Source organism: Nannobrachium achirus, assembly GCF_963921795.1.
Source record: "Nannobrachium achirus genome assembly, chromosome: 9".
In the NCBI taxonomy this organism is placed as follows: Eukaryota; Metazoa; Chordata; class Actinopteri; order Myctophiformes; family Myctophidae; genus Nannobrachium; species Nannobrachium achirus.
Window position 1 is genome coordinate 17,299,161 of NC_137818.1, and position 72,089 is coordinate 17,371,249.

The 72,089-nt window shown below is 41.8% G+C and overlaps 2 protein-coding genes across 2 annotated transcripts; one reads left to right on the forward strand and one right to left on the reverse strand.

Moving 5' to 3' along the window:
- Nucleotides 1-29,408: 29,408 nt before the first annotated feature.
- srxn1 (sulfiredoxin 1 homolog) lies at nucleotides 29,409-32,963 on the forward strand. Its single transcript, XM_080733148.1, has 3 exons — nucleotides 29,409-29,499; nucleotides 31,321-31,389; nucleotides 31,954-32,963. The coding sequence occupies exons 1-3, from the start codon at nucleotides 29,428-29,430 to the stop codon at nucleotides 32,161-32,163; spliced, it is 351 nt and encodes a 116-aa protein (XP_080589274.1). The 5' UTR covers nucleotides 29,409-29,427; the 3' UTR covers nucleotides 32,164-32,963.
- An 18,629-nt stretch (nucleotides 32,964-51,592) lies between these two features.
- On the reverse strand, nucleotides 51,593-54,675 carry LOC308291189 (solute carrier family 52, riboflavin transporter, member 3-A-like; the record flags this gene model as incomplete). The annotated part of the gene is made up of 4 exons (XM_080733147.1): nucleotides 51,593-51,802; nucleotides 52,226-52,349; nucleotides 53,391-54,202; nucleotides 54,487-54,675. 4 exons carry the CDS (start codon nucleotides 54,673-54,675, stop codon nucleotides 51,593-51,595), a joined length of 1,335 nt encoding a protein of 444 aa, XP_080589273.1.
- Between the last annotated feature and the right edge of the window lie 17,414 nt (nucleotides 54,676-72,089).

Here is a 72,089-nt window from a genome sequence, read left to right on the forward strand (position 1 = left end):
CATATGTCTCCTCACTAAACTGATTTAGATCTGACTCTCGCGCGCGTTCTCTCTCTCTCTCTCTCTCTCTCTCTCTCTACCCCCTCTCTCAGTCTCTTCCCCTCCCTCTCCCTCTCTCTCCCTCTCTCTCTCAGTTGAAGAATTATAAGAAACTTAAGCCATGATTGCTGAGGGGTGTCTGGTTTGTTCTGCTATACAGTTAACAATGATGATGACAATAAAAAAAATACAATGATAACGTTAATAAAAAACAAATAGCACAAATAATCCACAGGTCCGTTTTGTATTTGATGACATTTAATTCATCCTCTGATTTCATCCCACGGCTGGGAACAGAAGAGCGACAACCAACACCTCAGTCTTACTAAAACAATCACATGCACTATGCATAGCAATGATGCTTCTGACTGATTGAATTGATTGAAGATTGAAGTTTGCATAGGAAAAGGTACACTCACTGAGTTATATGGTGGTCCATGGTCGAATACAAATGTGCTCAGATTGGGGTCCAGGGACCCTTATGGCCCTAGATATATACACACACACGGTATCTTCATCTTTTATATATATATCTTTTCTAAACAACTTGATATGAAAACACCATGAATCTTGAATGGGGGTCCTTGAAAAAGATTGAGAACCAGTTTCCTAAACAATTAGTTTATGTATTACCATTGTAAATCTGCTATGTGTTTTCCTGCTGTCCTTACATACAGTACAACTAGTTGAAGACATTGTAGATTGAGGCTTGTATAGATCCTTACTTTTTTTGTAATTTGAGTCCTGAAGAGTAACAAAATACATGTGAGGTTTCCAACCCACAGAGACAATGTTCTCATTTAGGCCTAATATTTGCTGCTACAATAGCCGGTCTTTATTGGCATAAACAAGAATTTGAAGGGTAAACGTAGGTCTGATAATGATGTACCGACGTGCATGTTCACATTGCGTAATACCTTTTACATGTGTTTTCCTAAACAATTCTTTATTTATTTCAGATTGGAAAATATAACCAGTTCAACAATGACACATTTCAACTTTTAATGTTTTAGTTTATTTATTTTTTCATGATACAGTGTCCCACCAAAGTGTGCCTGGAGGTTTTTATTATTTTATCAATAGTAAACCTATATATTTATTAACAGCTTGTTAAGAGCTTGTGACTAAATAATAACTACATTAATTGCTCCCATTAACACATTTTTATGTTATTTTCTTTTTTCATTTCCTGTGAAGCAACAGTTTTGGACATATGAGGTTTGCCTGTGTTTTGTCCTAAAGACATGACAACAAGTGCACTGTGGCTTCAGCACATTGCGTTGGCGGCGGATCAACGTGCACATGCAGCAACAGCTAGTGCACGTATAGCGCGCAGCCGCGCACACTGCTCAGTGCACGTTTAGCGTGGCAGACGCCTAACCCCTCTTATCACATTTTACGACGACAAATAAATAACTGATTTCATTACCTGGCAATGTACTGTAAAATGGGGACCCGCGGAATCCAATTACATCACCCCCTGAGTGTGTGCTTGTGCTTGTGTGTGTGTGTGTGTGTGTGTGTGTGTGTGTGTGTGTGTGTGTGTGTGTGTGTGTGTGTGTGTGTGTGTGTGTGTGTGTGTGTGACAAGGAGGACCATGAGTGATCACAAAAGAGAGCGTAAAGCCATACTTACATACCGGTAATTACTTATCACTGCTGTCAGCCAGAAACCTTGTATCTTTTTGTAAATTCGTATGCATTTGCAAAAAGTGCTACAATGGCAAAAGTAACAAAAATAACAGATCTGCAAGCTCACAGCGTGTCACATCACAAATGCTAAATCATTTGTCATTTTCCAAACATTTTTGGGATAACAACAAAAACAAAAGGCAGTGACGAGAGTGCCCCCACGTTGAGAACTGATATAAATATTGAGCCAAGGGGGCACGGTGGCGATATCAGTAGTGCTATCGCCTCACAGTTAGAAGGTCCTGAGATCGATTCCTGCCGGGGGACGCTGTTGGCGCAGGGGGCGTGTTCTCTCCTCCACGCCATCAGTGCCCATACCCTTGGTGGGGTTGGCAAAAGGGCCTTTCTGTGTGGAGTTTGCATGTTCTGCCTGTATCTCCTAGGGTAGATACCCTCACAAAAATATGCAGTAATCCTGGTCTCTATACTGCCTCCCCGTGGCCAACCGGAGCGCCTTATGGAGGGGAAAGGAACTGATTGGAATAACGTGTTCCTTCCACGTGCTACGTCCAGCCGGGGAATCTCTCCCCTGTCAGGTGAAAAGAAGCGGCATGAGGGCAGTCCGTTGTCTCCCCAGGTTGGCAGAGGGACCCTTTTTATTCGTCACACAAGACTGTCGCACAAGACTAGTGAAAATAGCCGATCTACAAGCACACAACGCCTTGTGTGCTTGTAGATTGGCTATTTTCACTATTTTAAATCACTTTTAAAATGATAAATACAAAACAAACATTTTTTGGACATACAGGGTTTCCACCCGACAACAACGATATGAACATAGGAGGTTTCCACCCACCGACAGAAACCCTCTGCTGCATTACAAACTGCCATCATCTCCACATCACAGCTATAATTCAGCTGCATAGAAACTGAATTATTGAAAACCAAACCTGCAGAACTGAGCGTGCCCAGCTTGGCTCGCGCTGCCAAACAACTCCTGACCTTACATCACCCTGTATTTCCGAACACGATGCCTGAGGCAGAATTATACATTATAACTATACTGTTATCATAGTTGTTTATATCTAACCTTTATATTTTAACATTACTTTTAAGTCTTATAATACCTTATGACATGACATGATATGTGGTAGCCTGTGGAGGCCAAGATGTCTATGTTAGGCCTAATAGCTATTCTTTTATTACTGTGTGGTTCAGCTTGTCCTTGTATCAGCTACAGTAGAACTATGGTCTGTTTAGGGGCGGCATAGCTGAGTGGTTAGGGAGCCCGCCTGGGGAACCAGAGACCTGGTTGTCCCAGGTTCGATTCCAGACCGTGGTAGCAATGTCGATGTGTGTCCCTGAGCAAGATTCTTGACCCCTAATTGCTCACGCACGCCTTAGGCAGCGAATCAGCTGGGTTGGGCTGAAAATACTGAATTTCCCTCACAGGAGGAAATAGGTATCTACCGTATTGTTTGAACTATGGTCTGTTGTGGTTCAGCTACAGTAGAACTATGGTCTGTTATGGCTGTGTGTGTGTGAGAGAGAGAGTTTGTCTAGCTATACTTATGGGGACCTCTGACAGTGTGGGGACAAAATAGTAGGTCCCCACAACGGTTAGGGTTAGGGTTAAGGTTAGGTTTAGGGATAGAGGTTAGGGTAAGGCCACAGGACTCGCATAAAAATGAATGGAAGTCTATGTAATGTCCCCACAAGTGTGTGTGTGTGTGTGTGTGTGTGTGTGTGTGTGTGTGTGTGTGTGTGTGTGTGTGTGTGTGTGTGTGTTCACAACACATAACTGTTCTCTAGTAGCTGTAGCTCATTTTATATCCAATTAAAGCAACATATAACATTAGTATTGATTAGAAATGGACTATTACTACTGCATCTAATCCACTTTGACACAGTGTGGTTCCTCCTGTAACCTTTACATCTGGCGCCATCTGTTGGCCGATCAACTACTATGACCCCAGATCACATGAGCTGAAATAAATGGCAGCATCAGCTACATTAATACAATGGTTCTCTACCAGTGGTCCAGGTGGTCCCCAGACAAATGGAGAGTTGATAACAAAATGGACCATTAGGCTATATATCTTTAACTCTTGAGAGTAAAATGAACAAACCATGATATGGTAGGTACCATGCTCACTTCACACCGGTGCGATTTGTAATGCATGAGTGATAAACAGGTGCCTAAAAGGAGACAATAATAGAGGGTATGCGCGTGACATCATCATCATACCCGGAAGTTATGCGGGAACGCCTACTGAGTGGCAAAAAACTACTTTCTGGCCTTGACAGCCCATACATCCAAACAGAAAAGTCATATCTGATTGCATTAAAGAACATTAAACAATGTCAAACTCACTTTGCCAATCACTTTGCCATTCACTTTATGAATGTGCATACCCTCTATAACAACAGTTAAAGGTTTATCTTTGCGACTGAAAACTATTTGAATGTAAGTTGTAGGATATAGAGAAGAATTACAGCTTCATCTTGCATAAGGACATAATTATTATCTAGGCTACAATCATGCAGGTTGTGTCCGTGGCATGAGTGCGTGCGTAATGATTTCTCAACAAGCAATAGCTGAAATGGGCAGCTGTTGTCACTGCATCTTCAATGACATGCATGGGCATTGTTCTTGCTTTGTGGTACAAGACAACATTGTGTATTAATTTAATTTCCAGGAAATTCAATGCCACTAGCGATAGCATGCTGGCACAAACCGCTAACCAGCTAATAATTTTTACACTTCTCTTTGCGGTAATAAACTCCATTAAAGCGACCGAGTTGCAGTAATATTTCCGTAATATTTTCATGCCATGTAAATCCCAAAGAAAACTTTATTAGACAATTTTTTTTTAAGCTTGCGTCGGTCGTACAACATTGTAGACGCTACGAGGAAAGGTATAGCTTCTGCCGTAGTAAGAAGGGCTGTGATGGCAAGCAGGTTTATCAATCTAGCACTGATCCATTTCCAGTTGCCGAAGTGGACTGCCGTAGCCATCGTTGCTTGAAGTCCCTAATGTCATTTCACAATGGTTGTGGTCCACCTGGACAAGACTGCATGGGCCTCCTCTCCTCATGTTGTGGATTAGCTATATTTCACTATGTTTTATTTGTAGCCTACTTTATTTTCAACTGTAACAATTACACGCCCCAAATAGGGATAGATTACCAATCAATTATCTTATGAAAGGATAATATTATTTTCAATAATTGATCAAATGGATTAATTTGATGAACTGTCGCACACCAACCAACTGTGTGCGTGCTTACGCGTGCATTTGTGTGTGTGCGTGCGTGTGTGCGCGCATGTGCGTGTGTCATTAGGATGTGTCCTCATTGTGGCTCATTAAAGAGCCTGAGCTCCAATCCTCTCAGTGTTTCAAGGCATGAAGCTGCCAGCCAGGCTCTTTAACTGCAACGTGTCTTGATGTTTGTGTCTGTTTGTGTAAAGAAAAAAAGAAAAAAGAAAAAACCCATCTGTTTTTCCTCCTCCGCGCTGGGCTGGCACACAGGCTTGCAACCTCATCCGTATGCTCATGTCTTTTGAAGTTGTGTCAAAAATCTTTTTTTCTGTGTTTTATCTTTTTTTCCTTCGTTTTTTTTCTTCTTTCTGTTTTGCATCGACAACGTTCAACTTGTCATTAAGCTCTCTGCGTTCAGAGCGAGTCAAGAGGGCCAATTCTATAAATAACTGCTTCTTTTCACTTTGTGTTTAAAAAAAAAGACGACAGACAAGCAAATATCAGATAAAATACTAATGAAATGTTTACAAGCCTGTATTAGACACAGATTTTTCGTGGTTCCGGGACATATGGCCTGTTTGTGCTTGAGAATTTTATTGTAAACTAAGCAGCATTATCATAATCGTCGCTGCCGGGGAGAAACCTTGTATCTTGCGTATTTCTACTTTTTAAAATATATTTGTGTCTTACTCTTACAGCATTTGTTTTGTAGAAGAAAGCAAGTTGAAATAAGTTCAGTTGGTTAAATGTGGTTTTATGAAAATTGAACGCTCAGGTGGAAACCTCATTGTGTTAAAAACTGGGACTTTTCAGGAATTAAAGTCCAAATTATCAGTAAGCTCGAAACACGTCACTTTGCGCCGCGTTTCCTCCACATGCGAGGTTTCCATACCGACAGACAGCGAGGATTATGTCAAACTAAGCAGCAGCGCGATCATATCTTAAATGATGCTGCTGTTTTATGTACTGTAAAATGCAGAAGAAACGTAATGCACCAAACTAAAGCCCCGACGCGCCACTTTGCAGTGTCTGTGCGTGGCTGAGGTTGGCTGAGCAAAGTCATTTCATACCAAAGAATATCATTAAACTGAAAGTGTCCTCCGATGAGAACTATACTGCAAGGAGAGAGAGTGTTGAAAATCATTTCTCAGGTATTAGGCAACAAAAGCCAATGAGCACGGTGGAAAGTTAAGTAGGCCTACATTTCTATGTTGTCGGGCAGAAACCTCTTTTCTCCATATTCGAACTTTTAGAGCTGTATTTTGATCGTATTAACCCATTTTGTGCCCCAGAAATTAACGGATTAAAATGTCCAGAGTGCCTCTCGCTGGCTCCATAAACGGCCAGTCTCTTATTTTGAAGGCCAGAAGTCCATAGCTTAAACACTTCCGGTTTGACGTCATTGTGTCATTCACAGGAAGCGGTCATCGTCCACATGGGTGTTGTGTAATGGCGGAACGGAGCTTTTCAACATGTGTTTTATTAGCGAGCATCTATTGCCATCCTCGCTTTGAAAGTGTTGTTTGGAGATAATGGACATTAAAGATGAGATTCCCCGTCTGCCTCAATGTTATGGGATTACTATTTTGTGCTCGTGGATCCGTGATGATGATAAATCAGCGAGGGAGATCGTCTCGGGACCTTCCGCCCATGTACCCGGTAGGATAACCGCCGTTACAGTAATATATTACATCTCGCGATTGGCACTGCGAACATCAAAGGGAATTTCGCGAGATATCTCGGGAAAGGCTCTAAATGAGTTAAGTACCAGCTCTTATGCCTAAACTTAAAGGCCTGCCCATACTGTCTTCGACCACCAAACCTTTCGTCGGAAAGGTCCGGTTCATCTACAAAATGACGTCACTCGGATCTTCTGAAAAACATTACCCCGAGTTCAGAAAGCTGCACCTCAGACGAAAGGTTCAGTGGCCGGAGACAGTATGGACAGGCCTTTTAAGTTATGGCATAAGAGCTGGTTTGATTGATTGATTGATTGAAGGCTTTATTAGAAGTTTGTATAGGAAAAGGTACAGTTTCATGACGGTACAGTTCACTGGTACAAGGTCTACTAAAAGGAGATCCTGAAAAGACTAAGCTTATTTCAACAGGAAACCATTAAAGTATCTCATTTAACATTGAATGACAGACGAATAGAACACAGTACTATGCAGTAGATATGTAAAGAAAAGAAAATGAGAGAGAAAAAAAAAGAGAAAACAGTAAGTCTAAACAAACAGTAAGTATATACAAAGAAGGGGCAGGGGAAATTAAGTCACCCAGAGGCGGCACATCAGTTAAGTTTACAGGACAGTAAGAAAAAGAAAAAGGACTGTTGTGTACAGCCGAGCGACAAAAACAAACAAGAAAGAAGAAACAACAATACAGGAGAATCAACCATACAGAGCAGTCAAGTTAATATATATATATATATATAGTGTCGAGAACAGTTTGAAAAAGAAAAAAACACAACACAACAAAAGAATAGTAGTGCTTAACGTTTCTATAATGGATTGCAATTTTAAGTGACTTTTCTAAGCATATTGCAAACTCAAAGAACTTACAATGGTCCATTCATCCAAACATTAGGAACTACTTATCAACACAGTGCCAAAAATATATATACACAAATATACAGTAGGTCTATACATAGGCGTCTGCACCAAGACAATAATGATAATGCTTAGCCTAAATAAAAATAAAAGTGCAGAACCAAAAAAAAGTGTCCAAAAGTCTGTGCAAAAAAAAAAGAAGTGACCAGTGTCGAGACTCGAGTCACAACAACAAAGAAAAAGAAAAACGCAGATGGATGCCCCTCTCCGCAATTCCAAGAAGCATGGGGGAAAGTCATTTGGATGGCACGGGATGGAACAATATTTTAATATTGTGCGCGCGTTGCAATCGTCCGTTCCGAGCCTCGGTACAGCGGCTCCTCCGCCGTCTTGGCCCACGTACACCACGGACCACCACAGCGTCAGCGCCCCCGGTCAATGAAACAAGTTTCCACGGCCAGGGCGCCTCCGCCCACGTAACTCCGCCGCCGTTACCCGGACCCAGAGCTCTGCCCGGACCTCGACAGCGACCGCACCTCCGATCCATGTCACGAGCCTCCACGGCGAGGGCTCCTCCGGTCCAAGTTACGGGCTTTCACGGCGACAGTGCGTCTGGGCCTCCTCTCCTGCGTCGAGCTTCGCACGACTCTTGTTTAATAATCTGACGCCATGTTTGCATGCAACCAAACAAGGTCCATGTACACGTCTCCATGGCTACGGCACCAACAGACTAGTCTTCTCCATAAAAAACACCCAGGCAATGAGCCAGTCGCGTTGCCCAGGGCCACACGCTTAAGACAGGCTAGACGGATAAAGGTAGGCCGCTGTTTCGTATGCTTTGTTCCACGCAAGGAACAAAGGCCCTTCCCCCAATTTTCCGCCAGCTGATCAGAAAAAAACACGAAAAAAATACTAAAACTACTATATACACGAATAAAACAAAGTTCCTCAAGACATGCCCAGCTTGGCCAATGTGATGAGTACTTAAGTACTTAAGACAATCAAAGTACTTAAGACAATCAAAATACAGCCATTAGTGTTTTTTGTTTTTTAATTAACACCCTATACTTGATCACAAAATTAGCAGATCTGCTAGCTCGAAACGTGAAGTGAAGCGTTTTGATCTTGTAGATCTGCTACTTTTGATGCTTTTGAATTCGAATCCTGAAAAGTAACAGTTTTGGACTTTTCAAACACTCATAGTGCAGGGTTTCCTGCGGCACTTTATTGGCCAGGGGGCCCCCCTGGCCTAAAATCTGTCCCCCCTGGCCAAGAGACAAGAGTCAACCTCTCCTTTTATGTTGAGGGCAAAAATAAGAATTAGTCTAAAATAAGGGAATTAATTTAGTTGTGTGAGCGCCTTCCTAGGAAGGTCCTCGATGCACGTCCCACTGGGAGGATACCCCGTCTCCAAACTGGCTTGGGAACGCCTCGGTATACTCCCTGAGGGAGTGGAGGAAGTTGCTCGGGATAAGGAAATCTGGAGGTCTCAGTTGGAACTGTTACCCCTGCGACCCGATTCCGGATAAGCGGTTGAAGATGGATGGATGGATGGATGGATGGAATTTAGTTGTGTTTTCCGTCATCATGGGCACATTTATGTGTTTTTTATAGGGCAAAATTAAGAATTAATATTACAAATTAAGTGAATTAATTACTTGAATTAATTATTTAATTATCAAAAAATGTCGGCGCACGTGCTTCGAGAGATCCCCCCTGGTCAAGACTTTTTCCTGCAGGAAACCCTGTAGTGCAGGAGACCTGGGTTCGAATGACGGAGTGGAGTAGTACATTGTGCAGCGTTAATCACTTTAAAGATGGGGTCAAAAAAAGTGTACAGAAAGTGTTAAAATGTTGTTTTTATGTGGCCACACATACCTGTTCATTAAGTATGCCTGGTTGTCAGGTGGGTGGAAGTTGGCCACACCCACAGATGTTGCTGGATTGTGAAAAGGGGAGGGGATGATATTATGATGTCATTATATCAGTGCATTTCAATTTTGAGGCTTTCAGCTTTCAGGAAGTAACCAAAAATACACAGGGAAGACATATTGGCATATTATAACTACACCTGGGGGTATGTTAGAGTAATGTTAACTCCATAGACACATACAAAACAGAAAAAGTACAAAACTATGGCACCACCTCTTTAACCATACAGTATTTTATATTTTGGCCAAAAATAGCAGATCTAAAAGCTCACAGCACGTCACTAAGGGCAGCGCTGTGAGCTTGTAGATCTGCTATTTCTTTTAAATCGAGACAATGTGTGCAAAACTTTGAAAATATGATTTTAAAGTGAACATTTTCAGTTCAAATCTTTGCTTCTGGAGGTCCCTGGGTAACAAAATGTTTTTCAGATGGGGGGTCCGTGGCCAAATACACAATCATTTTGGATGGTCCTCGACAGGAAAAGGTTTTGAGAACCGCTGCTCCAGAAACCACTCTACAAATCAGCGACACACACATTCATGCTTCACGCAGAGCGACATAATCCAGTCTTCACTTTAAAGCCAACATGTCGCCGTGTGAAACGTCTTCATCTGTCAAAACTACTTCAGAGAGAGCGTAAACATCACCACCGGTATCACTCTCACTTGAAAAAGCATGTCAACATGTTGGAAAAACACACATGCACGCACGTTAGGCACACACGCATACACCGTATAAATACATTGTTATGCTGTCGGGCAGAAAAACACATATCTCCATATTTTCATGTTTTAAATTAACGACCTATACACCAGTTTCTCAGAGCGGCAGTCATAACTGCGTTGTCAAGCGGCACCGCTTCGCACAGCGACACCGCAGCTATACACGGCAGCGCTCTGGAAAAAGGTCTATTATTTCAGAACTATTTCAGAATTGCAAATCAGCAAGATAAATATCGAGGGCTTGGATCAAAAAGGGCGTAAGTGACATTCTCAAATATTTTACATGACAGCTTTCCATTGATTGTAATACTTTACGGTAATTAAAATCATTAAAAAAAAGTATTTTAAAATATATTCATTGAAGCGTAATCTGTATTAAAGTATAGATTGCTTAAACATATAGCTTTCAATTAAATAATTACAATCAATGGAAAGCTGTCCTGTAAAATATTTGAGAATGTCACTTATGCCCTTTTTGCTCCAAGCCTCGATATATATATATATATATATATATATATATATATATATATATATATATTTTTTTTTTTTTACATAGTGTATAAGGGGTTCCACCAGTGTATTGGTCAGGTCACGTGTGTAGAAGCCGTTGTCAGTACCATTTTCACTCGGGCTACTTTTTTGTAACTCCTGTAGAGTAGGTGTTAAGCGACGGGCGCCTGAAATCATTAAGAATTGTGTCCCCCCCAAAACATTCTAACACCAATACAACACTGCATGGTTTCCACTCTCACTGCCGGAGGTTTGTTGGCAGCTGGTTTTCTCCACACTGCCTCCGACGTTGAGTTCCCATGGAGGTGGGCTAATATTAACAGCCAATCATTACGTGGGAAACCATTCTAGCGTGACCCTGGCCCGCCGCTGCGTGAATACCTGTGTGCGACTGTGACTCAATCTGAGTCATTGAGATGTCAGAGCCGCCATCCGTCACGAAGAAACCTTGTATCACCCTATTTCTATTTTTGTATTTTTCTTGTAAATGAACCATTCGAAATGAACCAAAGATGTAGGCTACAAGCGCAAGCTTGTAGATCTGCTAATGTTTGAATAGCCAACGGAAAAGATCTAAAACTATTAATGACACAGATGCTGTACCAGTTTTAATGTTTTTTTTTTAAGCAGTATTAATCAAACTATTTCATGTTTCAAGGACCACCCGAAATGATATGGATTTGCACACATTTTCAAATGTTTTCAAAACTAATAGCAGATCTACAATCTCATCGCTATGAGCTTATATATCTGCTACTGTATGAATAGTCAAAGCATAACATATGGTTGCAACTCACCTTGGAACATTTTATTTTTCTAAAAAGTTTGAAATATGGAGATAAGAGTTTTCTGCCCGACAGCAACTATACTCCATCAAAACAATACAAATGATGGACCAGCATGCAAACATATTCAACCACTTCTTTACACCTTTAGTTAAACTTTTAAATCAAGATGACTGAAGCGTCACACAAATGTATTGTGTGTGTGTGTGTGCGTGCGTGCGTGCGTGCATGTTTTAACTATTGAACCCAATGAAAAGAGCTTGCGACGAAATTATGACGACATCGGACCTTTGGAACAGTGGTAGATTTACCCCCCTATTTTTCTTCTTATGTCTGTGCCGGATGGAAACCTTTATGTTCAAAACTGTTACTTTTCCAGAATCAAATTCAGGAATTATTCCCTCCGCGCACGATAAAGATAAAGATATTGTTTTAAAAATCGTTCTCAACTCAAGTGACGGTATAGCGTCCACACCACAGCGATAACGCCGACATAATTAATGTGAACGCTGACATAATTTCTTGTTAACGATATCGTTATAGTTATCTTTATCGTGACCGGTGGGAATGACACTTTACTTTTGTTACTTTTTGGGTGACTCTGTAGGGCAATCAAGTAACCGTTTTGGACATACAAGGTTTTTCCCGCCTGTCGGCGACGACATAATTTCTATCAGCATCTAGCGCGGCGACGGCAGAGGGTCGGTCGCTCGCGGCGGTCGTGGGACTTCAAACGCAGCCTCGGCGGCGGAGTTTAATTTACATCTGTGTGTTGTTGTTTTTTTAAATGACGGGACGTGTTGATTTACATATCTGTACGACGGAATGACAGGACCCGTTCATTTACATATTATCTATAGGGTTTGAGTGACAGGACCTGCTCCATTCATCTGATGTGTGCTTGGGCTGCTATAGCTACTGAAGTAGAGTTGAGTGACAGCTAAAAGACACTGACTGGAGTGTGACGTCATCGCTCAAAGAGGGAAATGCATGTCGTTGCTGTGGGGCAGAAACCTCTCATCACCAGATGATAACTTTTTGTGTGCTTATTTTTACGTAAGTTAACGCCCTACTTGAACGAACTGAATCGTCACACAAAAGCATCAAAAGTAGCGGATCTGCGAGCTCAAAACGTGGAGGAATATTCTTGCATAGATCTGCTACTTTTTCTATTCTCGACTTTGAATCCTGAAAAGTAACAGTTTCGGACATACCGGTATGAGTTTTCCACCCGACAGAGACAATATGAAGGATATGATGCTATACATACAGCATTTACCATAGTGTACAAGTACATCATACATTAAAACAAACTCATGTCAATCTATAGTCTTATAGTTATGATATTGATATGATATACTGTAAGAGATATAGGGGAATAATATTCACTACAATCTGGTTATTGTAAAGTACAACCTTAACATCTTCGAACCTGGCATCCCTAATTTGGTTAGCCTATGTGTGAATATAGGCAGAGGTGTCCTCTTTTTTTTTTTTACCTCCAAAAACGTTTTAAAGACGGACAGACGGACGGATGGATGGACAGACAGACAGACAGACAGACAGACCAAATCTATAAGGCACCTCCACCGAGGGAAGATGAATGTGTTGTTTCCCCTCTTGCCCAGTTATAATAACAATAATATCTCAAATTCATATAGCGCTTTTCTATCCAAAAACGCTTTATACACGAGGGTCATCATAATTATTGTCTCCACCAGCCGAAGGCATGGGGGAGAGTATGTTTTCCCCTTCGTCCGTCCGTGTGTCCGTCCGTGCGTCCGTCCGTGCGTCCTCGCAGTTTGTGTGCACCTAATCTCAGTCGCCGTTGGCCTGGTCGCTGCCAAAGTGAGCACACACATTCCCTGGATGCCAATCTAGAACCTCTGCCCTAAATTTTTCAAATGGGCCTTTTCTAGCGCCACCTAGTGGCCGATGTTCGCAAAACACATTTCTGTGCACTACTCTTACAGATTTTGTCCAAAAATCCTACAAATCGGTAGGCAGTATCTCGACAGTCATGTGATCGACACAGATCTGTCCGATTTTTCATATTCCATCCTGATTGGCTAAGATTGGCTTCCAAAGTTTGTAGGATTGAGCCGTTTTGAACAAAATGCCTCAAATCCCAAACGCAAAGTGCAATTATCATGAAATCGCGCGCACACGTTCCCACTAGGTCGAGGAAGAAATTTTTTGAAATCAGCCTCATGGTGGCGCTATAACAGGCCGATTTGTGGTTTTACCTATAACTCCACCGATTAGATTCAAACTTTGTAAGCGCACTCCCTAGAGGTTAAGGATAAACCTTTGCCCTGCATTTTTCACATCAGCCTTTTATAGCGCCACCTTTGGGCTGACTTATGTAAAACACATTTTTGGATTACTCATTCAGATTTTCTCCAAAAATAACACAAATCATTGTACAGTATCACTATAGTCATGTGATCAAGTCTGATCCATCTGATATTTCATATTCCATCCTGATTGGCTAATATTAGCTTCCAAAGTTTGCAGGATTGCTCAGTTTTTGAACAAAATGCCTCAAATCATCAACGCAGCTTGCAATTACCGTGAAATTTGCCACACATATTCCCACTATGTCAAGGAACAAATGCTACCCTTTTCACATTGGCCTGTTATAGCGCCACCAGCAGGTAGACTTTAGCAAAACACATTTTTGGAACACAATGCTTCAAATCATGCATGCAGCGTCCGATTGCCATGAAAGGTCTAAGGTGAAGAACATATGCCACCCTTTTTACATTGGCCTATTATACAGTAGCACCACCAAGACGCCTGGCCTGGTGGAGACCTGTGCTCGGAAGAGCACTGCTTCTAGTTTGAAAATGTTTCTTTTTTACACAAATCTTTTTTTCTGCCAGAAAACATTTTCAGATGGGGGTTTGTGGCCAAATACATAGGCCTACTTTACAGTATATACAAATATACAAATTTACAATTTGGGAGTCCTTGACACGAACATGACTGATTCAGAAGGCATTTTGTAGAACCGGCCTCACATTTTGATGCGTTAAATGGATAATAAAATAAAGTACATGGACGAAAAAAATATATATCAAACTAAAAGTGTGATTTGAATATTCAACTGTGATCTAAAGGATGAAATATTTATATTGCAGCTGTTGCTGAGTACTACTGTACATTCCATACAAAACGTTATTCATATCACATATTCATATCACATGACGCTTGTGATTGTACTGTGCCACAACAGAACTACAGATTGTTGTGATGAGATCTATGCTGGTTGCTTATGCACTATAAATACAGGCAGCTCTGATCCCCATTGGACCAATTAATCAACGTAAACATCTCTGCTATTGTGTCTCAATAATGATAATTCCATATTGCTTAATGGCCTAATGCCTGCGCTGTCCAAGAAATCATTTTTAATTGTCTCATTAGTGGAATCTGTACATACCATGAATGTGGGCTGAGGGGAGAACAACAGTAAGTCACTGTCAGGTGGAAACCTTGTAAGTCCAAAACGTTTTTGTTTTCAAAAAATGGAAAGGGAAAAAAAAATACTTGTGCTCCAATGGATCCAATGTAGTTATTACCGTATTTAGTCACAGGCTGTTATTTATTATTTTCATTGGTTCAATATACTGTATATAAACACACACGCACACACGCACGCACGCACGCACGTACCACACGCACGGCTATAAGCTCACAATGTGGCGTGATGCCAGCTTATTATATCTACTATTTTAGAACTCAAAGGAGAAAAAAATTAAAAACAGAATATTTCTGAAATCTTTTGACAACAGAAATCTTGCATGGGTGGGGGGGGGGGGGGGGGGTTAGATATTACACATTAATTTGGGTGTCCTTCCGTCCTTCACATGAAAATGTCTGAGAACCACTGGATTTAACCACTTTCACGTACAAAAAAAAAGAGAAAGAAAAATAGCAAAGATAGCAGATCTAAAATCTCACAATGCAATGCGGCATGACACGTTCTGAGCTTGTAGCTCTCCTATATTAGGCAAAGTAGGGCATTCATTGAAAAAGAAAAAAAAAGAAAGTTGAAGCATGGAGATACAAGGTTTCCTTCCTCACGTGGAGATGTTTTGAAGCTTGCTGCACCTCACCTTGTGAAGAAGGAACCGGTCCAGACGTGCCTCTTTGAATCCCCGCTCTGCACAGAAATAGAAACACGAACCAAGAACAGCTCTTTGAAACGAGAGGACGCATATAATCATCATGTTAGCACTCAACAATACAAAATGTTCACCTCATTAAAATGATTGTCTGGCAAAAGGATTCCGAAGGTTTGCAATCGATTCGTTTCAACCGCCTCGACTAATTGCTTAGATGAATTTTAATGAGGCGCACAAGCTTGGCCCGTGATATGAATAGGTTATGTCTACACGGCTCGACTGGGTGTTTGTATTATGGCAACAATAGGCCCATGTTTTAGCCTGCAGTCACTAAAATATGCCACATAATGCTCAATACTGAAAATATTCATTACTTTACTGACTGTGTGTGTGTGTGTGTGTGTGTGTGTGTGTGTGTGTGTGTGTGTGTGTGTGTGTGTGTGTGTGTGTGTGTGTGTGTGTGTGTGTGCGTGTGCGTGCGTTTGTGCATGCGCTTAGACATGGTCTGAACATGTCCATGTCTGTGGTGTGGGCTGTGTGAGGGCTGCCTCAGCAGCCTCACATTGAGACAGCCTACTGTAATGGTGACTTTTCTATTTCTTATTTATTTCAATGATCTAGTCACAATAGTACATTATATATATATATGTCTCCCTGAGAGCCAGTCATTGCAATTTTTTTCATTTTCATGTTTTCATTTCATTTGAAAGCTGGGGATCATAGCTACAAAATGATATATTGGTTGTGGAGATTGACCCAACAGTTTTGAAGATATGGCTTATAGAATGATGCCATGGTGAAATAGTACTTTTGAGATATTCAAGTTTTAAATAAATTTCTAACCTGCAATGACCTGACTCCGCCACATGGGGAGCAATCTTCAATTCAATCTTCAATTCAAAGAAGCTTTATTGGCATGAGAACACAAACGTTTACACAGTGGTGGAAAAAGTACCAACATTTTATAATAAAGTAAAGTATCAATTCTGCAATGTAGAATCACTCCGTTACAAGTAAAAGTCCAGAATAAAAAATGTACTTGAGTAAAAGTACAAAAGTATTGGTATCCAAATGTACTTAAAGTACCAAAAGTAAAAGTACAAAATGTTTGAAAATAGCAGATCTACAAGCTCACAACGCGTCGCACCGCAATGCGTTGTGAGCTTGTAGATCGTCTATTTTCAAATAGCCTTGGTATAACATAGGGCTAAAGTGGTTTATGTATGTTTTAAACTTTAGTTATTGCTCTCTAAAAAGATAATACCACAACAGCATCTCAAGCATTATTGGGCTAAATGTAAAGACGCTACAGTGCGCCAACCGTGAAGCAGTTTAACCAATTTGCTACATACGTCTACACAAACGGTCAGATTACAAAGATAAATTGCTTAGTGAAGGCTCACAGATGTCACCATAGGGTACGCTCCAGCAGAATGTCCCGTAATGATCGTATTATTTAATGAGGAGCATTTTAATCCGATCGGTCGTCGTTTCCTTAAAAAGGTATTAATGTATCTAAGTGCAGTACACCTCGCAACCGATGGGGTCGCATGGCTGAAAAACAACATAAAATGGCATCTGATCGGATTAAAATGCAGTTTATTAAACAATACGAAAGATACGGGTAATTCTGCTTGAGCGTACCATACTGTGACATCTGTGAGACTTCAGTAAGCACGTTATCTTTGAAATATGAAGGTTTTTGTAGACGTACGTAGCAAATAGGATTAACTGCTCAACACGAGGTTGAAGTGAATTCATTACGTGTGCAACAGGGCTAACTGTGCTAAATGTAGCATAATCAGTGTTTGTGTAACTTCAGTCAGAAGGATTATTTGACCTGATAATAAAACACAATCTACAGGCTTAACCGCCTCGCGTTGTGAGCTTGTAGAAGAGAGCAACAATAGAGTTGGGTCACGTTTTATTTGTTTATAGCCTGCAGCTAGCGCTGCAGCTAGCGCTAGCTAGCGCTGCAGCTAGCGCTAGCTAACGCTAGCTAGCGTTAGCCGTTAGCCACTCATAGCCAGTCAACCAGAATAGTCTACTCTAAAGTCAACTTTCCGACGGCGAGTGAACGATTGCATTCCATCCATGTTTTCTTGGCTGTCAATTTATTGTCCAAAAAAACAAACACCCTGAACGTTAGAATTAGATAGTTTAGGACGACACTGATCTATTCAATGCTAAGCTAACTCAGTGACAAAGGAAGCTTCCGACCGCACCGGAGCTTCACAGAAGACAAACGCATACGTCACAGACGCCTCCAGGCAGGAACGGATCATTTCACCAGCGTAGAAGAAGAAACAGCGGAAGAACGGCGGAAGAATAATAAATAATAATACACAAAATCATACATTACGTGGTTAATAATTGTTCATTTGGAACACACGTGGCATTAAATTAATGGGATAAATACTGTGGGTTGCATCTCTAAGTAATGGAGTCCCGATATTACCGCATTTGGCTACAAACGGCTAACAAAGGCTGGCTAGTTAGCATTTTAGCTAATATAAACTGGGAGGACTAACAGAATTATGTACCGATCTCTCACATTAATTAAAAAAAGTCTTATTTACATGCAGAGTTAAGCTCTGGCGTTTAAGTGAAATGTAGCCTAGATATTATGAGATGCTGTTGTGGCATTAAAAAAAAAAGAGCAAAAAAAAAAAAAAATCATTTTGGCTGCAGGGAATAATGACAGTCCCCGAGATGACTGGCTCTCAGGGGTGCTGGGACACATATATATATGCAAAGTGACATAACCACTCACAACTTGAATTAACATATTATTGTTTAGTTGTGGCTTATTTATTTGCATGGGATCTTGACTGAGTTCTCTTTGAGTCACCAGTTCTGGGGGAAGGAGAATGGACATGATTGGCTGGCCAGAGAATTGGACCAGCTGCTCCATATCCGGCAGCAATGATGGGGACAACGGGGCTGCACCACTCTCTCTGCACTGGGGGGGAGACAGGGGTTATTTGTAGTGGTTATTGGCAGCTTTGTCTCTATTCCCCCCCTCTTGTTTATAGGGGTTCGACCCGTCCCTATATATGTTCCCCTTACCCATCATTCTGGTTAGATCAGTTGTATTGTTTAGTTGAGCATTTTGTTTAGTTCTTTTGTTTGATCTCCTTTGTTTTGGGGCCCACCTTTTGTTTGACATTCCTTTTTGTTATACCTTATTTGAAACTAAAAGAAAAAGACAAAAAAAAGAAAAAGAAAGAAAATAAAGACAAAAAAGAACATTATTTTAAACCAACATCAAGAGTTTCCTGTGTCTCTCCTTCCGACCAACTCGGTCCCTAACAGGCTGCCATTTTGTTCTGCTGCCGTTGGTAGTCATGATTGCCAGTTCCCACCTGATGTCATGTCGGAGTTTAGACTTATCCAGACTAGGCCTGTCCTCTAAAAATCGACGCGTCGTTTTAAGCCCCGCGAATCGACGCCAGTTGTTTGAGTCGAAGCGAAAATATATATATTTTTTATATCACCAGTTAGCCTACTGCGGTGCACTGCTGGACTGGTGTCATGTACTTCCAATGAGAAGTAGCAATTGGCGAACAGTTATTTATTGTCTCGCACCAGCGTAGGGGTGAAAGTGAGACAGAACGGCCAGAACGGTTCAGAACCGCCGCTTCGTTAAAACATTCGGATTTCGGAGCCGGGGACGGTGTTCCGTTAAGAGGAGGAGGCACGCTGTCAAAATCCCATATTAAATAACCTCCTGCCACAGCACAAACGCACGTCCACGAAGTAAACAATCTTCTAAAGTCAAATTAACATACACAAGTGTAGGCTACAAGTTACATTTTCTAATTAAAGTGCTTCTGAATTGTTCCAGTGTTGTAATCCATGATGAATGATTGTGTTTCGCTGTGTTTGCGTCCATGACATGTCCACAGTACTGGCTCAAGCGGGAGCTGTGCCTCCACCTTTTTATGATCCGTTTCTGAAATGAATCTGTTCTCGACACTGACTCATTACTCTGTCAGTGCTCTGTGTCCCGCGACTGCGGACTGGATCCCATCGTTCATTTAAAAGAGCCGTTCAAGAGAGCGGAATCGTTCGCGAATGTCTCATCTCTACTGCACGCTGCAGACAGTGCAGAGAGACGGGGCAGAGTTGAAACAGCGGAGATGTTTTATTTGTTTTAACGGTGTGTTATAACTCTATGGTTGTACACTGCTATGCAGATAACATTTGTGCTCGCGCACCGATATCACCGAAAACACAGTGTATTCAATTAATCTCTTAATGTATTATTGTATTATGTTGACGTGGTTTAAAGCAACACTTTTTTTTTTTTTTTTTTTTTTTTATACAAAGTAGACTATAAAACGATTCGTCGACGCGTCGGATTAACCCCCGCGACTCGAATCGACTCCATAAATCCTGAGTCGAGGACAGCCCTAATCCAGACCATAATGAATAACTGATAGCTTGCATAACGTCTTCAGGCTAGGACTTAAATCTAAGATGTACAGGTCATCAGACATTGTATGGTCTGCTATGTATCCTCCATAGATGATGATGCGATCGCCAACCATGAAACAGCACATCCCACAGGGGTCTTTCCCCTCAGGCTCAACCTGCTTCCAGGAAAAAGTCTCTTGACTGAATTTCCACAGATCATTGAAGTACTGTTTTCCGTTCCGGCCACCAAATACGTACAGCTCTCCATTGTAGGCAAAGGCTGAATGACATGAACGTTCTTCTGGGATAAGGTGTGCAGATGCAGAAGGAGTGTTCAACCAGGAGTCGGTCTCTGTGTCTAACACTCTGATGCAGTTGTAGTAGCCGCCTATGACAGCCCCCAAATACAAACATCTTTGTCCCGATGATGGTGGCAGAGTAATATGCTGAAGCAAGAGGTGCAGTGGTGTTAATTAAAGTCCAGACCATTGTGCTTGTGTCTAACTTGTACATGTCATTAGTCCATCCAGTCAGCCGGATGAGTCCTCCATACACATACACCAGTAACACTCCCTAATCGGGAGATAAGCGACCGTAGGTCACTTATCTCCACAAATAGGGCAAAAATGTGTTTTGCCAAAATCTTCCTGATCCATGTTGATGACATGAGTGTAGACATACTGTGTAGTGATTTTCGTGATTTTAGGGCAAAATCTGTAGGAGCAGTGTCCAAAAATGTGTTTTTAAAAATCGGCCTGGAGGTGGCGCTATATGGGAGAGATTCATGTTGATGGGATGAGTGTAGACATACTGTGTACCGATTTGCGTGATTTTAGGGCAAAAATTGTAGGAGCAGTGTCCAAAAATGTGTTTTGCAAGAATCGGCCTCATGGTGGCGCTAGAAGAGGGCCATGTGAGAAATGAGGGGTGGGGTCTCCGCGCCGGCAAGGCGGACGAATAGGTACCGGCCCCGGCTGTCCCGGTCGCTCCTAGCCGGAGTTACGGCATTTTATGTGAGCTGCAGTGTAGGGGGTCCTCCACTGGGGGCGCCACCACTTTTGCATCCGTTCTGGAGCACCAGGAGTGGGTGGTCCCCGGGAATTCCCTGTGAGCAGCCCCGTGGGGGTGGTCATTTGGTCAGTTTAGCACATTTGGTCATTATTTACATCTGGGGGTCCCCCAGGGACCTGGGGGTCCCTGGAGCTCCGGGGGGGTTGTAGTTTGGCAGGTAAGGAAGGTGTGTGCAAAATTTGGCATGGATCGGGGCAACGGTTGCGGAGATATGAGCAGGGCAAGAGTGTGACGTGTGAGGTGTGACAGACAGACTGACTGACGGACTGACGGACGGACTTACACTTTGTGCAGGGTTTGATAGTAAATGCGACCTACGGTCGCAATAACCTTCTCCAGGACACAGGCTGAGTGGAACCTCCTTGCTTCTGGAATAATTCCAGAAATATTGGGTTTGAACCAGCTGTGGGTGTCGACATCAAAGGCATAAAGCCCATTGCCGTAAGGATACCCTCCCCAGATGTAGACAATTTCTTCTACCAGCACAGCTGAGTGGCCCCAGCGCCCGGATGGAACCTCAATGGAACGTTGTCCTCTTCCAATTGTCACTGGGGGCAACTTCCTCCAATGCAAAGACAATGTGTTGAAGATGTGGACTTCAATCTGATCAACCCTGTTGATCATGTAGCGGTTTCCTCCTCCAAATGAGTACAGCTTGAGTCCGACTACCACAGCAGTATGCCAGTACTTGTCACGATGTCCTCCTTTAAGATATATTGTCCAGTGAAACATTTCACACACCAGTTCCACTTTGAATCAGTGCAAATAAATTAACAGTATAGTAGAGTTGGAAGAAGTTGTTGAATGACATTTTGTTTATTGGACGTTTACTTTTAAAAGGACAAGTAAATTGGTTGTGATGACAATGTTGTGATGTCAGTGGGTGATGGACGTAGGCCTAATTATGTAGAATATCTAATGGAATGTCAATTGATCCATCCATCCATCTATCCATATAATAATTTAACCACATGAATACTAATGTCCCTATTCTGGGGGCGACCATTCAGCTAAAATAGCCGATTTACAAACTCAAAATGTGTCGTACATTGTGTGTAAGCTTGCAGAAAGGCTATTGTCACCAAAGAGATATAATTTAGAGTGTAAAAAGGAGCACCCCTACTAAAGAGCCCTGGTGGATCCCGGTCTACTGAGGGTTTAAGTGGCTAAACTACTGTCATGAGTCATGACTACATCCACACACTATGGATACTATACAGCATTGAAGTGACCTACTGAGATTCTCCAGATTTCATCTAAATCCTAACAAATTTCTGAGGAACGTTGTTGTTATATAGTGGTGCTCAAACTTTTTCATGTCAAGGACCCCCAAAATTATACATATATATATTGCTGCGGACCCTATTCTGAAAATATTTAATCAACCTGTCTGACTGTGGCATTGCCAATATTTTGATGTGAAATATTTAACGAGGCATTTTCAAATCCTTTCTTTATCATCACACTCCTGGTGTATCTTTACATCTGGCTGAGGAATATAACCTGTCTTTCCCGTCATTTGCAGACCTTGAAAATGTCATTCATGCTTTTATTTCATCATGTTCAGACTATTGTAATAACCTATGCCAGTGGTTCCCAAAATATTAAGCTCAAGACCCAAAAGAGAAATGTGATGTCTCCCGGGGAATCTAGGGAATAAAAAATAGATCCTGACTAGGGCTGTAACGATTATGACATTTTACATGACGATTAATTGTCACTAAAATAATTGCGATTAACAATTTAATTGTGTTTTTGTCGTTGCACACAGCAGATATGACACATAACCTAAATATACAGAGAAATTACTGACATATTTGACAACTTTGTACTTTAAAAAGAACATTGACAGTGGAAATATTTCCATTTTTATTTAAATGGTTGAAAATATATGCAAATGTCTCAACAAGGAAACGATTGTGACGAAATAATTGTGATTATGTCAAATAATTGCGATTAGACGATTATGTAATAATTGTGACAGGCATAGTCCTGACCTATGGTCTAGCTACAGTATATCTCATCTTCAACTGGAACACAATTCAGAAGCTAGAATGCTTCTATAGCCGGGGAGCCACTGTGCCAAAATGAAGACCTGTGATGTCATGACATACTCCAAGTGATGAGTCATCACTTTTCACTGTTTTTTTTTTTGGTCCGTTTTCTAGCCCAAGGAATGTTTTTAATGCAAAACAAATGCTTGCAATGGATTCAGAATCATCAAGAACCCCTAGTTTGACCCCTCAAATGCTACTTAAAGCATATTTATTTTGGTGTGTTTCTTTCCTGTATAGTGAAGTCGATGGGACAGTGAATATAAATGGCCATAACTTTTTTTTGCAATGTTTCCGACAGAGCAGGCCTCTCATTCTGTGTACCTTAATGACCAAATGAATAGAAAAAACTCAAATTAAAAGTATGTCATGACGTCACAGGTTAAACCCTATTCTTTGAGCTTTTGGGCCTGTGGCTCCCCGGCTAAACCATGTCACACCTAGCCTGGAACCAGACCAATCCGCATTGGCAAAAAAACGTGATACGCAGTGAGGAATTAGTATGAGCAACGTCAGGCTATGTCACACCTATCCTTACCTGTGAGTTTAAGTGATTTTAAGATTTACTGATGACTTTTAAAGCCCTGCAAGGACAGGTTCCCAGTTACATTTCACATAATATTGTCGCTGTCCCAAACTGTTACTTTACAGAAAAGGGGGGAAAAAAGAGCTCTGTAGAACTTCTACCAACCTGACACCATTGAAAGGAAGCTTGTTTGGTCAACCTACAATATGCTTACTGGAAACACCCTATTCAGACTGGCAGCCAAATCTGATTTCATTGTGACCAAAGGTCAGAACCGTCACAGCTTGTCCGTATACATGGAGGCCACATCGGCCACATACCACACTAACAGAATCCAGGTACCTATCTCACCTGTCATCATCAAAGGGCAGGAGGTAGAAATAGTTCAGTCCTACAAGTATCTTGGTGTCCACTTGGACAGGAAGCTGGACTGGAAGACGAACACAGATTCTGTGTTCAAGAAAGCTCAGTCTAGACTTTTCCACTTGAGAAAGCTCAGATCTTTTTGAGATCAGTAGGCCACTCCTTCATGTATTCTACCAAGGTATCCTTGCTAGTGTCCTCTTTTATGCTGTGCTCTGCTGGGGGGGCAGCATCATGGTTGATGATAAAAACTGAATCAATAAATTGATTAAAAAGGCTGGCTCAGTGATTGGCCTCCCTCAGGATACTTTGGATATCACTATAGCCAAGCGAATGAGGACCAAATTGAACACTATACTTTCCTTCGAAGGCCATCCTCTCTATAAGGTATTTAAGGATCTGCGTAGCAAGTTTAGCAACAGGTTCTTGATGCCTATAATATCTACTGAGCGAATGAAGAAATCCTTTGTTCCTGCTGCTGTTAGATTCCTTAACGTTAACGTACACCGCTAGCTTTGTTTTGGGAGGGTGTCATGTCATTTGTAAAGTCTGTTATTGTTACTTCTTGTGTATTTGTATGTTTGTTATATGTTGTCATTGATTTTGTGTATTGTATTCGCTCTGGTGGCAACACATGTTTCCCTTCGGGGACTAAGCAATAAACCCATACCATACCATACCATACCATACCATACCATACCATACCATACCATACCATATATGGCCAAGACAGATGGCTAAGACAGCCCATATCTGTGTGGCTGGTTCTACAGACAGGGATCTCCATGTATGGGCATAAAAGGGTATGATGTCAGATGTCATAGACTTCATAGGACTTTCACAACGAATAACTGAGTAAGGATGTTTGGGCTCTCACAGCATATCTCCATATACAGTACATGGATCTCCATGGGTAACTGGTCCGATATACATCACTGGCCAGATGGCCATGACATGGCGCGACCTCACCCTTGAGGTTGTGCGTCGCCCTGATGCGTCTTACTGGTATTTATTTTGGTTACGTTTTATTAACACATTGTTGTAAAAAATACATATCAAGGAAACAAAATACTGTGCAAGGAGAGGAAGAAGTCACCAGGCTTATCTAGAATCCTTTCCTCCGTTAATTAAACAGATGAAAGGTTTTAGGCCATTATTTTAAGTTGTTGAAATCACACGTCTGAATGGCTGAAATGACTTTCCATACGAACAGAGCTATTTGTCCTAAAGAGTTTTATACCAAGCGACTGTAAAATAAATGTACTTTATGTGTCATGAAAGTGTATCTTCCTGAATGACATTATAGAGAAAAGGGGGAAAACATCCTAGACCAGCGATTCTCAAACGGTCACGCCCCAAAGTGGGTAAGGTGCCGTTGGGCTCCAACCAAAAAAAGAAGAAACATATTTCTTTCTATCAAGAGTGATGACCATGAGGCTGATTTGAAAAAGTTAAGTGGCATTTCTTCCTCTGCCTATAGTGGGAATGTGCGTGCACAATTTCACCAAATTTGCACGCCGTGTTCATGATTTTCAGGCATTTCGTTCAAAACCAGGGACATGCAGAGAATGTTAGAGAGGCAGGGGCTGAAGGTGGAAATGTCGAAAATTGTTGTGAGCTTGGAGGTCGGCTATTTTCGGTGTGTGATACCACACTGAACTAAGCATAATTAAGTCAATACTGGAGATTTGGCACACAGCACTACACAGAGAGGGCAATTCTTTCAACATAAAATGAAAGAAAAACCATGAAATGCCATGAATTTGAAAAGTTAGGCAAGCAATAAAACACTTTTCACTAGTTATAGGATCCCCGGGGAGACATCAAATTTCTCTTTTGGGTCTCAAGCTAAACAGTTTGGGAACCAACCACTGTACATGTGTAATTGCCTCAAAGACTATGAGCTACACTAAATGGAACAGGCAGACACCTGTGAAGATAATGAGAAAGCACTCCAATGTCTTGTCAATCATTTATGGCTGCAGCACCATGTATAGGCTATAGCATTTCTTCTCAATGCGGGGTCCCACTCCCCAGGGGTCCTTGAGGGAATTCCAGGGGGTCCCCACTCCCCAACTAAATGATAGTTAGGAACCAAATGGACCAAATGGAGTGTACGAATAAATTGGGGTCCCAGAGATAGAAATGCCATTAAATGAGGGTCTGTGGCCTAGTGCATGTCAAACTGGGGGTCCTTGAAATTATAATGGTTGAGAACCACTATTTTACTAACAAATCAACAATAAACATTCATGACCAACTTCATCACATTCTTCTTCAGTCTGTTTAGTGTGGCTGGCTCTACAAGAGCGAAGGCGGAACCTGATGATGATGGACAGCACGGTGGGCCAATGAGAAGCACACGGTTCCGTTGCAGCAAGTGTTGCCATGTCTGCTTATTATCAGCGATTTGGGGCTTGTCTTTTTTTCTGTAAAGTCGCGTCTTGTACACCAGTAAGACTCCCTAATCGGGAGATAAGCGACCGTTGGTCGCTTATCTCCACAAATATCACAACCTCCACCTCTCACGTCATACGGGTAGCCATAGTTACACCTGGAATGTTGAATCTCCATATATGGAGATAACCTACGCATCACACAAAGTCTGACCTCACCAGCCCATACTTGGGCATGGACGACTTATATCTCCATATACGGAGATGGCCATATATGGAGATACGATGACATCACAGAGTCCACAGCTGATGATGTGGCGTGATCTCATACAATAAACAAACAAGCCCTATATACTGATGCGATACGATGACATCACAGAGTCCACAGCTGATGATGTGGCGTGATGTCATACAATAAACAAACAAGCCCTATATACTGATGCGGAGATATGAGCAGGGCAAAGGTGTGACGTGTGACGTGTGACGTGTGACCGACCGACGGACGGCCGGTGGAGGTTTTCATAGTAAACTGCTCCCTGACGGTCGCAATAATTTGTTAGTTGTTGGGCTTGTTTCTAAAGTGTAAATTGCTTATTTGGGGCTTTGTTTCTTAATCTTGTTCAAACCAGAGTTCTCGAACATTTTCCTGTCAAGGACCCCCAATATGCCTTTGGTGTCAAGGACCCTTACTCCTATGTGCGCTCCTTCGTGGGCAGTCGCTGCTTAGTTTTCAGCTCAGCAGTTTTCGTTGTTTTTCGTTTTTTCTTTTCTTTTTCTAACTTCTCTGTAACTTGTAACCTTAACTGCTGTGCTGCCTCTGGGCAACTGAATTTCCCCCGTGGGACAATAAAGGTATCTATCTATCTATACCCTCCTCATACAAGATTTGTTTGTTATTTTTTTGTAATTGAAAATTGCAGATCTACAAGCTCACAAGGCGTCGCAGCGTGACATGTTGCGAGCTTGTAGTTGTAGATACACTATTTTCAAATAGACAATGGTGCTCATGTCATGATGTGACCCATGTCGCTTTGATTTGGTTCCCCCCGTTTGTTTCCCCAATCCCTATTAAAATGCTAGAGTAGCCTAGTGTAGTCTTGCCAGTCGCTAACAGTTGGACTAAAAGATGCATACCAAACACATTTTTCAAACGCAAAACTAACAAAATCAAGGAGTTTATTAGGTAGGCCCTAAAAGTATGTCCTTGAGCGCAGGGGAATATTTTGGGTTAAAACTGAATCCGGTTTGATCTTTCCGGCAAATTGTAGTCCTTTGAGTAGGCTACTACAACATGTCGTGTTGTGGTTTCCGCTCCAGACCGGTTACAACCCCGAAAAGTGAAGTGATCCACGATGGCAAATATGGCGGCATGGTCATGCTGGACCTCCAGAAGGCATTTGACACCGTCGATCATTCTATTCTGATTGAAAAACTCAAAGCTATTGGTCTTGATAGCACAGCAGTGAGATGGATGCACTCTTACTTGGTGGGGAGGGAACAGATGGTGGAAGTCAACGGAACCCTGTCCCCCCCCCTCCCAGTAAACTGTGGAGTACCTCAAGGGAGTATACTAGGACCACTGTTGTTCTTAATATACGTAAACGACATGTCATCTGCTTGTGACTGCAATCTGTTTCTGTTCGCGGATGACTCGGCTCTCCTAGTCTCAGGCAGAGACATATTGCAGGTTGAAAAGGCCCTTAACTGTGAACTTAACAAGATCTGCACCTGGCTCAATGACAACAGACTCTCAATTCACCTAGGCAAAACTGAATGTATCCTCTTTGGATCTAGTCAGAAACTTAGCCTAGTTGAGAACTTCACAATTAAAGTAGGTGACACTGTGATAGAAAGAAAAAACCACATCTGCTACCTGGGTTGCATCCTGGAGGCTAACCTATCCAGTGAAAAAATGACCACCAAGGTAATCAATAAAGTCAATCAACGAATTCGCTTCTTGCAAAGAGTTGCCCTGCTGATCAATATTAAATCCCGAAAGACACTAGGAGGTGCTCTTATTGGGCCCCTCATTGATTACGGAGTCCTTGTCTGGTATCGCGACGCCCCAGCTGCCTTAAAGCTAAAGCTCCAAACAGCCCAAAACAAACTAATTAGGGTTGTGCTTGGTCTCCCTCCTCTGACCCACCTTACCGAGCATCACCACGAAAGCGTGGGGTGGCTCAAAGTAGCTGACAGAGTACAGCATCTTGCAATGGGCCTGGTGTACAAGATACACTACACCTCCAAGATTCCCATGTACCTGACAAACTACTTCTTAAAGGTCAAGGATGTTCACGATCATAACACCAGAGGCAGCTCCACTAATCATCATCAGCGTAGATTTAACACTAAACAAGGCGCTAACTCGTTCTCCTGCTATACCATCAACATGTGGAACGCCCTTCCACAAGCCCTAAAGGAGAGCAAATCCCTAGCCTCCTTCAAAATTGGTATGAAAAGTCACCTTCAGACAGCAGCTACCCGTGACTTGTAAATAGACTAAGCCCCCATGCCCCCCCCCCCCCCTTTTTCTTTGTATTCTGCCTTTTGTATTTGATGTTATGCTTTTGAAACTGATATTATCCTAGATAAAGTACTATGTTCTATCCGTCTGTCTTTCAATGTTATATGAGATACTTAAAGTGTGGTTCCTGTGGAAATAAGCCTCGGCTTTCTAGGATCTCCTTTTAGTTGACCTTGTACCAGTGATTTGTCATGAAACTGTACTTTTTTCTATTGCAAACTTCTAATAAATTCTTCAATCAATCAATCAATCCCAGACTACTTCTTGTGGGCGTGTTTTATAGACCTGGCGGCTTGTTTCTCTCGCAGAATCTGGCAACACTGGTTACATATCACTGTTTACTTCCGCGTCGCTCAGTGTACAGTACTGAGTTTGAGAACATAAATAAAACAAAACACAACTAAAACACGGTAAAGAGTTTAAATGTTTGCTTTACGCCACGGTACATTAACACTCAAAGCCCTGCCGCTCTCCCTCCACACACACATACACAGCAGAACTGGCAAACACATTATGGAGGAGAAGTTGGAGAACTCATCCATCCACAGTGGCAACGTGCACGAGATACACAACGTTCCCATTCAGGTAAATAATAAAAATAAATAAATAAAAACTAGATGAACTGAATACACACATGGACCACAATGGAAACAATAGGCCCTCTGGGCTTTTTAGTGTTATACTTTTTAGCACAATTTGTATAATCGTGATAGCCCTAGAATCTGTGAGATTTACATAAGATATTTCAAATATACAGCCATATAGATAGCAGATAATCTGCGTGGCACTAAAGTGGTGCACGTTACTTTACTTGTGTAGGCTACTCACTCACCCCCAATAATGAATTCCTCAGCCTTGGAGACAGATTAGCTCTGGTCCTCTAGTTTCATATCCATTTGAAAGTTCTGGCAGAAAACGTGTATTTTAATAGTCAAAATAAATATCTCCACTTTTCCACGAGACGAACAATCACTGACGACATTCTGTCAGCAACGGGGTCGGACCTGAAATGACTGCTGGACTGAACATATGAAAACAACTTCCTTTTGACAACACATGTTTGGGAAGCACAATGTATGGGGCACACAATTGACAGGTGCTTTGTGATTGGCGTGGGGCCATTAATCACACCACCTGCCAATTGTGTGCCCCATATACGTTTGTGCTTCCCAAAGGAAGTTTGATATTCAGTCCTGCAATCATTCCGGGCCCCTCGCCCGAACTGAATGCTGTCTGTGTTCAGCTCGTGGAAAAGTGGAGATATTTTAGGCCTACATATTTTCTGGCATAACTTTCAAATGAACATGAAATTAGGAGTTTTTTGATTGAAGAATTTATTAGAAGTTTGAATAGGAAAAAGTACAGTTTCATGATAGTACAAATAACTGGTACAAGGTCAACTAAAAGGAGATCCTAGCTTTTCGGCTTATTTACACAGGAACCACTTTATGTATCTCATATAACATTGAAAGACAGACGGATAGAATATACAGTACTTTGCATAGGCTAACATCAATTACAAAAGCAGAAAAAATAAACTAAGAAGAAGAAGCAGGTGGAAAAGGGGAGGTGGGTATGGGCTTATTTATAAGTTCTGAGTAGCAGCCGTCTGTAGGTGACTTTTCAGACCGATTTTGGAGGAGGTTAAGGATTTACTCTCGATTAGGTCTTGCGGTAGGGCATTCCACGTTAGTGGTATAGCAGGAGAACGAATTTGAGCCTTTTTTAGAGCCAAAAAAAGGCTGAATGTGATTAGTGGAGCTGCCTCTGGTTGTGGACATCCTTGACGTTTAATGGGAAGTATTTTGTCAGGTACTTGTCAGGTACACTATCATGGTGGTGTAGTGTACACCAGGCCCATTGCAAGATGCTGTACTCTGTCAGCTACTGTGAGCCACCCCACGCTTATGTGGTGATAAGCGGTGAGGTGGGCCCGAGAAGAAAGGCCAAGCAGGACCCTAATCAGTTTGTTTTGGGCTTTTTGGAACTTGAAGGGATTTGGGGCATCTCGATACCATACGAGGATTCCATAGTCAATGAGGGGCAGAATAAGTGCACCTCCTAGACCTAGACTAGAGTCTTCAGTGTTTTGCTATTGACCAGCAGGGCGATCCTCTGCAGGAAACAAATTCTTTGGTTGACTTTTTTGATTACCGTGGTCGTAATTCTTTCCATATCTGTCTCCAAGGCTGAGGAGTTAATTATTGGATGAGTAAACAAGTAACACGCACCACTTTAGTGCCGCACAGATTATCTGCTAAACGCCGTGCAATAGGAGTGATCGATCTATGGCTGTATATTTGAAATATTAGACAAAGTCTTAGTATGTAAGATCACAGGCATTCTAGGGCTATAATTGTGCCACTGTACTGTTTGCAAAAATAAAGTGTTCAATCCATCAAATAGGTCATCATCAGACCCATTCCTCCCGTTCTGGACGAGAACAAAGTCCACAGTCTGATGAAGACCCTACAGGTAAGAACGTGTTTAAACACTCTGTTTACTCATGTAGAAATAGCTGCTGCATCCTATTCATTCCCTATGGAAGTCACATGTTTTGAAGACGCAAGCTTGCCTCTAGCTTTTTCTTAAAGATTTCCAAAATTCTGGTTCTCAAGAATATCACTGCTTATCAATTATTCGGTGATAGATTGATAAGGCGAATTGACCATCGATGAATGATTTAATGCAGGGGTCTTCAACGTTTTCAGGCCAAAGACCCCTTATATAATATAAAAAAGGAGAAAAAAAGTTTCTATCACACAAAGATTTGGAGGACCCCCTGTAGTAACTCTGAGGACCCCCTAGGGGTCCCGGACCCACTTTTGAAGACCCCTGATTTAATGGATAATTTGAATCTGCAGTCTGGTGTAATAATATACGCTGTCTGTACAACTTTGATTTTAACAACGATACGATACGCATCACGATACATGGTTGACGATACGATACATGGACGATATTGGTCCATTCATGGCAGTTACTATATCGTTACATCCCTAGTATCTCATACCAGTGGCTCTTGGCGTGTTCCCCCAGGAGACGACAGACATCAACACGGTTCCTCCCATCGATGTGCTGTGGATCAAAGGTCGAGAAGGGGGAGATTACTACTACTCGTTCGGAGGCTGCCACCGATTCGCTGCCTATCAGAGACTCGACAGGAGCACCATACCGGCCAAGATCATCAGGTCAAACATCTCTGACCTCAAGGTCTACCTGGGAGCCTCCACTCCTGACCTGCTGTGACCATGAAGCAGAGATGGGGACTTACTTAACTTTGAGACTTGGACTCAAGACGCACTTAAAACAGCACTTCCCTTCTTTTTTTTACCCCATCTACACTGAATCTCTGACCAAAAATAGCCGATCTACAAGCTCACACCCCAGGATATAAAGTTAGCAATAATTAGCAAGTTGCTAATTGAACCTCACGATCCATTTTCCGGGGGAATGTTAGCCCCCCCAAAAAAGCAGATCAAGAAGTTGCGTGCTTGTAGAATGTCTAGAACATTTTGTAGACGAAGAAATGCAGAGGCAACTCAGGCCCAGTCTAGAGGGTTTAATGGTTAAAGTTACCAAAGAACTAATCAGTGCCTTACCTTCCTTCAGCCATGGGCAGATGTTGGTGTATTTGACATGTAGGCTATCACCCCTCGCTACAACCTGCCTGCATGTTTGCCTCCAAAAATGAATTTCATCGGCTGGCATATTTATTTCATGCTTAAACCAAAGAGCAGTGATTATGACTGCAGTGTAAAGCACTCACCAGCAGAGGGGGGTGTAACCCTTTAGTAATCTCCCTGCATGTATTTCATGGTGCTTTCATTTGTGACAGAAAGACATGCCAAGGAAGCATCTGTTTTTCTGATTATAATTTAAGTAATCCATATGTTAATATGTTAATCTTTTTTGCATTGTGTACATTTAAAATATCAGTCTTTTATAAAACAGAATGATAGCATTTGCTTGTTATACACTGACATTTGACCCTTCAGGGTAAAAAATTCAGCAATGCATTGCATCAAAATAAAATTCAATTAAATGCTCCAACGCGACATAATCGATAATCGAAGCCTAAATATAATTTTGTATAATCATAACATAATTATAATCATATACATATTATATTATAATTCTAAATAAAATATGTTGTTCAGTATATCTGACTGCTTGTATTGACTGATGTTGTGCCATGTTGTGCGGTAATATAGAAAAGTGTGATGCATCGTAGAATCGAATGAGTATACCTGGTGAATCGTAATCGAATTGAATTGTGACCGCAGTGCCAATGCACACTTTAGTTAGTAATAACATTACATTTTAAACCAGTAAGACTCCCTAATCGGGAGATAAGCGACCGTAGGTCACTTATCTCCACAAATAGGGCAAAAATTTGTTTTTCCAAAAACTTCCGGATCCATGTTGATGACATGAGTGTAGACATACTGGGCCCGATTCATCAATCTGGTCGTAAATAGGGTGTATTTTTTTCCTTAAATTTCATCTTAAATTTCAGTAAGTCCAAACGTCAGTCAAATTCATCAAGCAGTGTGTATATCCCATTTTGTGCTTATCCACAGGTGTATGTCATGATGAATTTGGACGTAAATTTAAGTGCAAAAACAAGGGTAAAAATGAGAGAGCAGCTTCCATAGTACTTATGGCTGGACCATATATGGTAGAGAGAGCATGACTAAGCACTTTCTGCTCTGGGAACCCATTCACACCATAGGCTACTAGAAATTAATCACAACTTAAACTTGGTTATGCTGTTGAACTTAATTGTGTCTTGTCAAAAAAGAAAAAAAGAGAGAGAGAGAAAGAAAAAGAATAGGCTGCCTATTTTTTCTTCTCTATAGATCGGCACATTTACAAGGCTACGATTAGTCCTCAATCACAAAATAATAAACATGGGATGGATATTATAATCCTTTTCTACTGAACATTGCCAAAAAGATAATGTTGAAGGAATATACAGTATGAGCTTTGACACGCGCTGCTTTCTGATATGGACCAGACCAGGTCGCGAGCTTTATTATTTATTTATATTATACTGAGGGGAAATTCTTTTTTTGAATTAATATTTCAACACTGTCCTGTAAAGCCACCAGTATCCTTATCAGACCGAAGGTAAGAGTTATTTTGCTTTTGTGTGTAGCGTTATGTGTTGATGTGATCAATAGGCCAACAGTAGCCTAGTCTATTATAAATTAAAGCCTAATCAGTGGAGAGTCACAACGCCCCCCATCTTCTCGCCGGCAGACGGAACTTGAACTTGGACTTGCTGCATATAAAAACTTCAACTTGTCTCGTCAAAAAACAGAGGAAAAAAAGGAAAGAAAAACATATCGGTGTCACATTGACAACATAGGATATGAATTAAAACTGTTCTGATCCCGCAGATTGCAAAATGGATGCTGAACGTAATGTCGACTATAATAGAATAAAGTGGTTTACAAGGTTCAATCCATCACGGAATAATAGGCTACACTAAAAATGATGTGGAAATATCCACAGAGTGAAACGCTGCTATTCTTCATCAGAGGTAAGAATATAGGCTAGTGGCAAATACAGTAGGCCTAGGTAGTGCAGTGGGTCTCAACCAGTGGTCCAGGGACCACAGTGCTGTGCTGGGGTTTACAAGTGTTCTGGTCTCCTGCTAAATGAAGGAGATTTGGTAACCAAACAGACCCTTGGGCCTTTATGGATCCTTAACTCTTTAAAATGAAACCAAATGGACGAGTGCAGGCAGTCATCATGCGGTGCATGAGTGGTCCCCCATCGGCGGGTCCATTTGGTTACAAACTCATGTGACAGCTAATCCACGACTGAATATGTAATTGTTTGACAATTGACATATTCTTGATTTTTTTAAATACATGTGTTGGCACATGTTGGGCAGAATGGACTAATAAATATTTTATTTGATGTTTGGCACAATTTAAAATTGATTTTGCATGAAGAAAAAAGCATTCTAAATATGCACCGTGGGCTGATGGCTTATTTCCCAACCGAAAAAAGCATCCTAAATATATGCAAAGATTTACACCATGGTCGGAGGTGGTGTATTTTCCATCGTATTTCCAGCACAAATCCAAGACCAAAACACATTGATGAATTTGACCCCGAACTTGAGAATCGTCCTAAATGCTGGTAAGATCAAAATATGATCTTATTTTGATCTTAAAGTGCTTGATGAATGAGGCACCATACTGTGTAGTGATTTCCGTGATTTGAGGGCCAAAACTGTAGGAGCAGTGGCCAAAAATGTGTTTTAAAAATCGGCCTGTAGGTGGCGCTAGAAGAGGGCCATGTGAGAAATGAGGGGTGGGGTGTCCGCGTTGCCTTGGCGGACGATTAGGTACCGGCCCCGGCTCTCCCGGACGCTCCTAGCCCGAGTTACGGCATTTTATGTGAGCTGCAGTGGCAGGGGGTCCTCCACTGGGGGCGCCACCACTTTTGCATCCGTTCTGGAGCACCAGGAGTGGGTGGTCCCCGGGAATTCCCCGTGAGCAGCCCCGTTGGGGTGGTCATTTGGTAATTTTTGCACATTTGGTATTTTTTTTACACCTGGGGGTCCCCCAGGGACCTGGGGGTCCCTGGAACTCTGGGGGTCCTTGGAGGTTGTAGTTTGGCAGGCAAGGAGTTTGTGTGGAAATTTTGGCATGGATCGGGCCAACGGTGGCCGAGATATGAGCAGGGCAAAAGTGTGACGTGTGAGGTGTGACGGACTGACTGACTGACGCACGGACACCTCGAGCAGCTTTCTGTAGTAAGTGCGACCTACGGTCGCAATTAAAGTGAAAAGAAAAACGAATATAACATAGGCTTTAGCTGTCCATTTTGCTGCCATTATGACTGAGAAACATGGATGAAATGCAGCTTAGATCAAACTTCTAACTAACCCTGGGGTCCCGCAGGGCTCTATCCTAGGTCTGCTAGCATTTCCCTCTGTTTGCTGTTTCTGTGACTTTTAGTGCACGGCAAAGTGAAACAAAAAGTATTTACTCACATCGAAACACAACTTGAGCTGGGCGTGGCTTAACCTGTGTGCACTCACTGCATGCAGTGTAAATCCAGCTGCATTGCAAATTTGTGTACCGGCATGAGCAGGACATTAACATTTAGCAAAACAGAACAGAAGAACATACGGACAAGACAGCAACAAGTCCCTCAGTTTTTATCAACTCAACTTCATTCTGTCAATAAGGTAAGTGTTATCTAGTGTGCATTTGTGTATCTGACATTTTACCATTATGTTGGTTAACATTTGCTAAACGTGTTCAGCTTATGTGTTTTTGGCGTGTTATAGTTTCTTCCATCACATTAAAACGTGGCCTATACCTATTTGTTCCAGAACAATGTTGTAATGGTCTATCTGTCCTTCCCTATTCTGAGAAATCGCAGGTATGATGAGAAACTCCGGAGAAAGTAGGGTTGCCAACTCCTAGAGTTTCAAATAAGGGACACCTCCCCAGGCGGCCAACATGTTGGGGAGTTTTGGGGGGTTCAAAACCCCTGAAATGCATAGAAAACTGGACTTTGGCACAGTTATACCGAACACACAATACAAACCAAACATGGCTTACATAGCCTACTACATCACAACTAGCATGGTTGAAACAAGTTCTATTTTATTCAGACCATAATCACAAGGACATGAAGTGCAATGCTTCGTAATACTGGTTTCCAGGTCCAGCTGCTACGGGTCTAAGGGGGACACCCCTGGACACTAACAAGATATGTAAGAAAATGTATTACAAAACTGGTAGCCTCTATTTCCCAACAGGCACTCAGGAAACGACAGGAAACAGCAGGCCAGCGCCAGGAAGCATCTGCAAACCAGTCAGGCAAGGCTGTAAGAGTTTCTGACTGGGTGTGGCTTAAGGTCATCAAACATCGATGGACAGAACCAAGGTGGACAGGTCCCTATCAGGTGACTGACGGATGACGGAAGGTCCCACACAGTCCAACTGGATGGAAAAGGTGCAACTTGGTATCATCTGAATCAGTGTGCCCCAGCTGTCCACCTGAACAGCGCACCCTCAATAAGGTCCGCGAGGATACAGACAGTAGAGACATAAAAAAAAACATGTTATACTCATCTTAGTAGCCTAGTGTGTACTTGTTTGACATATACAGTACAAGCATTGTGTATTTATGGCTTCTAGTGCTAGAATCTCCTCTAGGGAGTACCTGTCCTGTGCAGGAGGCTCCACTAGGGGACTCTTGTGGATGGCTCTCCTTGTATCTCTCCTTGCAGTTCCTCCACTGCTTTGGTTCCTAGAACGCACTACTAACACCACGCTGCCAACTGCTTCTGCCACTAACTCCTCTGTGCATGTGTCCTCACGCCACAACCGCTCAGTAAGTAGACCCACGCACCCCCACAACATCCAGAGACGCTCCATGCGCAGTGACAAAACACCCCTGAACTTGAAATTCACCCAAGGTGTGGATGGCGTAGCAGAATTTGACCTATGTTCGGTAATAAGGTGTGGAGCAAATCAGGTCTCTCATGAACGGGGGCATAAGTATGTATGTATGGTCTATGAGAATACTGGGTTCACTCACCATCGATGGTGTTCCTCATGGTCCTATGTGTTGACTAGCACAGATCAGACTGATTGGGGGGGAGAGCTCACCAATCCACTGAAACCTCGCATCTCTATTATCAAACGCACTGCTCCACACCCATGTAAGACAGGAAGTTGTAATCCACTGATTATCACACTTAAGAACCCCAAGATTTCTGATACTGGTCGTTATGTCTTGGGCTCATATGAACCTGGTGAAGACCCACTGGGCCACTTTATTATAACAGTGACTGCCAATGGCTCTAAGAATGTCCCCACTGTGACTGTGACTGACACTGCCCAAGCTGTGCAAGCGAAGGAGCCCAGAGACTACACCTTTAAAAAGATGATGGCTATAGAAACAGCCCTGGCTGGACTCAGAGCTCTGTTCAATGAGATGAAAGCAGCCTCCGGGATCAACCACCCCATAACTGAATTGATGAATAAATGGTTTGGCATGTGGAAAGGCCTTGTCACATCTGTCTTTCTCTGCCTTGCTGTTGCAACCTCTGTACTTATTGTATGTGGCTGTTGTTGTATCCCCTGTATCCGTGCTCTCTGTGTCCGCTGCATTGATTCTCCCTTGACAGAAAAAATGTCTGAACCTCCTCCCTACCAGATGCCACAACTAGACATTGAGACCCAGTCTCTACTGGTCAACGTGGGGACTGGGGAGGAGGAGGATGAACCCGAGGAGAGAGTGTAGTTCCCTGCATTGTAGGTTCACGTGGGGAACCCACGTGAAAAGGGGGACTTGTTGATCATTGATATCCTTTTTTATCATTGATATCCTTTAAAGCTTTAGTTGTTACCTGTTGTTGTTTAGGGTTAGGGTTAATAAGATTATGCTGTTGCTTTAATTATTTTTTCATTGCTGTTGTGTTTAATTGCTGTCCTACAAATGACCAAAGATAATATATTAATAACCTACCGGTATGTAATCATTAAGACAAATATACTGTGCTCATTTGCTGTCATGTACTTGAATCCACTTAATGAGAAGGTTAAAGGTACAAATTGTACTCTGTAGAAAGGCCTGTGTGGGATTCAAGTTAGAAAGACAGGAAGGGTGAAAGCAGCTCTAAAGAACAAAATGTCTGTGTCTTAACCGTTGGCGAGACAAAAGTTATGAAAGAAACTGGTTATATGCACTTGTGTCTGGACTCTGTCTCTGTCTCTCTCTGTCCTTCCCTATTCTGAGAAACTCTCCTCCGGAGAAAGGTAGAAGTTCATGATCGGCGAGTGGCGAATGAGGAAGTTAATCCCCGAACTGAAGACCAACCTGTATTTTTGTATAAATGGGGCTCAGTGAAAGATAGCGAGTGCTCAGACTTCGTGAACTGGCCTCGGTATAACTTGTTGCTGATAAGAAAAGCGTAGTTTGAGCCCGGAGACTCTGTATCACATTTCTATTATTCAATCTGTAATACTTTTAACCTTATGCTTGATTATGAGGTGAGATGAGATGCTTGATCTGAGGGTTTGACAAATTGTGGGGTGGCTTAGGAAAAAGATATAGCGGATAAAAGCGCACATTTTTGTTTTGGCTTCTTTGGAACCTACTGATGGACTCTAGCCTTGGGTACCAAACTTTATTTTGAAAAGTTTCCATACCATTATTCATATTTTATGCCAAAAACGCCTTTTTTCCAGATTGCCCTTAATGCAAAAATCGCACTAAACGTCTTTTTTATTAATGTGGCTTTAAAACAATCTCATAATCTATCAATGATCGACTAAATATGGTTAAATAGTGTCTATTATGTGTCTGCAACCAGACTATTTTGCCGGCGGACCGGAACCGGAAACGGAACAAAAAATCGAGGTAGGAACTAAAATCGTCATGTTTTCGTCCATTGGATTCTATAATAAACATTTGCATTAATATTTCTGCAACCATAAGTCGGATTTTCATTTGGAAAAAGGGACGATGCCATGTTAACCATTACAAGAACGTGCACGGATCGCGCATGGATAGTTCCTGACACCAAAGATGTTGAAGTGGGCACTACTTATACAGGCTTCACAATAACAAGGCCTTGTCAGATTCGCTGTACATCCTCTATCGCCTGACCAGTGTTCTCAATGGAGTGATTAGACATGTAGACAGCGGCCTTTGGTGGTTTTGAAAAACCAATGCAGTTTAATCAAATAGTATAGTCGATCAATGTAACATTTGTATGTATTAAATATACATTTCGCACATTTTCTTTTCAAGACCAAATCTAATGTTTTATCATAAACACATGAGCATCCTATCTGTTATAATATTTCTATCTTTGAGAGACCACTGGACTAACGCAGATCCAATGTGATTTCACTTACTGTAGATGTAGAACAGTGTGAAAACTATGATGGGGTGTCCACAGATATAAATTGATAGTTAGTTTGGAACCAATAGACAAGGTTCTGACCTGGGTAACCAATAACCATTTGGTTCCATTTCAATTTTTAAAACAAGTGAAATGGGTGTACAGTACATGTAATTATACCCGATTACACTATTCCATAATACGTTTGTTGTGACCTTTCATGTTAACATGAACTTCAAGCACCTCAATGAAGTGTTGGACAGACTGACACTTCATACAGTGTTTGTTTGTTTATTTGTTTGTTCATGTATTTGTATGTGTTTATTTATTCATTTATTGATAATCAGTGCTGAATAGCTCTATATTCAGATATTCCGGCAATCATTGCCAGGTCTCCCAGTATCTCCTCCTTTTTATTAGACAGAAAATACATAAAGTTGGGATACCAATTTTATCCAGTGAGGGGAGAAACTTCATAGAGAGATAAGATGTTTATTGTCACTGTAACATACTGTATACGTACAACCAAAGTTTGGTTAGTACATCCACATAAAAAATCTGTACCAACAAAGAAATACAGATAGAGCAACAATATGCCATTAACTGTTAGTCTGTCATAGTCAAGTCATCATAGTCTGTTGTCAAATATAATATATAAAATATCTTGAATATCTTGAATATTAAATAAGGGGGGACCACGGGGAACCATATAATATTGCTCTTGCTCAATGGCCAATATTGTTTGCTTTATTAATTCCCATTGACGCTGTCAATTCAAGCCTTTGATAATTCACACTTACAGTACGCCTGTACTTTTTGAAAGTACTTTTGAAACCTATTCGGACCAACCTTTTGACGTCTCAGCGGTACTAGTGGGGATGATCATGTTTTATCAGTTCTTTGCCTAGAACTACTTCCTGACTATGGGCTGTAGGCTGTATTCACCAAGCAGGCTGAGTGTTCTGCCTCAATGGTGCCGACTGTTTTCACAAAGCCGGCCGGGTGCTTTCCAGAACATTATGCCCACTGGGACCCAGCATTCTGTAGACAAAAAATGAGGCCGACTAGGTTTTGGGCCTACCGTTCTGGTTACACATCCGATGTCCTTTTTGATATTCCTGTTATTTAGAATCTGCACCGTACAGAGTTCTGTTGAGTTGAGTAAGTTTGGCTGTTTATACCAATAACTGTATAGTTCAGCATTGTCTTTAATTGTCTTTATAGTTTTTGTGCCCATGTTGCCCTCCGATTTAACTGTATCTTTACAGTCATCATTATATTGTTTGGGGAATTATGAGATATAAAACCACAAAAACACTGGGTGTGACTTATCTATCGGTGCCAGTTTCCTTCTCTTTTCCAGTCATATGTAGTTACATAACACCATATTTTCGGTAATGAACTTCCTTACTGGAAACTCTAGTTGTCTTTAACTATCTTTATAGTTGCCATTAACAGTATCTTTGCAGTTATTGTTATAGTTGTTGGGGAATTATGACATAAAACCACAAAAACAGAGAATACAATTAAAAGAAACTGCAGATCAAAGCATAAAAAGCATAATATCAAAGCACAAGATCTGGAGGACAAAAACCCCACAGCTTACTTTTATAATTTACAGAAAGCAACACAATGGCTAAAAGGTGATCTTCTTTGCCAACTTCAGGTCATTGACTGATAAAAGTCACAAGACAGCAGCTTAACTGCTGATATTGACAGTTTGACTTAGGACATCAATATAATTATACTTGATTACACTATTCTACCAGTAAGACACCTAAGGGCGACAAGTGACCTCGCCCTAAAGGTTGAGGTTAAAACATGAGGTACAGCTTTCTGCTTTACAATGAAAAAAGTCTATCTATGGTATAGGCCTACAGCCATTTCCCTCATGTTCGTTTATGACTGTTGTGGACCTGCTTGTAGGTGTGGCGCACCACCTCATCAAGCCGGCTGCTACAGCTGCAGGAGGCTTTATATTTTAAAAGTCAAAACAGTATGCTTTTCAGTTGATTTAAACTGGGCTGCCGTAGCTCAATTCATAGAATGGATGCCTACTAAAGAGAAGATCAAGTGTTCGATTCCAGTTTCAGAACCTAGGCTGAGGTGTCCATGAATGGTCCTCTCTTATTTAACCCATAATTGTTCCCCTGAGTGCTAAATATGACCACCTTAGCTGGGTTATGCTGAAAAGTAGTTTTCCCTGTTGGTATCATACATGTATACGGTCTTCATATACAGTACCCTGACATTGTGGAAATAAATTGGTAACGCGACAGCGGATGTCAGTGTTGCCCTTCTACCACAAAATATGAAATAAGCTACATATTATAGCTTTACCAATTTATTTCCACATTTTAGCCAGCCTTTTTGGCCGCTAGGCCGCCCACCCTACTGTGCATTTGTGACATTATGCACAGCTCCTTATGGCACTTACTGGACAAGAGAGAGACAGAGACACAGGGGGAGTGGGGTACAGTTCTTACGTACCCCGTGTGAGTAGGCTATTGTAAGCCTAGGATTTAGGACTACTGCTGCTTCAAATCATCAATGAAGTTAGTATAAATACTATGAAATGAAAAAGTTGAAAGCTTTTCTGTTGCAATTTGTCCTAGGTTAACTAACCCCTTATTTCCCATAGAATGCCTGCACTATTGGCGAACGATTTTCAAATATCCGATTCAGAAAACCATCTATCTACTTTCAGTGGATTCCTGCTCTTCCCACTGTAGACATACTGTAGCCCAAGGGTTCTCAACCTTTTCAGGCTGTGATCCCCCCTATTTAATCATATTTGAACTGGGTACCCCACAATAAATAATCATATTTGAACTTGGGATCAGTGGTGTAAAGTAACTAAGTAAATTTACTTAAGTACTGTACTTAAGTACACTTTTGAAGTATTTGTACTTTACTTGAGTATTTCCAACTTCCAATACTTTTACTTCTACTCCACTACATCTTGGATCCAAATATTGTACTTTTAGTCCACTAAAATAATTTGAAAACTATAGTTACTTACTAGTTACTTTGCAGATATAAATTATAATATTATAAAACATACAGAAACCACATTAGCCCTATTTTATACCTTGGCTATTTGAAAATAGACGATCTACAAGCTTACAACGCGTCGCATCGCGACACGTTGTGAACTTGTAGATCTGTTATTTTCAAACATTTACTTTTGGTACTTTAAGTACATTTTGATGCCAACACTCATACTTTTACTCAAGTTCATTTTGAATTCTGGACATTTACTTGTAACGGAGTACATCTACAGTGCAGTATTGATACTTTTATTTAAGTACGAAATGTGAGTACTTTTTCCACCTCTGCTTGGGATCCCCCAAGTTATTGTATAACTGAATCTCATACTTTAATAAATAACAGTTAATAGAGTATTCAATCAATCAATCAAAGCATTGATTGAAGCATCCTATCCTATGCATCCTATTCATCTCCTCTATGGAGATGAATACATCTGAACTGGGCACCAAAACAGTTTGGATTCAAATAAAAAAAGAAAAGTTACATAGTGCAGCTTTAAGTACAGTACTTATACTTTAGTACAGTAAATATACTTAGTTACTTTCCACCACCAAGCATTTCTTAATAGTTCCAAAGGGGAGGAGTTAGTTGTCTCGAGTTTATTGTGTTATTGTGGTTATTATTCTTATAAAAAGGCTTTCTCTGTCTGTGTAGGCAGTGCTATTATACCCAACAGGTGCATAGAGAACACAGCCATTCTCACGATGGCGAAGACTCAGATCCTGATCCTCTTTACCTGGACACTTCTGCAGGCTTTCGGCGTGTGTGACTCGTGTGACAAAGCAGAAAACACTGGTAAGCTCTGCCAATCAGATCGCTTAGATTAAAGGACAACTTTGTTTTTTTTACAACAAGATAGTCATTAGAGAAAAGAAAAGATGAGTGTTAAATGTTTTCATTTTCTTTCTATCATTTTAGTGATTTTAACTATTTTGATTTGCATGCATGCCCCCAGGTTGGGGCCATGCAAATGGCTAAATATATCTTTTTAGACACAATAAGCCCATTCCCAAGATCCACCACAATCTTTCATGGGCAGATGTGACTTATGGGGGCTGGTGTAAATACTAACAAAGAAATTGCCGGCTTAATGTGTCTAAAAAGACATATTTAGCCACTTGGACGCATGCCACCCACTGAAATCAAAACAACAGAAAGCAGTAAATGAAAACATTTTAACACTCATCTTTTCTTTTCTCTAATTACAAACTAAAATATGAACCTTGTTGTAAAAAAACGAAGTTGTCCTTTAATTGGCTTGTTGATAAGAATCCCGAATGCTGTTACCCATAAAACCATGTGATCTGACATTCACCTTTCAATTCAATATCTCTAAAATGTCATTGATACAAATGTGAGGGTTTTATCATTTTATCTTAGTTTTAATGCTAAGCTGTAGATCATTTTGTGCTTAATGTGCAGTGGAGCTTTGACACAAAGCATTCAGTGAAGCCTTTTTACTAGATATGTCTTAAAGGGATATTTCACTTCATGGTAATGTTGTCTAATCAGGCTTTTGTGACCACACTGGACAGATTTTGCTTGATTCTGTATTAGACGGATGGACGCACGCACGCACGCACGCACGCACGCACGCACGCACGCACGCACGCACGCACGCACGCACGCACGCACGCACGCACGCACGCACGCACGCACGCACGCACGCACGCACGCACGCACGCACGCACGCACGCACGCACGCACACACACACACACACACACACACACACACACACACACACACACACACACACACACACACACACACACACACACACACACACTGATTGAACTGATTAGTGGGTTAACCACAACTGTCAAAGGAAATGTAGAGAAATTATGATGAATTGTAATGTTTTCTCCCTGCTCTCTTTCTCTGTTGTTCTCTGTTGGTCCAAAAGTGGGCTTTTCTGCGTCTTTGACAGAAAAGGTTGAAGTGGACTTCCACGGACACTGGGGAGTCCAAAAACTCGTGTTCAAGAATGCCACCATCAACAACGGCAACGCCTACAACCCTGACACAGGTCAGAGCCTCAGAGAACTGACCTTTAAATGTTTTTCACGCTAAGGACCCTTTGGTGAGAGAGAGATGAAGCAGGGACCCCTTGGCTGAGAGAGAGATGAAGCAGGGACACCTTAGCTGAGAGAGAGATGAAGCAGGGACCCCTTAGCTGAGAGAGAGATGAAGCAGGGACACCTTAGCTAAGAGAGAGATGAAGCAGGGACCCCTTAGCTGAGAGAGATGAAACAGGGATCCCTTAGCTGAGAGAGAGATGAAGCAGGGACACCTTGGCTGAGAGAGAGAGATGAAGCAGGGACCCCCACTACGTACATACAGCAATGTGTAAAATGTAGTTGCAGATTAAACTTTTTCATAGATTTCATAGATGGCTTCATAGACGTGTTCGAAAACACTGTCATCAATGGATTCATGTCAATGTGTATTTTCAGACATTTAACAACTAAACCATAAACCATCAATACTTAGTAAATGTCACCTTTGTTTATGTACTTGGTTCGCTCTTTATTCCCTTCAAACTAAACCTTGAAAAATAGCTGATCTACAACCTCACACTCCTTGGAGAGCTTCTAGATCTGACTTTTATTTTTTATTATCGTTATCATTGCACTCGATTCCTCGATGAGACAGAATGGACACGGCTGTAATGATTCCATATGGCTGGTGTATCTTTTAGGTATCTTCACTGCTCCACGGAAGGGGACGTTCCAGTTCACCTACACAACGTGGTGCCGCAGTGACAGTGTCAACTGGCACGGGGCCAGGCTGGTGAAGAACGGCGACGATCAGATTCAAGTCAGCACCAGGCACGCCAAGGGAAAAGCTGAACCGGGCAGCAGCAGCGCAGCACTGATTCTGTCACTTGAAGCTGGAGACCAAGTGTATGTGTGCACTTGGGGGCACGATCGCCAAGTATATGATGGTCCACAGTACCACATCAATACTTTCAGTGGCTTCCTTCTCTTCCCACAGTAGACATTCTGTTCTGTAGCCCAAGGGCAGGGGCGTCACACCAAATTCTGGGCCCTGGTTACAAGGATTCACCATGGGCCCCCCATGAATGTTAACTATTGAAAAATAGCAGATATACAAGCTCACAGCGCGGCACCGAGTGCCGCGCTGCGAGCTTGTAGATCTGCTATTTTTGTGAAATTGTGAAATTGTGTGCAAGAAACCCACACCCATTGTGTGTTTCCATATCAGTGGTGCTCAAACTTTTTCATGTCAAGGACCCCCAAGATGATATGTATTTGGCCACGGACCCCGACCTCAAAATATTTAGTTCCAGGGACCCCCAGAAGCAAAATTTGAGTTAAAAATGTTCGCTTAAAAAATACATATACAGTATTCAAAGATTTTCACACATTTTCACGACTTTTCAAAAATAGCAGATCTACAAGCTCGCAGCGCGGCACTCGGTGCCGCGCTGTGAGCTTGTATATCTGCTATTTTTCAATAGCTAAAGTTACTAGGGCCCCTCCACCTTGGGCCCTAGTAACTCAGTCCCACTTTCCTACCCCTTGTGACGCCCCTGCCCAAGGGTTCTCAACCTTTTCAGGCTGTGACCCCCCGATATAATCATATTTGAACTGGGGACCCCCTCAAAATAAAATAATCATATTTGAACTGTGGACCCCCCCCAAACTAAACATATTTGAATGGGGACTGGCCAAACTAATCATATTTGAACTGAACTTGAAAATAGCTTACAAGTTCACAATGTGTCACATTGCGAGCTTTTAGATATTCATACTGTATTTCTGAATGGTTTTAACAACAGCTCATGTGTATTGTCAGATAATAAAAGCATATTAATTTGGCGGCCGTTGACATGAAGAAGTGTGAGAACCACTGGTGTGTGCAGATGAACACAGGAGGTAGTGTAGTAGTGTAGAAAATAATGTTTTTTTTTCAGGTGCAGATAAAACCCCTTCTATCCAACAAGTACTGAAGCCTTTCTCAACTTTCTTTTATAATTACAATTTTATTTCCATTCAAAGGAGCTTTAATGGCACGAGAAAACATATGTTTATATTGCCAATAGAAGTGTCAAAATATAATAATTGTTTGGGGTCTTACATTAAAGTACATTATACTGCTGTATTTTCCTTCTAAATAAATCATCCACTGAGAATTTAAATTGTGTGGCACCATTACACCATTACACCAGTACACCATTTAGTTGTTGTTATTTTATTTTGCCCAATACTGGGTATCTTAGTTTGTTTACTGTTGTTTACTGTAGATTGAGAGCTAATCATCTGGGGGACCCCCCAAAATAATTTGACACTAGCTTGAGAACCTAAACTTTTTTAGTGTCTAAACTTTACTAGCTTGAGTTACTTATTATTAAGACTTTCACTCCACTACATGTTATTAAAGACCAATATTGCACTTTTAACTCCATTAGATTTCAAAGAAGGGGACCAAAATATATTTTAGAATATTTCTAAACATTTCTGAAAATGAGTCAGAAGAATGTATAAAATATTCCGACATGTTTCATGCCTTCAAGTAGACTTAATTAATAGTAGCAATATCATAATGTAAAGGTCCTGTACAATTCTCACTTGAGTAAAGGTATACAAGTATATGTGTCCCAGCACCCCCAGCAGCTAGTCATCTCGGGGACTGTCATTATTCCCTGTAGCCAAAATGATTTCTTTTTTTTTTTTTGCTCTTTTTTTTTTTATGCCACAACAGCATCTCATAATATCTAGGCTACATTTCACTTAAACGCCAGAGCTTAACTCTGCATGTAAATAAGACTTTTTTTAATTAATGTGAGAGATCGGTACATAATTCTGTTAGTCCTCCCAGTTTATATTAGCTAAAATGCTAACTAGCCAGCCTTTGTTAGCCGTTTGTAGCCAAATGCGGTAATATCGGGACTCCATTACTTAGCGAAGCAACCCACAGTATTTATCCCATTAATTTAATGCCACGTGTGTTCCAAATGAACAATTATTAACCACGTAATGTATGATTTTGTGTATTATTATTTATTATTCTTCCGCCGTTCTTGACTTCCGCTGTTTCTTCTTCTACGCTGGTGAAATGATCCTGGAGCGGCCTGGAGACGTCTGTGACGTATGCTCCGGTGCGGAAGCTTCCTTTGTCACTGAGTTAGCTTAGCATTGAATAGATCAGTGTCGTCCTAAACTATCTAATTCTAACGTTCAGGGTGTTTGTTTTTTTGGACAATAAATTGACAGCCAAGAAAACATGGATGGAATGCAATCGTTCACTCGCCGTCGGAAAGTTGACTTTAGAGTAGACTATTCTGGTTGACTGGCTATGAGTGGCTAACGGCTAACGCTAGCTAGCGTTAGCTAGCGCTAGCTGCAGCGCTAGCTGCAGGCTATAAACAAATAAAACGTGACCCAACTCTATTGTTGCTCTCTTCTACAAGCTCACAACGCGAGGCGGTTAAGCCTGTAGATTGTGTTTTATTATCAGGTCAAATAATCCTTCTGGCTGAAGTTACACAAACACTGATTATGCTACATTTAGCACAGTTAGCCCTGTTGCACACGTAATAGGTTCACTTCAACCTCGTGTTGAGCAGTTAATCCTATTTGCTACGTACGTCTACAAAAACCTTCATATTTCAAAGATAACGTGCTTACTGAAGTCTCACAGATGTCACAGTATGGTACGCTCAAGCAGAATTACCCGTATCTTTCGTATTGTTTAATAAACTGCATTTTAATCCGATCAGATGCCATTTTCTGTTGTTTTTCAGCCATGCGACCCCATCGGTTGCGAGGTGTACTGCACTTAGATACATTAATACCTTTTTAAGGAAACGACGACCGATCGGATTAAAATGCTCCTCATTAAATAATACGATCATTACGGGACATTCTGCTGGAGCGTACCCTATGGTGACATCTGTGAGCCTTCACTAAGCAATTTATCTTTGTAATCTGACCGTTTGTGTAGACGTATGTAGCAAATTGGTTAAACTGCTTCACGGTTGGCGCACTGTAGCGTCTTTACATTTAGCCCAATAATGCTTGAGATGCTGTTGTGGCATTATCTTTTTAGAGAGCAATAACTAAAGTTTAAAACATACATAAACCACTTTAGCCCTATGTTATACCAAGGCTATTTGAAAATAGACGATCTACAAGCTCACAACGCATTGCGGTGCGACGCGTTGTGAGCTTGTAGATCTGCTATTTTCAAACATTTTGTACTTTTACTTTTGGTACTTTAAGTACATTTGGATACCAATACTTTTGTACTTTTACTCAAGTACATTTTTTATTCTGGACTTTTACTTGTAACAGAGTGATTCTACATTGCAGAATTGATACTTTACTTTATTATAAAATGTTGGTACTTTTTCCACCACTGTGTAAACGTTTGTGTTCTCATGCCAATAAAGCTTCTTTGAATTGAAGATTGAATTGAAGATTGCTCCCCATGTGGCGGAGTCAGGTCATTGCAGGTTAGAAATTTATTTAAAACTTGAATATCTCAAAAGTACTATTTCAGCATGGCATCATTCTATAAGCCATATCTTCAAAACTGTTGGGTCAATCTCCACAACCAATATATCATTTTGTAGCTATGATCCCCAGCTTTCAAATGAAATGAAAAAATGAAAATGAAAAAAATTGCAATGACTGGCTCCTGGGGAGATTGGGACACATATTACTTTGCAATAGGGCAAGTGGAAGCTGGTGTTCCCTACCCAGAGTGGCAGCATTATTGCCTCGGTACCAGTTCCAAACTTCCCTGAGACTGGTGAAGTCAAAGGAAGACAACAGCCCCAAAATGCCGGTTCCCACACCCTTGCTTCACTGAGGAGCCATAGGCTTTCTTCCAGAGATTTACAGGAAATATTTGCACAATGGTACCACAGACAGAGGACCCATGTTCAGCTGCCAGTCACGCACCTGTGTGTGCTGGAAGCTCGCTCAAAATGAGATTACTGGGAGATTTTTCCACGATTAAACAATCCTTACAAATTATGTTTTAAAGGTGACTATAATCAACGATAAAAATGTAATAAAATATTGGTATTATTCAAGGGGAGACATAATTGAGCGAAATTAAGGTTCAAAAATGTTTGTGAGGATTTTTTGCTTCAGGCAATCCTAGTGACAGACACACAAAATACAAACATGCATATACACACACGTGTGAACATCCTCATAGTTACCATGCATACAAAATCATGATAATGATGATGGTGGTGATGAAACTTTGAAAAGAATGTATTTTGGTCTGTGATTAAGGTGTAGTTGTGGAATAGAAGCTGCACTGGTGGTGTGCAGACCGGGTGGTGATGGATCTGATTCTGTACCTCCTCTGACAATTATTACATTATCACCTGATCACAATTATTTGACATAATCACAATTATTTTTGCATAATCGTTTCCCTTCATCTGCATGAATGTATTTGTTGAGACATTTTCATACATTTTCAGAGGAAATAGCAGATCTACAAACTCACAACGGTTCGTGATGCATGGGCCATCTGCAATTTCCGCTGGTTAAAGCTGAATTCTAAGTAAATAGTACAGATGTGTCATTTCAAAACTTCACAATGTCCTGCTAGTGGCAAGACAGTAGATTTCCAGTGGATTGGCAGAACATTGAGCTTGTAGATCAGTAGCTATGTTTTGCTATTCTTATGACCTTCTCTGACTTCGAAGTTAGTTAATTATAATCGTGTTATTATAGGTACAGAGATAATCTCTGAGCTCTGCTGTCTGTTCTCCTACATAGCCACTCCATAAAAACAAATGGTTAAAGTGTGACACCTGCTGGATATATTATTTACTGCAGTCGTTCTCTTTCTTTCTTTCTTTCTTTCTTTCTTTCTTTCTTTTTTTCTTTCTTTCTTTCTTTATACTTTATTTATTCAGGGGAGCCCTCTCTTTTTCGAGGACACCCTGATCACAGCATATGAAAATACAAGCAATGACAAATAACACAATAATACAACAGGCAATCAAATCATAGTACAACATTACAGATGCAAATTGTTAAATGAAGCAGGAACAGCCACTATGTAGTGTGCCTTCAAGAAGCACTGAATATCTCTGTTGAGGCCAGCCGAACCAGTTTCAGCGAGTCCTGAAGTTTGTCCCATTTATGTGTGGAGCATAATACATGAAGGCAGTCTTTCCTTTCTTACTATTCATATGACTTCTCAAACGTCAAACCCACCACAGATGACAAAAGGAACCAACCACATGCCACATGTGTTTCCATTTGTACACTATCAGAGTTACAGACCCATATGTGGACATTTGGTTCCCAACTATCAGTAATTTAGATGGGGACCCTGTCAAGGAGAAGAAAGCAAGTCTGCACGCCATCTTAACTCTCTCTCTCTCTCTCTCTCTCTCTCTCTCTCTACCCTTGGGGGTCAAAATGTCCACCCTAAATAAATTATATTTTCCCAGTATGTGAAGACGGATATTTAAAACTCTCAGTGCAAACACCATGAATGATGAATCCATATACTGAAGAGAGGACCTTCAAAATGTTATTTACTATAGCTGAACAACCAAAAGAGAAATTTTGGGTCTCACAAGCTCACAACGTGTCACAATGCAACACTTCTGAAGATTAGTATTTTATTTTATTTTATCCCCCTGGAAATCATCTTTATGAGAGATTAGGAAGAGAAGGGTATATTCACTTGCGATCCTTGTCAGCGGGTGGGTGACGTGCAGTGAAAAGGCACCATTAAGGACATGTAGTGCTGCAGAAGTCTCCTGACTTGAACAGATTAAGGACATTGACCAGCGGGAACATTAAGACTGAGCCAACCAGTGAGCCAATCTGTTCTGCCGCTCCAAACCACACAAGGGCGCTGTGGCTCCTGTCTCTCAGGATGACACCCATCATTACCTTCACATAAGATAGACTTCCGTTGAAGGTAACCCATGACGCTACCTGGGGAGGACATCGTTTTATTGGATTTAATAGAACTTTATGGGTTAACCAAGGTTCTAAAACCATTACTTTTAAACATTCAGGCTTGTGGCAAAACATGTTAGGCCTATTATTATCTCTACCATGTGTGTGAGCGTGTGGCACCTAGATGTAGGAACTGGACATGATAGTATGTGGCAGGGTCTTACCCCCAAACCAATCCTTGATGCTACGAGTGCTAAGCAGGGAGGCACGAGGTCTTGGGTATGACGCGGCCGAGGATTGAACCCCGACCTCCTAGTCTCAGGGCAGACATTCTAACCACAAGGCCACGGAGTTGGTGCAGATAGAAAGTGGCATTCGCTAAATCCAGCATGTTTACATGTCTATTAAATCATGTCTTAGTGTTCATTAATGTGCTTAAAATAAAGTAAAGTAACTTACAATGAGAGCCTCTCCTACGGTAGAGTTTTGAAGCAGAGGACATGGACTCATAGCTGCCATGGCCATATTGTATCCTCCAAAGACAGTACCCAACGCACTCAGCCCCCCTAAGAAGACCAGAGACCTGCCAAGTGCGAAAACACAAAACACAGCAAGTTTACTCCTTAGTCATTTGTATTAAAGGAACACTTACATCAGGCGCGGATCTAGCCCTGAGCAGCAGGGGGAGCTGCAAGCGCTCGCGGCTGCTCCACGTACACAGTTTTATTAATTTATTTTTTAAGTTTTGCAGTCATTTTGCCCTATTCACCAGCAGTCGCCCAGTCCCCACCCACCCCTTAGGTTAAGCAAAACAACTGATGATTTAAGTAACATTTGTCTCAGCGGACAACTTTTGACATCAAGAAAAGAGTTAGGCATAGGCAAGCTGCAGCAGCAGTCAAGTGTACTCACCATCCAGAAGAATTAGATTCCAAAACCAGTTGACAACAATCAACAGCAGAGTAGCATATTTTATCCTGTTTATCCATTTGTCCCAGTTTTTGGAAAAAGATTGATGAAAAGCCCCTCTCTCTTAACAACACACAAACATGTTGCAGTCATGCAGTGGTCCCAGTTCACTTCCTGTTGTTGCTCATAAACCCGCCCACTCGCTTTAGGTAAATTATGCCCCAACTGAGAGCAGGGAATCAGGTATGCAGTGAGTGAGTTGTTTAGGAGTAGTACTGCACTTGGGTATCACAATTTTCTCTGTCTGACCGTCTCGGAAACTACCGGTGCTAGTCCGGAAACTAGTGGTGCTTAAGCACCAAAAGCCACCACGTAACTCCGCCACTGACTTACATGTTCCCAAAGCATCATTAGTATAGTCTATGATGAATGATAGTTATGTCAATAAAAAATAAAACAAAGTTATACATCAAATAGACAGCATGTGTGCAGCAGGAACACAATAGACAGATGCAAGGATATCGCTGGTTAGGCCTAATTATGAACGACTCAAATAGGATTCATAATACAGTAGGATACATACAACAGATTATTAATTGAACTGATCCTCAAGGTGTGGAGCTTTTGAAGAGCGCAGCATCTTTAATAACAGTGTGGACAGTCAACCGATTTTACCTGCAGCCTGGACAAAGCCAAGGTTTGAGCAGCATATTACCTGTTTGGAAAGAACATGGCAACAACACAGGCCACTGGGTTGGCCATAGACGCCAGGGCGGTAGAGAGGTGGTAGGCCAGGTGGCCGTAGGGCATGCAGGAGTAGGTCTGCACCGACGGCAGCAGCCCGTTGGTGGTAGCGTTGGCCCAGACCATCACGAAGTAGATGAAGGCCAGCTGGTAGGCGTTGTGTTGTGGCCGGGCCACTAGAGGCCCACTGCTCCTACCGCTGTCCTCGTTCTCCTGCTGGGACTTCCCATCCCGTTCTGCTGCTGGGTTGTCCAAGCCAAAGGAGACGGACACCACAGTGTCTGATGGCACCAGGTTGGTGGTGGACAGGTCGTAGGTGCGAGGGAGTCTGTCCAGCGCACAGAAAGCCGCCAGGCTCACGCACATCATGGCCGTCAAGATGAAGAAGAACACTTCCGTGGAGAAGTTGGGAGGAAAGTACTGCGTCACCAGCGAGCCCCCGTCGGCGGTGGCGTTGGCAGAAGTGGCGTTGACGCAATTGGCGAGGCCGACGCCCTGCGCCAGTGCTACCAGGCCGGGCACGAAACCGCTCAGGCCCTCGCCGATGAAGTAGCTGGTGACGTAGTGGGCAGGAAGTTGCATCATGTACGGCAGGAAGGTGACGGAGGAGGTGCAGTCCACCAGACCCAGGAAGAAGGTGATGACAAAGAAGGCGGTGCTGCGCTCGGCTCCGCCCACCACCGTGGTTTCATGCCAGAAGAAGGCGAGCAGGAAGCAGGATACCACGCCGATGCACAGGATGATGTAGATGACAACGTTCTCTCTCAGCAGCCCTGGTCGCACCTGGATGGGACGATAATCGTTATTATCATTTATCGTAATAAAAAAACCTCACAATAACCGTATCGTGGAGATTTAATTTATCGAGAAATTATCCTCCGTATGGGATATAGTTAATCTAAAAGCTTGTGAGCTTGTAGATCTGCTATTTTTTGGCAAATGTTCCGCCCCAGGATAATAGATGTTGGGGATATTTTGATTATCGAGTTAATATCGTAAATTGCCATTTCTTTATAGTCACAATAATCGTGACATGAATTTTCATATCATCCCATCTGTAGTTGCACCTTGTGCATGACGGTGACCAGCAGGGGGCCCAGGTTGGCCATCTGGATGATGACGGTCAGGTAGGAGGGAAGGTCCCAGCCCTCCGGGAGGGTGTTGACAATGAGCGGGAGCTCCACCCACAGGCCGTTGACCGCCACCCAGGAGCCCAGTCCCAACCCACAGGCTAACAGGTGGACCAGCAGAGCCATACTGCAGTCTGGAGGAACTCTTTAAATGTTGGGTTGGATGACTTCTGCCTAGAGGGGAATAACAAACATCTATGAGGGACCAAGCGGGCCGTAAATTATGAACATTGCATGCATGAACACGTTTCGCTTCAAACACACATTAGCCAAGAGCAACACCACTGACGCTACGTTTTAGCAGCGGGCAGCAGCAGCACTCTGGGTGATAAAAATCTCCTAGTGGACGTTCCTGACGTCATTACCGTACGTCCTCCGTTGGGTAAACAAAGCAACGCATGAATTTGATTGGCTATCGCTGGACGATGTCGCCCAAAGATAACATACAAGACAACATTCCTCCACCCACTTTTCGACTATCGCCTCACCGCCTTCTATCGCCAGTAGTTGCCGGGTCCTGTAGACAAATAACGCACTTCCGGAAAATACCGCCGACCGTCTGTCAAAACCGCTGTTAAAATGCATCCGTTAATCGTGTGCCTATCGTGTGGTCTATTTAGTTCAGTGACCGCAGGGCTAAAGAATGCTTCAGAAGCTGTGTTCACATTCACTCTCCCATTGGAAATGAATAGACTCCAAACCTACTTCTGCCTCCCAAAAAGGTGTCAACCTGCGTCATGCGGATAGGGAAGTAAACCGGAAATGCTGTATCGCCATTTTGGACTCTAGTAAGAACAACCACCCCACCACCCAACCATGCGTGGAAAGAAATGTCTCTCATTTAATTTTCATTCAATTATAAATTATATATTTTTTAGATGTTCTTATTTGTTGCATCTTGACAATTGTCTTGTGTTTTTGTGAGACTGCGTGATTGTTATACTGTGTAACTTCTGCACAACTTACTATACACCACATTAAGAAAACATGCATTAGAACTCTTCATGAGGTTGCTGTTGTGCAGCCTGTGTGAAACTGTCTATTCCACGCTGGCACAAAAAATGCTGCATAAAATGATTATGTTTATGATGGGGTCATTGTAGTTTATACAAGACCTTTATTTCCTTATAACCAACATTTCTTGTAAAGAGATAGAGCCCTGGCCAAGACAGCAGCAATAACATTGTTGCAAACTAAATAAAACAAACATTAACCGTCTCCATCGTCTTACGAGAAATGTTGGTAATAAGGAACAAGAATGACCCATCATAATCATAATCAGCCTTTATGGTTCCAGAGAAGTACGGTATAGTCTGTTTCAACAACAACCACATCAAATGTTCTAATGATGGTGTTTTAATTCTTTCCTTTTTTATGTGCTTAATATTTATTTTATTTTGTGTAATTGCCAGTCTCCAACTTTTTTTTACAAGAGATGTTGTAATCTCATAAAAATAAAGGTCATGTAAATAAGAATCTATATAAGATAACCTACTAGATCTGGGGTGGGGAACATTGATGATAGAGAGGGCCGCTATATTTCCACACTCACTCCAGGCGGCCACATTGCATTTAGTTGCTGTCGGGCAGAGACTTCTTGTAACCATATTTACTTTCATCATTCTAATCTAGTATGTCACACAAAAGTATATTTTTGAATTGGTATCCTGAAAAGTAACATTTTTATTTTATTTCAAATTAATTTAGTACTTATGTTAACTTAATGAACTTAAATACAAACACAAGACCAATTTAATTCTAGTAATTTAACTAACTATAGTAAAGCGGCTCATGTTTGCATCCTTGGAATTGAAACAGCTGATATCAATAATATATCAGTATTCCAATATTAACCTGTGGTCATATTCTTTGTCATGTGGCGGCATCGCGAAAACAACAAACCTACAAGCTGACGACGGGTTGTGACGCAATGTGTTGCCAGCTTGTAGATCTGCTATTTAGGATTGTCTTTTCATATTAATTTATCCAGTAATGTCTTGATTAGGTACACACCCAAAATAGGGAAACTAAAGCAAGAGGGAAACAGAAAGCAAACAGAAATAGTCTAGAGACAGAATGAGTCACATCATTGAGCAACGTCCTCATCCATATTGCCAACAAGCTGCTGAAGCTGTGCAGCAGCATATGGGTCCATCAGTCTGTTTAGGAACAGACATGTGGTCAAATAACCGGACAGATATCTGTTTAGTGGTCAAATAACTGGACAGATATCTCGCGAGGAGGAAGACAGCAGTGAAACAGCGGTTCTGTGCAGTGGTGGAGAGTACTCAAGTAAATTTACTTGAGTACTGTACTTAGTAAGATTCTGAGGATTTGTACTTTACTTGAGTATTAGATTTCGTTGATACATAATTACTCTTACTCAAATACATTTCCAAGACAAATATGTACTCTTACTCGAGTATAATTTCTAGGAAGGTCTGTTTGTTTGTTTTTCCCCTAAAATGCAATTGACAGAAGGGGCATGGTGGTGCAGTTGGTAGTGCTGTTGCCTCACAGCTAGAAGGTCATGGGGGTGAGTGAAGGAAGGAAGGAAGGAAGGAAGGAAGGAAGGAAGGAAGGGTTTTTATAGGTGATTCTGCAGTAAAGCTTCATGCTTCATGTCGCACAACGGTTTTGGAGTGGACATACAAGGTTTCCACCCGACAACAATATGATATCCTTATTGTTATTATTATTCACATTTGCAGCCACATTTTCAGTATAATGTTTTAGAAGAAATATTTGTAAACATAATGTATGCAATTTAAAAGCTATAATCTTTGGCATCAGCCTGCTGTATAACTTCATTCATGCTCATGCATAGATGAATACTCACCAGGTGTGTTCAGATTCTGATTGGCTTGCTTGCTGTGGTTGCTCTGGTGTGTATCTGCTGTCATCTCACATAGTTGTAGAAGAGTTGTTCACAAACACAAAAGCCTTGTGGGTATAGGTCAGAGTCCAGTCTATTAGTCAATGCTGCCCAATGACTGCAAGCGAACTGTCTGTCTGTCTGTCTGTCTGTCTGTCTGTCTGTCTGTCTGTCTGTCTGTCTGTCTGTCTGTCTGTCTGTCTGTCTGTCTGCCTGCCTGCCTGCCTGCCTGTCTGTCTGCCTGCCTGCCTGCTTGCCTGCCTGCCTGCCTGCCTGACTAATGACCAGGCCTGATATTTTGTCATTTTAGGGGCAAGGCCACTTGGCCTTTGGTGTTGCCCATTTTTTGAGGGCACAAAGGTCAAATGCCAGTGCAGGAAGGCCATAAAATAAGCAAGAGTTTAATCCATTGAAATAATGAATTTCATTTAAGGGTTAAGGTAAGACCTTGTAAAGATTAGCTTGTTCGACAAGCTTACAACGCACTGCGCTGCGACACGTACGCTTGTCGATCAGCTATTTTCAGCAAAAGCTTTCGCCACAATAACAGAAAACTGAAAATACTCAAGCATAGAGCCCAGAGCTACTCATGGGTTTAAGTGGATAACAGCATATACGGTAGTTTGATGTGTTAATTCAGCAAACACAGACATCAACACGGTTCCTCCCATCGATGTGCTGTGGATCAAAGGTTGAGAAGGGGGAGATTACTTCTTCTCGTTCGGAGGCTGCAACCGATTCGCTGCCTATCAGAGACTCCACAGGAGCACCATACCGGCCAAGATCATCAGGTCAAACATCTCTGACCTCAAGGTCTACCTGGGAGCCTCCACTCCTGACCTGCTGTGACCATGAAGCAGAGATGGGGAATTCATTTTGAGACTTGTACTCAAGCCACACTTCAAAAATATATCTGCAAAAATGTATATCTACAAGCTTGTAGTGCGTCACTTCGTGCTGTGCTACGAGCTTGTAGATATGCTATTTTTGAGAAATCTGACATTTTTTGGTAAATCATTGACTACATCTACTGATTTGACCAAAAATTTACCAAAAATAGCCGATCTACAAGCTCACAAAAGGCATAGATGTTAAATGTTTTTATTTTTTTATTCCAAATATTCTCTTTTGAAAATTTCAAGATATTTGGGGAAATAGCATATGTACAAGCTCACATTTTGACACATTGTGAGCTTGTAGATAGAACTCTCATTTCACTAGTAAAGACCACACCATCAAACGATATCAGTTGGGTTGTATTTATTGAATGGATACAGTGTGTATGAATGGAGACTGATTGAGGGATGGAGTACTGGGGATGGTGTGGTGTAGATGAGTTATGTGGTGTAGATGAGTTGTGCGGTGGAGATGGGCTGAATAGGTATGGGTGCTTGTTGGTCTGGGTGCTAGCAGGTGGCGGTTAGTGGTTCCAGGGGGCGATGGACCCTGGGTGTTTGGCTTTGGGGTCCTTGGATCTGGAGTGGCGCCGAGGTCCATGGATCTGGAGTGGCGCCGAGGTCCATGGATCTGGAGTGGCGCCGAGTTTACGCTTTAAGGCCCCATCTGGAACCTGAAGTAAAGAATGAGGAAATGTTAGTGGAGCGCATGAGAAAAGTGTGGAGATTGGGGTGGTGGAGGGATGCGAGAAACGGATCAGGGGATGGCAGGTGGAGGTGGTCATGTATAAATACAACCCTTGATTGGTTTCGGGGAGGAGATAAGGGAGGAGTTGTTATCAATGGGATCACGAGCAGGTGAGCTTGGGAGGAGTAGAAGTCAGCCAGATTGGAGGCAATAACATAGTGGGGAGATAGTTCTCCGGTGTGGTCTTATTCCTCCTGAACTTATGTTGTACCAACAGCATTTCACTAGTAAAGACCACACCATCAAACGATATCAGTTGGGTTGTATTTATTGAATGGATACAGTGTGTATGAATGGAGACTGATTGAGGGATGGAGTACTGGGGATGGTGTGGTGTAGATGAGTTATGTGGTGTAGATGAGTTGTGCGGTGGAGATGGGCTGAATAGGTATGGGTGCTTGTTGGTCTGGGTGCTAGCAGGTGGCGGTTAGTGGTTCCAGGGGGCGATGGACCCTGGGTGTTTGGCTTTGGGGTCCTTGGATCTGGAGTGGCGCCGAGGTCCATGGATCTGGAGTGGCGCCGAGGTCCATGGATCTGGAGTGGCGCCGAGTTTACGCTTTAAGGCCCCAAAAAGTGGTGCTTTGTTTGCCACGAACACATGGCATGGGCAGGGTTGGACAATACTGGAGTGAATACTGGAATGAATACTGGAGCGAATACTGGAGTGAATACTGGAGCGAATACTGGAGCGAATACTGGATTGGATGCTGGAGTGAATACTGGAATGGGTGAATACTGGAATGGGTGAATACTGGTATGGGTGAATACTGGAATGGGTGAATACTGGAATGGGTGAATACTGGTATGGGGGAATACTGGAATGGGTGAATACTGGAATGGGTGAATACTGGTATGCCTGAATACTGGTATGCCTGAATACTGGTATGCCTGAACGTTGGTATGGGTGAATGCTGGAATGGTGAGGAGTGTATGAGGAAGGAGCGGCTGGACAGTATGGGTGAATACTGGTATGGGTGAATACTGGTATGGGTGAATACTGGTATGCCTGAATACTGGTATGCCTGAATACTGGTATGGGTGAATGCTGGAATGGTGAGGAGTGTATGAGGAAGGAGTGGCTGGACAGGAATGGGTTAGGGTAATCGTGGCAGTGAATACTGGAGTGAATACTGGAGTCTGAGTGGATGAGGACGGAGCGGCTGGACAGTACGGGAGCCCAAAAGAAGCCGCAACCAAAAGAAGCCGCAACGATACTGGCTTGGAATGGATACTGGCTTGGAATGGATACTGGCTTGGAATGAATGCTGGCTTGGAATGAATACTGGCTTGAAATGAATGAATACTTGCTTGAAATGAATGAATACTGGCTTGAAATGAATGAATACTGGCTTGGAATGAATACTGGCTTGAAATGAATACTGGCTTGAAATGAATACTGGCTTGGAATGAATGAATACTTGCTTGAAATGAATGAATACTGGCTTGAAATGAATGAATACTGGCTTGAAATGAATACTGGCTTGAAATGAATACTGGCTTGGAATGAATGCTGGCTTGGAATGAATACTGGCTTGAAATGAATGAATACTTGCTTGAAATGAATGAATACTTGCTTGAAATGAATGAATACTGGCTTGAAATGAATACTGGCTTGAAATGAATACTGGCTTGAAATGAATACTGGCTTGAAATGAATACTGGCTTGGAATGAATACTGGCTTGGAATGAATGAATACTGGCTTGAAATGAATGAATACTGGCTTGAAATGAATGAATACTGGCTTGAAATGAATACTGGCTTGAAATAAATACTGGCTTGAAATGAATACTGGCTTGAAATGAATACTGGCTTGGAATGAATACTGGCTTGGAATGAATGAATACTTGCTTGAAATGAATGAATACTTGCTTGAAATGAATGAATACTTGCTTGAAATGAATGAATACTGGCTTGAAATGAATACTGGCTTGAAATTAATACTGGCTTGAAATGAATACTGGCTTGAAATGAATACTGGCTTGGAATGAATACTGGCTTGGAATGAATGAATACTTGCTTGAAATGAATGAATACTTGCTTGAAATGAATGAATACTGGCTTGAAATGAATACTGGCTTGAAATGAATACTGGCTTGAAATGAATACTGGCTTGAAATGAATACTGGCTTGAAATGAATACTGGCTTGAAATGAATGAATACTTGCTTGAAATGAATGAATACTGGCTTGAAATGAATGAATACTGGCTTGAAATGAATGAATACTGGCTTGAATACTGGCTTGAAATGAATACTGGCTTGGAATGAATGCTGGCTTGGAATGAATACTGGCTTGAAATGAATGAATACTTGCTTGAAATGAATGAATACTTGCTTGAAATGAATGAATACTGGCTTGAAATGAATACTGGCTTGAAATGAATACTGGCTTGAAATGAATACTGGCTTGAAATGAATACTGGCTTGGAATGAATACTGGCTTGGAATGAATGAATACTGGCTTGAAATGAATGAATACTGGCTTGAAATGAATGAATACTGGCTTGAAATGAATACTGGCTTGAAATGAATACTGGCTTGAAATTAATACTGGCTACCTTTTTTTTTTTTTTTTTTCCGGTTAATGTAGGGCTGCAATGGAAATGATCATTGTAAGATACCATTGCTCTAGCCTGAATTGTTGTTGGACTGATAGTATTCAATGAATCAATGTAGAATGGTGGAGGTTGACGAGTGAGTAGGTGAGGATGTGCTGTGGGTATAAGAGTCGGGTGTGTGGAAAGATACTTAGCTTTGAGTGTTGGACAGAAAATCATAGGCACGGCTGAGCAACTCTGGATCTGGGAGTGACGTCATCGCTGAGAGTTGTGGCGGAGTCCCGTGGAGCGAGCCGGCTTTGAATGGCGGCGTGGGAGAAAAAGGCTATTTGCTAGCCGCGGAGGTGACTCGAAACACCGTGGCGGTCGGGACTGGACTGACTGGTTGTGTGAGGATAGGACGGTGGTGGCGTTGTAATGCGCCGAACCGGGACTGCCACGAGACGGCGTGTGAAACCGGGCCGCTGGCGAAACATGTTAAAGTTAGTGGCCACAGACTGTGTGGTTGGTGTTTGATCTCGCTTGCTGCCTGGTGCTGGATACAAGTGATGGCATCGCTGGAGTACGACCTGGCATCTTGTCGGTTGTAGGAGGAGGAATTGTAGGCCTACATTTTGTCATTAATATTATTTAATCGGTTCGGTTGAGTTGACCCAGGGACACGTTGGTGAGCCTGAGCTTGTGTGTGTCCATGCGAGAAACGGATCAGGGGATGGCAGGTGGAGGTGGTCATGTATAAATACAACCCTTGATTGGTTTCGGGGAGGAGATAAGGGAGGAGTTGTTATCAATGGGATCACGAGCAGGTGAGCTTGGGAGGAGTAGAAGTCAGCCAGATTGGAGGCAATAACATAGTGGGGAGATAGTTCTCCGGTGTGGTCTTATTCCTCCTGAACTTATGTTGTACCAACAGCATTACAACTGACTGCCTGATTGAGACTTGACTCTGATTCGAGCTCAAAGATTGGATATCATCTAAACGCTGAACGTAGATTGGATATTTTCATGAAATTATCCAAGGGTTTTATGAATTTCATCAGCTGGCATATTTATGTCATGCATGCTTCAACCAAAGAGCAGTGATTATGACTGCAGTGTAAAGCACTCGCCAGCAGTGGGGGGTGTAACCCTTTAGTAATCTCCCTGCATGTATTTCATGGCGCTGTATCAAACAAACACACCACATATAATTGTGACAGAAAGACATGCTAAGGAAGCATCTGTTTTTCTGTGATTATAATTTAAGTAATCCATATGTTAATATGTTAATCTTTTTGCATTGTGTACATTTAAAATGTCAGTCTTTTATAAAACAATGATAGTATTTGCTTGTTTTACACTGACATTTGACCCTTTAGGGTAACAGAAAGATTATTCAGCAATACATTGCATCGAAATTAAATTCAATTCAATGCTGCAACGCGACATAATCTATAATCAAGCCTAAATATAATTTTATATAATCATAACATAATTATAATACTGCATATATCATATATGTAATTCTAAATAGAATATGTTGTTCCGTATATCTGACTGCTTGTTGACTGATGAAGAAGTTGCCATGTTGTGCAGTAATAAAGAAAAGTGTGATGCATCGAGATGCATCATAGAATCGAATCATTACATGAATCATAATCGAATTGAATCACACTCTGAGCTTGCAGATCTGCTAGTTTTGGCACACAACATTATTTGATGTCATTTTCTTTTATCATTTTCATTATTTGTGTCAGTGTGTCGACGTTTACGTTTTGCCATCAAAACGTCTTAAATCTTTTAAAACGGGAGTCTGCACTGCACTGTTAGCATACCACTTCTGTTTTAGTGTACCCTAAAGCCTACAGAGGTTTTCAGTTTCCACCGATTCCAAAAGACAAAGAACTGGAGAAGAGAATATCTGAAGCGACAACTTTACAACCACGGAGAAAACAAGTGTCAGAGTTTTCAGCAAACACTTTAAACTCCCAAGACAATAAATTAAAACTTAAAATCCACTTCAATGTGTTGTGATGGTGAACAGCCCTAACGTTGTGCTGGTCGTAGATCATATGGTTAGAAGCAGGCTAGTTGGCCTCCCAGTGAGGCTATAGAGGAAGTGATCGTGGGGTTCTTCTGGGGTCTGGGGAAGACTTTAGCCAACAGACCCTCTCTCGCGTGTGACAAGACTTCCTGTTCCCCCACTCTGCACGGCTGATGTCCGGAAGCGACCACCACATCCTCAAAGGGATTCTTGACACGCAAAAAAAGAAATGGCACCTGTTACTTTGTCTGGAAGGCTTAAAAACACCCAAGGAGATTTGAGCTCCTACAGAGGAGGGATTGTTTCAGCTTGTAGTTTGTAGCTCAAATACATTTGCCACTGATTTTGCCCACTTCAAATATGTATATCATCCCTGCACGTGGAAACCTCGTATGTCCACAGATGTTACTTTTCACGATTCAAATTCAAAAGCAGATCGACAAGCATGAAACGTGTCGCTTTGTGCTGTTTCAGGCTTGTGGCTCTGCTACTTTTCATACTTTTGTGTGACGCTGTAGTATAGTACAAATAGGGCGTTAATTAAAAAAAAGAAAAAAAAAGGTTAAGAGTATAGACAATATGGACCGACAGCAACAATATAACTTTTTTTGTCTGGAAGTGACATGGAGACAGAAAGAGAGACATAACTTCCCACAAGAGAATTTCAGCAACACCTCCTTGGCATAAAACAGAAAATCGTAAAAATTTATTCAGATTCAAGAATAAAATAAATAAGACTAAACCTGATAAAGGACAGATAGAGATATGCTGTACATTGTTGCTGTCTGGCACAAAGCTCTCTCCATATTTTAACTTTTTTGTGGTTTTCTCATAAATTAACACCCTAGTACTTGAGCATAGTGTCACACAAAGGCATCAAAAGTATAAAATCTACAAGCTCGAAACACGTAGCTTTGTGCCGCGCTTTGAGGTTGAGATCTGCTACTTTTGCTACTTCTGAATTTGAATCCTGAAAAGTAACAGTTTTGAACATAATGATCGAGGTTTCCACCCAACAAAGACAATATCCCACTCATGTTGCATTGTTAAGTTCTCAGTCCTGGGGACTGATTTCAGTTTTGAGGAGTCCATTGGGGATTTGGGGCTATTTCTGAGATCAGTGCAGATCCCGAAAAAAATGTATAAATAAGGGGGAGGTGTAGCGATGGCCGCGGCGTGAATGACAAAATTGTCAGAACTCTAGTCATCTCCAAAAGATATGAGTATTTGAATTGGCCAGATAGAATACAACAGAACTTCAGAAGATACTTCTATAAAAGGAAGCATGGATTGGCACACACACATTCAGTGAAGGCAGTTCAGAACTTCTGGGAAACATCCCCAAATATTGGTGTCTTGGGATTTTTTGGGGCTTTAACCCCTCACCCCTGTGTACGTCCATATAACTGCTATTTTCAAGTTGATGTATTTACAATTCAAAGTGGTAAAACCTGGTTGCTTTGTTTAGGGCTTGTCTTCGTAAAAGACCAAGGCTGCTGCTTCCCACTGAGCACGCCGTCTAAAAGTGGTCTAATAGACGTATAGATTTGGAAATGTATTAGTGGTCTAAACTTAGACTAGACGACTAATAGACTTCTAATAGTCGTCTAAATGTAGACGGTCTACATTTAGACGACTATTAGAAGTCTATTAGTCGTCTAGTCTAAGTTTAGACCACTAATACATTTCCAAATCTATACGTCTATTAGACCACTTTTAGACGGCGTGCTCAGTGGGTTGTATCTCTTGCAAAAAAATAATGGCAACACTGCAGTATTGTCTACTGCTGTTGTGCTGTAATATGATCACATGTGGGCAGCGTGTGGTCATCAACTGGGACTTCATGCAGAGTGTGTCTAAAATGTGAAATAAAAAGAGCTGTAAAGTGATCATGCATGCAGCGCACCTCCACAGAACATGTTCCACCTGCATGGTGGAGGTCATTATCACAGTCACACAGTCATGCTCTGGAACAGCCGTTCCCCATAAACGTTAACCACTCAAACCCACAGCAGCATCCGTATGGTGGGGAAAGCTGGCAAATATCGTGCAGCTATTTTCAGCTAAATCTTTCCCCACAATGACAGAAAACAGAAAACAACACTAGTATAGCGCCCTGAGGGACTCCAGTGGTTCAACAGCCCATCAATAGAGAAATGTGGTGTCTTACAAAAACACATACTCATCTGATTCTCAAAAATACAAGCTTATAAGCTCTGATCTTGTAGAAAATCTAATAATTGTTTGGGGGCAGAAAGAAAAAAACCTAAACTATTTCATTAATTTATTTCATTTGTAGGTAAAGGTAAAAAAAGAGAAAACTGGTGGTTCCAGCTGGGGGTCCCCAGCATAATTAGTTAATATAGCAGATTTGTTGAATTATTATGTATTTGTTTATATTTAACACAAATCTTTGCTTCTGGGGGTCCCTGGCACAGAGTATTTTCAGATGGGGGGTCCGCGCGGGCCAAAGACATGTCACTTTGGGGGGTCCCTGACATGACAAAGTTTGAGAAGCAGTGCTTTCGAGGGGTCGTGTGGGGGGGCTCTCTGGAATGCCAGCACACTGCTGGTCACTGCAGGCGTGTAATCCGGGCCAGATTTGCAAACACTCTGCTTTTTGCACAGAGATGCATTGTACAAGAAATCAGTGGTGGAAAAAGTACTCACATTTTAAACTTAAGTTAACGTATCAATACTGCAATGCAGAAATACTCTGTTAGGCTGAAGCCACACCAAAGTACCTATGAGGGTGGATTCTCCATTCCACCAATGCATTTCAATGTGAATGGAGCATTTTCATGCCAGTAGAGGATTCCTGCAAAAAAAAAGAAAAGAAAAAAACGCTTCATTCTCATTGAATTGCATTGGCGGAATGGGGATGGGGAATCCACTCTCATAGGTACTTTGTTGTGGCTTCAGCCTTACAAGTAAAAGTCCGGAATTTAAAATGTTCTGGCATCAAAATATACTTAAGGTATCAATGTATGTTTCTAATTTTATAATGTATATCTGCAAAGTAACTAGTAACTTTCAAATAATTGTAGTGGAATAAACGTTGGATCCAAAATGTAATGGAGTTGAAGAAGTATTGGAAATTGGAAATACTCAAATAAAGTACAAATAAATCAAAATTGTTCTTAAGTACAGAAAATGTACTTAGTTACTTTACACCACTGCAAGAAATCCACTGATACACACTGTGTGCCGTTTGACATGAACCAAGGTCCATTATTCTGCATGTGAGCCACAGACCACGTATTTGATGAGATTTAGCCTCTCGGACCCAAAACTTTGAAGATTTTGTTGTCAATGTCAACCTGTATAAAGGGTCGGTTTGGTTCCATTTGTACACTCTCACAGTTACAGACCTGTAAAGGTCCATTTGGTTCCATTTGTACACTCTCAGAAGTACTGCTGAAATGTAATGTTTAGATAGCAGACTGATGCCAGGCCATTTTCGACTTGACATATCCTATTGTACATCAAAGCTATAGTGTGTATATAGCTTTAACCTATACAGATTATGGATTATGTTGATGTTTTGATTGATTTATTTTATTGATTTTGGTCTATCTATGTTTTAGGATTACTATTTCTATGCATTTGATCATGGACATGTATTACAATGAACTGTCCTTGACTATTCTAAGTCGCTCTGGATTAAGAGCGTCTGCTAAATGCCTAAATTGTAAATAGTATAAGGGTCCATTTGGTTCCTAACTATCAATCATTTAGCTGGAACCTCCTCAAGGACCCCTGGGGGTCCCCGGACCACCGGTCGACGAGAATCCTCTTGGGAATGGCACTGACCCCTTCCATGTGGGTTCAGTGCGTTGCTGTGTGTTGCATATTCAGTGGTGTAAAGTAACTTAAGTACATTTACCCAAGTACTGTATGGAGTACAATGTTGAGGTATTTTTTTACTTTACGGGAGTGTTTCCAATTTTCTATTCTTTTACTTCTACTCCACTACATCTCAGTATATATTGTACTTTTACTCCACTATAATTATTTGAATTACTCCACTATAATTATTTGAAAACTTTAATTACCAGTTATTTTGTAGATTTGTATTATTATTACATTTTATCCATTTTATGCATAATGCATTTTATAAATTCAAAAACCGGACATTTAGGGTCGTTTCACACTCTAATAAGGAACCTAACTAATTTCGGTTCGGCATGACAACGTTTGTGGCCGATGAATGAGCATTGCAGGGCGGATACATATTTGACTTGCCCTCGCGCTGCACGCTGAATGACTGGAGGTCCAGTGAGTAGCAGCTCCAGCAGGCAGCAGTACCAGCGTGGTCTCTTCTCTCTCTCTCTCTCTCTCTCTCACTCACACTCACAAACGCTCGATCGAGCTCTGTCAAAAACATTTAACTACAAGCTCACATTATAGACATGCTGCCTCCCTTGCTGCATGCATGTCATCACACAGTCACAACTCGTCGTGGAAAACCTATCAACACGGAACACTAGCAATTAGCAAAGTTGTGTTTAAGCTCTTCTTTTGTCTTTAAAACGGTCGGCGACGCGTTAGCGATACACGCAGCAAAGCTGTGTGTGTGTGTGTGTGTGTGTGTGTGCGCAGTGTGTGTGTGTGTGTGTGTGTGTGTGTGTGTGTGTGTGTGTGTGTGTGTGTGTGTGTGTGTGTGTGTGTGTGTGTGTGTGTGTGTGTGTGTGTCGCATGCGCGCGCCTCCCAGTCCACCACTCTTCGTCTCCAGCCAGAGCGAAAGCCAGCGGACTTGTGTCCGCTCTGCGGTGCCCAAACACGGCCACACAAGCATTTGGAAGTCGGCGTGTCTCCCTCCCAAACGACCGCTGTTTCCTTGGATTCACAGCCGAGAATATGAACGTGAAGCCGGGCTGAATGAATGAGAAGACACCGCTGAGTACCGAAATTAAGTCGGGAGGTCACAACATTTCGTCAGCACCGTAGAGCCGAATTTAGTCGGTTGACGCCCCCCCGAACCGGGGGATGCGAACCATATTTGGGTTCGCCTAGTGCCGAACCGAAATTAGTTAGGCTCCTTATAACGGTATGAATCGACCCTTACTTGACGGACTCAACAGAGTGTTTCTACATTGCAGTATTGATACCGTACTTTTACTCAAGGTAAACACCAAATAAAAAGTGCTTTTTCCGCCACTGCTTTTGGGAATGGTACTGACCCCGTCCATGTGGGTTCAGTGCATTGCTGTGTTTCATGGACATTATAGGCCCTGTTATTACAGACAGAGCTGCTGTTCTTCCCAGTAGGTCTGCAGGTGGTGAGGAAGCCGGTAGTCTGTCTGTCTGTCTGTCTGTCTGTCTGTCTGTCTGTCTGTCTGTCTGTCTGTCTGTCTGTCTGTCTGTCTGATGATCACCATGTGGGGGAAGAAACGGATCAACTGGGCTTCCGGGGGAAAAAAGGAGTCTGAACGCCTTGCTAAGAATCCCATGAAATATGAGTGTTGTGTTTTAGAGCATGGCTTAACCCTCCCTCCCGGCTGACTCACACACAAGTCATCACGCATCAATTGCATGCATGCAAACGCGCGCACGGCGTACACACACACACACACACACACACACACACACACACACACACACACACACACAAACACACACAAGTATGAATCAGGGATAACTCCGCAATCCTAACTTCTAAACTTAACCACTCTTAACTCTTAATGCCTATCCGAACCCTAACCCCAGCACCTATGTTTTTTCGAAATTTCATAAGCCTACACAGATGTGTCATTTCAAAACTTCACACGTCCTGCCATCCAGTGGATTGGCCGAACATTGAGCTTGTAGATCAGCTATTTTTGCACATTTTATTACCTTCTCTGACTTCGAAGTTTAAATCTGAAGGTGGATTCTGCTTTTCAGTGGGAATGGAGTGGTTTCTTGCCAAAATATGCTCCATAAAACTTTGAAAACAGGGAAGTCTGTGGGAAAAATGCATTCGCAGGAAAGTTTCAGGAAAAGAGCAGTGAAGCCTGATGTGTAATTCCCAAAATCTTTACATTTTAAAGGAAAATGCATCCTCGCAATGTCTGTTTCTAACATTTTACTATACTTGTGGGGACAGCTGGACACACGCCAACACGCGTGTACACGCGTATACACACTATCTTAGTAATGCATTCTTTCTCACACCGCAAACAACCGATTAAATCTGACTGAAGCCTTGGCCCTTGAGTCATGGACGTGTAGTATTCTTCCATTGGTCTGCAGAACGTTGGCAAGACTTGTAACATACGGTAATGTATTGACTAACACATGGTTGACCTCAGTAGCCTATGTCTGAGGTGATGCTTTATGGAAGGAAATATATTTCCCTGCGAACCTTGGCCAATGGGAACAAACTTTGAGCCCCGGACATTTTTTTACACGTTTTCCCCCCATGCAGTTGTTGACCGGACATTTTACACAACAAACTAACTTTGAGCCGTTTGTGCCAGGTTGTAGGCCACATCTAGGCCTGATGTAGCCGCGCTTCCGTTTACTTAAGCCCCGGAAATCTTTGAACATCGTTTTTCCCTTCGGTTTTTGACCATAGCTGATATTGTTGGGATATGGAGGAGGTGATACATATAGGCCTCTTTAGGTCAGGGCTTATTGTCAGCTTCGCCTCGCGCTTTGAGCTCGTAGATCTGCTACTTTTGATACTTTTGTGACGCTGTAGTGTGAAAAGTTTACAATAATGGATAGCAGTGACCTACAGTACTGTAGATGTTTGTGTGATCACTCTCGCTCTGCTCTTCAGACTCCTCAAGTCAGACATTTGCCTTCCTGCTTTGTTTATTCAAACCTGCAGCAACAAGAAACTCCTTCCCAGGGAGAGACAAAACTGCTGGAACATCCGCCCAAAGTGGGGTCCGGGGACCCCCAGGGGTCCTTGGGGGTACCCAGCTAAATGTATTACCTTTGTTTTCTCTTTCTTTCTCATCTGCACTGAAACTGTATAGCTGTTATTTGTATTGTATAATTGTGTTTCATTTTCTTGATGTTCTGTGTAAAGCACATTGAATTGCCTTGTGCTCACATGCTGCTGAATGTTTTCACTATTTCCTCTCTCTCTCTCTCTCTCTCTCTCTCTCTCTCTCTCTCTCTCTCTCTCTCTCTCTCTCTCTCTCTCTCTCTCTCTCTCTCTCTCTCTCTCTGCTCACATGCTGCACAGCATGAGGCCATGCAGTTCAGCTACCAAAACATACTGCTGATATATCGTTGTTTGTTGTCAGGCAGAAACCTCTTATCTCCATATTCTAACCAGGGATCATCAATGTGTCCGCACAGAGAAACATGTGTCTGTGGCATGCAAGTCTTGGCCTTGTCAGTGACAAAGACAAATGTTCCTACATTTTATAATGCTTTCATTTTGATCACAAGACCCAATTACTGAGTGTCAGTCTACAGGTTTAACCTATAATATGAAATATGACACTATGGCACATTAGGAGTCCACTAGGACAGTGGTTCTCTGACCTTTTATTTGCAAGGACCACCATAACTCTGAGATTGTAGAAATGGAACCAAATGGGACCCGTAAAGGTCAATTTGTTTCCTATCAGCATAAAGCAATTTAAGACTTAGAATATCACTTACCCTGTAAAAACTATAAACCTGCTAAATTATGAATCAATAACTTGATTAGACCAGGGGTAGCAAACCTTACAAGCAGTGCTGCCAACATTGGCACAGGAGGGTGATCACTGGCACACTGGCAGAAGTGTGAGAGAGGGGGTTTTGTTTTTAACAAATGTAATCAATTAACTCAGAATATGTACGTAAATTACATCCTTCACATAATTCTACATTCATTCAAACTGTGTCTCACTGGGGAGGGAGTGTGGGAGATAGGTGGGTTATTGCTCTGCGTCTAATGATCATTGCATCCTGATGTGAAAGAAAACATTTCTAAAGAAGTGTTAACAGTACAGTATGTGGATTATCAATTCAATTCAAATGAGCTTTATTCATGACATAAGCAAACACAACAGTTTGAGGGGGTTAGTGGGTAGGCCTACTTGTTTAAATATAGCTATGTCACATTGCGTACTAGTTATACATGTTGCAGTAACAGCATTTTTTCCCCTCAAAACTATCTAACTAGTACCTACCCGGAATCATATTATGATTCTTTTTGGGTTAGGAATTTTAAATATTATTTAAAATTTCATATTTTTATGTCAATCAAAATATGTTGGAAATTGATTTTAACGTGGTATCATAATTAAACTTAATCTTGATTTGGCACAGTGAAGCAAATAAAAACATGGCACAAAGATTTAGACTCTTTCTTCCCAGTCAGGGGCTTGGACAGGACATTCTAGTGGTGGTGGTGGTGGTAGGCTAATTCTAGTCAACTCCTCCCATCAGCAGTGGGTTTACCAGAGTTCAGAGCAGGTATCAGCCACAGTAGTGGATAAACACACAGCGA

What these genes read in the sequence shown, in the direction of transcription:
- srxn1 (XM_080733148.1), top strand. Translation starts at nt 29,428, where the DNA reads ATGGAGGAGAAGTTGGAGAACTCATCCATCCACAGTGGCAACGTGCAC. An exon ending in TACACAACGTTCCCATTCAG is followed by an intron (nt 29,500 to 31,320) that starts GTAAATAATAAA and finishes TCCATCAAATAG; the next exon opens with GTCATCATCAGACCCATTCC. An exon ending in GTCTGATGAAGACCCTACAG is followed by an intron (nt 31,390 to 31,953) that starts GTAAGAACGTGT and finishes GTGTTCCCCCAG; the next exon opens with GAGACGACAGACATCAACAC.